The sequence below is a fragment of the Amblyraja radiata genome, unplaced genomic scaffold, assembly GCF_010909765.2.
Source record: "Amblyraja radiata isolate CabotCenter1 unplaced genomic scaffold, sAmbRad1.1.pri scaffold_782_ctg1, whole genome shotgun sequence".
Lineage (NCBI taxonomy): Eukaryota > Metazoa > Chordata > Chondrichthyes > Rajiformes > Rajidae > Amblyraja > Amblyraja radiata.
This window is the reverse complement of record NW_022630791.1, coordinates 1-56342: the sequence shown is the minus strand read 5'-3', so window position 1 is coordinate 56342 and position 56342 is coordinate 1. Positions and strand designations below refer to the sequence as shown.

General features: G+C 46.3%; 3 long non-coding RNA genes across 3 annotated transcripts; all 3 read right to left on the bottom strand.

The window, feature by feature from the left end:
- Nucleotides 1-9252: 9252 nt before the first annotated feature.
- Nucleotides 9253-11052, bottom strand: LOC116970349. The gene is made up of 3 exons (XR_004411111.1): nt 10943-11052; nt 10777-10842; nt 9253-9835 (listed from the first exon to the last, which is right to left on the bottom strand). It is a non-coding gene; the product is annotated as an uncharacterized LOC116970349 (long non-coding RNA).
- Nucleotides 11053-20144: 9092 nt separating this feature from the next.
- Nucleotides 20145-34069, bottom strand: LOC116970350. The gene is made up of 4 exons (XR_004411112.1): nt 34057-34069; nt 29276-29278; nt 26198-26290; nt 20145-20189 (listed from the first exon to the last, which is right to left on the bottom strand). It is a non-coding gene; the product is annotated as an uncharacterized LOC116970350 (long non-coding RNA).
- A 1991-nt stretch (nt 34070-36060) lies between these two features.
- Nucleotides 36061-48626, bottom strand: LOC116970351. Its single transcript, XR_004411113.1, has 3 exons — nt 48598-48626; nt 47159-47164; nt 36061-36086 (listed from the first exon to the last, which is right to left on the bottom strand). It is a non-coding gene; the product is annotated as an uncharacterized LOC116970351 (long non-coding RNA).
- Nucleotides 48627-56342: the final 7716 nt, after the last annotated feature.

Here is a 56342-nt window from a genome sequence, read left to right as displayed (position 1 = left end):
TTTTATAGTCGACTATAAAAACTGGGGGTTTCTGACTATTGCTTTTTGTTTTGAAAACCCTTTTTATTTTTCGATCACATTCATTATTTCGATTTCAAAAAGGTCAATTTTATTTTCCAAATGTGGACGATTTTTTCAATATTTATTTATATTTGAATAATCTTTTATGAAAAGCTGATTGCATAACTGTTTAAAAAAGTCGCGGTGATTTAGAGCGTTAAGAAATTGCTTTTCTTACATTTACATTAATTGTTTCATTTACATTTAGAATTTGCTCCTATATTGACCTTGTGAATTTGGAGCAAACAGCAAAGGCTGAAGCGCGACTTTTAGAAACATAGAAAAATAGGTGCGGGAGGAGCCTATTCAGCCCTTCGAGCCAGCACCATTCGCCATTCAATGTGATCATGGCTGATCATCCCCTATCAATAACCCGTGCCTGCCTTCTCCCCATATCCCTTGACTCCACTCGCCCATAGAGCTCTATCTAACTCTCTCTTAAATCCATCCAGTGACTTGGCCTCCACTGTGGCAGGGAATTCCACAAATTCACAACTCTGGGCGGAAAAGTTTCTCCTCATATCAGTACCAAATGGCCACAGATTCACAACTCTCTGGGTGAAAAGGTTTTCCTCCCCTTGGTCTTAAATGACCTCCCCTTTATTCTAAGACTGTGGCCCCTGGCCCCAACATTGGGAACATTTTTCCTGCATCTAGCTTGACCCAGTCCTTTTATAATTTTATATATTTCTATAAGAGCACCCCCCCATCCTTCTAAACTTCAGCGACTGTCTTCACCCTTCATGCTCGAGGGCACTCGCCTGGAAAACCTCGCCGCCGATCCGGTTACTTGTGACTTTGAGGATAGATCATAGCGGGGATATAAAACGGAAAAGTCAATAACGGCAACGTTTGAAAAAGAAAGGACAGGGCAGTGGGGGTTTTAAAAATCACAAATAAGCAATAAGTAAATACATTTTGTAAAAATTAATTGTTTAATGCAAAAGTGCTCTCCTTACTATTTTCTTTTTCAAACGTGGACATATTTTTCAATATTTATTTATATTTGAATAATCCTTTTTAACAAGATGATTACATAGCTGTTTAAAAACGTCACATCGATTTAGATTGAAATTGCTTTTCTTACATACGTATACGTTAATTGTTTAATGTAACTTACATTTTGAATTTGCTCCTATAGGGAGGTTTCACAGCAGTCGGGTCACGACCCATGACCCGTACTGTTGCTACGCTACTCCAAGTGGAGTACAAGCGATGAACTGCAGGTAGGCACTCACCAGTGTTTCCAGCGTAGCGGGACCGTTAAAACCCGCCAAAATGGTCAATTTTTGCGCTGTAAATAATGATGGAAATCGGGATAAGCTTGAGAGACATTTAGCCTCCTTCAGAATTCCAAATGTGAGGAGAAATGACGGTAGATAGAAGCGAGAGCTGAAGAGACAACAGCCCGAGTGCTTGGCGAACATTGGCCGTTTGCTCACTGCATTTCATCAACAGTAAGGCATTATTTGTGTTTTTTCTTGATTCCTTTGGCATCTAAAAAGTTTCAGAAGTGATAAATCTGGCTGTAAAATATTAAAATCGCCCATGGTTCTCAAGTGGGTTTTTACATACAAAAAGAAAACCCCTCTGAAGCAAAATTTACAGCCAGATTTATCACTTCTGAGACTTTTTAGATACCAAAGGAATCAAGAAAAACCACAAATAATGCCTTACTGTTGATCAAATGCAGTGAGCAAACGCGATAATTCCCAATATTTTCAATTTCTATATCTGCACGGCCAATGTTCGCCAAGCACTTTAGCTGTTGTTGTCCCTTCAGCTCTCACTTCTCTTTACCTTCATTTCGCTTCATGTTTGGAATTCTGAAGTTGGGTCCATGTCTCTGACACTTACCCCGACTTCCACAATTTTTTACAGATGAAAAATTCAACATTTTGGCGTTTTTTAACAGGTAGGATAGTACGCGTTTCTTGCATTAATAACATATACCGGAAGTTACGGATGTCCTCCAGATGGATTGAGCGGCTCTGTGCATCAAACCCTTTGACCCAGTGACCTAACGTGCAACCCCCCTATAGGACCACGTTGCTGTGAATCTTGTGCATTCTTATTATGATGTTATCAGACTACTGAAAGATCCTTCCATTGGCAAGTTGTGGCATGTGTGGGGACACAGTCCTTATTTTTACAAACGTTGGACGTTTTCTCTGAAACTATCAAAAAACGTTTCCACCCAGAGAGTTGTGAATTTGTGGAATTCCCTGCCACAGAGGGCAGTGGAGGCCAAGTCACTGGATGGATTTAAGAGAGAGTTAGATAGAGCTCTAGGGGCTCGGGAAGTCAAGGGATATGGGGAGAAGGCAGGCACGGGTTATTGATAGGGGACGATCAGTCATGATCACAATGAATCGAAGGGCTGAATGGCCTCCTCCTGCACCTGTTATCTACAGTGGCTTGCAAACGTATCCATACCCCTTGAACTTTTCCACATTTTGTCACGTTACAACCACAAACGTAAATGTATTTTATTGGGATTTTATGTGATAGACCAACACAAAGTGGCGCATAATTGTGAAGTGGAAGGAAAATTATACATGGTTTTCAAATTTTTTTACATATAAAACTGAAAAGTGTAGCGTGCAAAAGTATTCAGCCCCCTTTACTCTGATACCCCTAAATAAAATCCAGTGCAACCAATTGCTTTCAGAAATCACCTAATTAGTAAATAGAGTCCACTTGTGTGTAATCTAATCTCAGTATATATACAGCTGTTCTGTGAAGGCCTCAGAGGTATGTTAGAGAACATTAGTGAACAAACAGCATCATGAAGCCCAAGGAACACACAAGACAGGTCATGGATAAAGTTGTGGAGAAGTTTAAAGCAGGGTTAGGTTATAAAAAAATATCCCAAGCTTTGAACATCTCACGGAGCACTGTTCAATCCATCATGCGGAAATGGAAAGAGTATGGCACAACTGCAAACCTACCAAGACATGGCCGTCCACCTAAACTGACAGGCCGGTCAAGGAGAGCATTGATCAGAGAAGCAGCCAAGAGGCCCATGGTAACTCTGGAGGAGCTGCAGAGATCCACAGCACAGGTGGGAGAATCTGTCCACAGGACAACTATTAGTCGTGCACTCCACAAATCGGGCCTTTATGGAAGAGTGGCAAGAAGAAAGCCATTGTTGAAAAAAAGCCATAAGAAGTCCCGTTTGCCACTAGCCATGTGGGGGACACAGCAAACATGTGGAAGAAGGTGCTCTGGTCAGATGAGACCAAAATTGAAGTTTCTGGCCCAAATGCAAAACGCTATGTGTGGCGGAAAACTTACACTGCACATCACCCTGAACACACCATCCCCACTGTGAAACATGGTGGTGGCAGCATCATGCTGTGGGGATGCTTTTCTTCAGCAGGGACAGGGAAGCTGGTCAGAGTTGATGGGAAGATGGATGGAGCCAAATACAGGGCAATCTTGGAAGAAAACTAACAGGTTTTCTATAAAAGACTTGAGACTGGGGCGGAGGTTCACCTTCCAGCAGGGCAACGACCCTAAACATACAGCCAGAGCTACAATGGAATGGTTTAGATCAAAGCATATTCATGTGTTAGAATGGCCCAGTCAAAGTCCAGACCTAAATCCAATTGAGAATCTCTGGCAAGACTTGAAAATTGCTGTTCACAGACGCTCTCCATCCAATCTGATTGAGTTTGAGCTGTTTTGCAAAGAAGAATGGGCAACATTTCAGTCTAGATGTGCAAAGCTGGTAGAGACATACCCCAAAAGACTTGAAGCTGTAATTGCAGCGAAAGGTGGTTCTACAAAGTATTGACTCAGGGGGGCTGAATACTTTTGCACGCCACACTTTCCTGTTTTTTATTTGTAAAACAATTTGAAAACCATGTATCATTTTCCTTCCACTGTATGTCCATGTATCACTACATGCTGAGAAAACGATATTCAGCACTCTTCACTCTACCTGCTGTACTTGCACTTGGCTTGGTTGTATTGATGTATAGCATTACCTGACTAGATTGGATAGCAAGCATGCAAACAGAATATTTTCACTGTTTCTCAGTACATGTGACAATAATAAGTGTTGGCACATTAGTGCAGCTGGTAGAACTGCTACCTCACGGCACCACAGACTCTGGTTCGATTCTAACCACGGCCACTGTTTGTGTGGAGTTTGCATGTTTTTCCTATGACGGCGTGTGTTTCCTCCCATATCCCTAAGGCATGCTGGCATGACCATCAATTGCCCTCTGTAAATTAGTCTCTAATACGCAGAACTGCAACATAACATAAAACTAGTGTGATCAATTGGCGTGGACTCGCAGGGCCGAAGGGCTTGTTTGCATACTGTGCCTCTGAACTCTGAATGCTAAACCTAACGCTAAAGTGTGAGAATAAGTTGCGTTTAATGTCAACAATGGCGTATTCTGTCAAAAGGCGTCGACATTGTGTCCATCCAGAATCAAGAAGAGAATGTACCTGTGGGGTTGAACAGTGGGAGAGGGGCAATTGTTGTGAGTTAGCGCATTGTTTAGATGCCGCAGAGAATAAGTTACAGCAACAGCCTGGGGACTATTGTCTGGGCAAGTCGAGGATGGCAGCCGGGTCTCCCTCCCTCCATGCAGTGTGTGGGTAGATCCGGCACGTGGCCTGACAGCAACAATATTCCGGTCCCCAGGGCAGTGACGTTTACACCCAGAGATGTTCACATGACCACTCTCAGTCCGGGTCTGGGTTCCTGCAGCGACCCCAGTTCCTCCTCCCCGGTCGGACTGAACTCATTCGCCCCCAGCCTGAAACAAGTCGAGGAATAAAGTGGAAATAAACAGGTTAAACAACAGTGTCAATAACAGGGACTGGGGTTAATATTTCAACAACACTTACAGAGCAAAATCACAGGAGAAAGAAGATGGATGGATCCCCTGATATTTGATCACATTAAACATTAACACAAACCCTCACCTGATCCACTCTAGTCTCGGGAGGGTCAGTATGAGGCGGCGGAGAGCGGGGACACATCGGTCTGTGAGGCAGTTGTGTGCCAGGTGCAGCTCCGCCAGTGAGGGCTTTGTACTGAGAGCGGAGACGAGATCCTCGGCTCCAGAATCTGTGAGTCTGACATCGTCCAGCCTGGAGATGAGAGAGAGTGAGGGTGAGGGACACAGAGAGACAGGAGACGGTGCAAATCCCCAGTGTTTATCAGTGACACAATTACTGATCATATTAATGTTCAGTGTCAGACACCCAGTGAGTGTAAACACAATCTCTCACAGTCTGGGACTTACCCCAGTCTATGCATTTTACAGTCCGGGTTCTTCAGAGCCGCTGACACCAATTTCACTCCGGAATCTCCCAGTTTATTCTCACTCAGCCACAGCTCCATCAATGAGTGGTTTGTACTGAGAGCGGAGGCGAGATCCTCGGCTCCAGAATCTGTGAGACCGACATTGTCCAGCCTGAAGATGAGAGAGAGTGAGGGTGAGGGACACAGAGAGTGGCAGGTCTAGCAAGCTGCTTTTAAGCTCAAATACATCTCCTGACTTCATACAGACATGACGGACTGGTTTGTAGGCTTTTTTGGGGCTCTGTGCCAGAGAAAAGGCATTTTCTGCTAGGCTGCAAAATGCATTTTTGGCCTTTTGCAAGGTCTAGCTAGCTCCTTTTAAGCTGAAATACATCTCCTGACTTCATACAGACACGAGGGAATGCTTTCTGCACTTTTACAGGCCCTTGTGGGGCTTAAAATGCATTCTCAGCCAGGCAGCCAGCAAAATCCATTTTATTGCCTTTTCCCTGGCTTGGCAAAGGTGCTTTTGAGCTCAAATGCATCTCCTGGGTTCATACAGGCATGAGGGAATGTGGTTCCTTTATCTTGACAGGATCGGGGTACTGATTGTGGATGATCAGCCATGATCTGATTGAATGGCGGTGCTGGCTCGAAGGGCCGAATGGCCTACTCCTGCACCTATTGTCTATTGTTTATTAACTTTTTGGGAATCCTGCACCAATACTCCCGTCCCACTGTATCTCCAATTTCTGGATTGTCCAGCCCGAAGATGAGAGAGAGTGAGGGTGAGGGACACAGAGAGACAGGAGACGGTGCAAATCCCCAGTGTTTATCAGTGACACAATTACTGATCATATTAATGTTCAGTGTCAGACACCCAGTGAGTGTAAACACAATCTCTCACAGTCTGGGACTTACCGCAGTGTCTGTATTTTACAGTCCGGGTTCCTCAGAGCCGCTGACACCAGTTTCACTCCGGAGTCTTCCAGGTCGTTGTCTCCCAGTCTAAACACAAACACAGAGTAAGAAACAAACCCCGGCCGACGAGGCTGAGATAGATAACTTCTCCCAAACGGATATTTATGGAAAAATCTCAGCACATTATTGAACAAATCTCTGTGAATGTGGTGTTTTGTGACTTTCACCATTTATTCTTATTCCCCGACCGACGACCAGGAAATGTTCCCCGTGCAGAGAACGGCGGCAGGGCAGGCAGGCAACACGCGTGACCTGGGGGAGGGGGGTCGATCACCGGTGACCCGGGGGTAAAATAGAAGGGGTGCCCCCATGCACAGTGACGGCCGCTAGGCCCCATAAAAGGGGTGCTGGACGGAAAACAAAATAGTGCAACAATTTTACAGTTCAGTGTTAGCATCAAACGGACATTTACCTCAATTGCTGACATGTGTGCAGAGCCGGTCCCACTGAATGTGGCAGCTCTCCAGATTGAGGTGTTTGATTGTATCACAGAGTCTGATGACATGAGACAGGACCTCACAGTCAATCGGGGTCAGTCCCAGTCCACTGAATGAAAGTGTTTCCACAGATTCCAGTGTCTGCTGAGCCAGTACACGATTCTGAGTCTCAAACAGGTAGTGCAGCGTGTTCAGAAGCCTCCTTTGACCAAACTCACTCCGTGCATCTCTAATCTGACGTTGAAACTCCTCCTTCACCCAGTCAATCACTCGGCAGATTGTTTGATGAGGGAATGTACCCAGACACTCCTCCAGTATCCAAGCTGCCCGTGGGAAGGAGAGACCAGCGACAAAACGGGGAAATACTTCAAATCGCCCGTCTGTCGTGCTGTGGACTTCAGACAGGAATTTCACGATATTCCCGGGATCTACAGTCATGAATTGTGTGAGTGCGGCTACAAACTCTTGGATGGTGAGGTGCGGGAAGGTGTACATCACGCTCCGGGCTGAATCCTCTCTCTCCAAAAGTTCCATCAGGAACCCGGACAGGAACTGGGAAGGCTGCTGATTGTATTTGATCAAATCTCCATCTGTGAACACAATGTTCTTCTCGGCCACTCCAGTGAAGGCCATCTGACCAACCCTCAGTAACACCTCACGGAGGTTCTCAATCTCACGGCCGTGGTTTTTCATGATGTTGTAAATAAAGTAGCAATATAGTTGTGTGATGATCTTGGGAACTCGCTGCGGGTCCCGGTGTGTTTGTATGAAGAAGGGGCCCAGTGTCAGGACAAGGATCCAGCAGTAGGAGGGGTTGTAGCTCATGGTGTACAGGATCTCGTTCTCCTTCACATGTTTGAAAACAGCTGCTGCCACCGTCTGATCTTCAAAATACCTGGTGAAATATTCGATCCGTTCCTCACCAACAAATCCCAGGATTGCAGCCCAGACACTGATCTCTGCCTTTTCCAGTAAATGTAACGCAGTGGGACGGGTGGTCACTAGCACTGAACACCAGGGGAGCAGCTTGTGCTGGATTAAACTGTACACAATGTCAGACACTTCACACCACCACTCGGGATCTGGGCACTGGTGCTGAGGTTCTGTGTCTCTCCGACTGTCAGCAAAATTTATTCTGCCCTTGAATTCATCCAAACCATCAAATATAAACAGCAATCCCTCTGGGTTCTTCCAGACCCCTCCTAGCATATTCCCAAAGTGTGGATACTGTTCCAGAATCAGTTCCCTCAGGTTTACTGTGCAGTTAATAGTGTTCAAATCCCGGAATTTAAAACTCGCATACAGAGCCAATAGGTCAGTGGAAGACACAGTCAATCTGGCCATTCATCACACTCTGCAACACCTGGAAACCGCCAACACGTACGCCCGCATCCTTTTCATGGACTTCAGTTCGGCATTTAACTCCATCAACCCGGTTAAACTCTTCCATAAATTAACGGACATGAACATCGACCCCTGCATCTGTCACTGGATCTACAGCTTCCTTTGGAACAGACAACAGAGGGTGAAGATACATAACACAATATCTCACCCCCTGCACCTTAGCACAGGAGCCCCTCAGGGCTGCGTCTTGTCCCCCTGGTTATTCTCACTCTACACAAACCAATTCACAACCCAGCATAGTTCAGTTAAAATTTATAAATATGCAGATGACACAACCATCATTGGTCTCATCTCGAACAATAATGAAACAGAATACCGCACTCAAACACACAAAGCAGTCACTTGGTGCACAGACAATAACCTCTCACTTAACACATCAAAAACACACGAACTCATCATTGATTTCAGACGTAAGGCACAACCCAAGACCCCCCTACTCATCTCAGGCGAACCCATATCCACCACTGACTCATACAAATTTCTAGGCACCCACATAAGCAATAACCTCAAATGGAAAATCAATTCAAATCACATCTACAAAAAAGCCAACCAGAGGCTCTTCTTCCTCCGCCAGCTCAAGAAGTTTAGAGTAAGGAAACACCTCCTAATCAAATTCTACACAGCCATCATCCAAAGCATGCTCACTTCATCAATTACAGTCTGGTTCAGCAGTTTAGACACTCACTCCCGTAATAAATTACAACGCATAGTTAACAAAGCATCCAAAATCATCAGCACTCCCCTCCCATCAATAGAATCACTCCATCACAAACGGTCTGTGTCAAGGGTGAAGAAAATCATCTCTGATCCCTCCCACCCAGCACACCACATCTTCCACCTGCTGCCATCAGGAAGGCGCTATAGCTCACTGTCCGCCAAGACATCTCGATTTAAAAACAGTTTTTACCCACACGCAATCCGAATTCTGAACACACTATAACAGCACATATCCTCCCCATGCATGTACTGTATATTGTATGATGTTGTGTTTTATGTTATGTTTGACGGGAATCAGCCTACCTTGTAACATCCTGAACCTGAATTCCACCAATTTGACTGTGTGGTCATTAAATAATCTAAGTTAATCTAATCTAATATGTGTCTCTCCGACTGTCAGCAAAATCGATTCTGCCCTTGAATTCATCCAAACCATCAAATATAAACAGCAATCCCTCTGGGTTCTTCCAGACCCCTCCTAGCATATTCCCAAAGTGTGGATACTGTTCCAGAATCAGTTCCCTCAGGTTTACTGTGCAGTTAATAGTGTTCAAATCCCGGAATTTAAAACTGAAGACAAACTGGAATTGTTGGTATATTTTCCCTGTGGCCCAATCACGAACAATCGTTTGCACCGTTGTTGTTTTTCCGATCTCCGCGACTCCGGCCATTGTTGCTGAAATCCCAGATCGGGATTTCCTCCGGGAAAAGCTGCTGTGGAACAATTGATCAGTCCTGATTTTTTTCCAGTTTTCTCCGGAGACATTCCTCTCTCCACTCTTCACGGTCCCGGCCTCTTGCCAGCAGCTCATGTTCCACCAGTGTCCGATCTCGAACAGTGGAGATGATTGTGAGCTCAGCGTATCGATCAAGCAGCAGGAAATCCTTAACCTTCTCCTTCATCAGGATGGTGTCGACGCTCAGTGTTTCATTCTGTGCTCGCAGGTCTCCTTGTGTTTCTGTTGAACATCTTGCACGGGAAAAGGCAGATAATGGACACAATGTTAGATGACTCAACTCAAAACTCAACATTACACAGTGTGTCAGGACTCTATCAGGAGTGTGTAGGGTTATACAGTGTGTCATGACTCTATCAGGAGTGTGTGGGGTTACACAGTGTGTCAGGGACATCCAGGAGTGTGTGGGTTTACACAGTGTGTCAGGGACATCCAGGAGTGTGTGGGTTTACACAGTGTGTCAGGGACATCCAGGAGTGTGTGGGGTTACACAGTGTGTCAGGGACATCCAGGAGTGTGTAGGGTTACACAGTGTGTCAGGGACATCCAGGAGTGTGTGGGGTTACACAGTGTGTCAGGGACATCCAGGAGTGTGTGGGGTTACACAGTGTGTCAGGGACATCCAGGAGTGTGTGTGAAATCACTACACACACACATTCTCCCCCAGGTGAGCACTGGATTTCACAGATCTCTTCCACAACCTGATACATTGCAAAACCTTGTACAATTAACGCCTGGAGGAGTTGAAATAATGCAGTGTAATAGTTCCAGTGTATGTCAGAGATCGAGTGATCTGGGAACTACTATCTACCTCTTTGGTTACGCTCAGACTATCCTAGATCGGACTTTCCTCGTTTTACCTTGCACTAAACGTTATTCCCTCATAGTTTATCTATACTGTAAATGGCTCGATTATAATCATGTATTGTCTTTCTGCGGACTGGATAACACGCAACAAAAGCTTTTCACCGTACCTCAGTACATGTGACTATACACTAAACTAAGCTAAACCTGAATCTAGACAAAGAAGCAATCCATAGTGAATCCCCGTGTCAGTCTAACAATGGCTTAGCCTTTGATCTTCTGATTTCCAATTTTGCAAAGCTCTGAACAGTTTCAGTATTACATCAATTCTAACAAGTGATTGGTGTGAACTGTACATTTCAACACTCACCTTCCATATGAGAGGGTAATTCAGTTAAACCTCTGAGGATGTTCATGTATTCTTCTGGATCAGGACCTGTTTAAATCAACGAACATTCATTAAACCAGACTTGAATAACATTGTTAACTCCAGTGTTTCAATGTGATATTCAGTTCAGTGTGTTGATTTACCGTACCGAGCTCCTGGATTTCTTTCAGTATTTTGTCCAGCTTCGGTAATTCATTCTGCATTTTCACAAAGGATTCCCACATCACCCGCCGGGCAAGGTTACCCTGAGGAAGAGTATGGAACTGTCTCTGCGGTTTCCCTTTGCCACAAGCTCAGCGACGCTCTGTGAAGAACAACAATGAATATATGGGGAAGTGAATGAGACAATGCTAACGGGGAGGGATTAGCTGTTCAGTGATGGGGTATTCCGTTAGTTTTGAGCACAGTGACAGGCATTGATTTGCCTCTTCATACACCCATGACACTCTGCTGACAAACTGTGTACTCCCAGAGTCCTGACAGTGTGAAACTCACTTCACACCTGGCAGTGTCCGAGAACAGTCAGAAACAGGTGAGTTGATCATGGGGAACAAGGATATGGCGGACCAATTGAATAACTACTTTGGTTCCGTCTTCACTAAGGAAGACATAAACAATCTGCCGGAAATAGCAGGGGACAAAGGAGTTGGAGGAATTGAGTGAAATCCAGGTTAGCCGGGAAGTGGTGTTGGGTAAATTGAATGGATTAAAGGCCGATAAATCCCCAGGGCCAGATAGGCTGCATCCCAGAGTACTTAAGGAAGTAGCTCCAGAAATAGTGGATGCATTAGTAATAATCTTTCAAAACTCTTTAGATTCTGGAGTAGTTCCTGAGGATTGGCGGGTAGCAAACGTAACCCCACTTTTTAAGAAGGGAGGGAGAGAGAAAACGGGGAATTCCAGACCAGTTAGTCTAACATCGATAGTGGGGAAACTGCTAGATTCAGTTATTAAAGATGGGATAGCAGCACATTTGGAAAGTGGTGAAATCATTGGACAAAGTCAGCATGGATTTACAAAAGGTAAATCATGTCTGACGAATCTTATAGAATTTTTCGAGGATGTAACCAGTAGCGTGGATAGGGGAGAACCAGTGGATGTGGTGTATCTGGACTTCCAGAAGGCTTTAGACAAGGTCCCACATAAGAGATTAGTATACAAACTTAAAGCACACGGCATTGGGGGTTCAGTATTGATGTGGATAGAGGACTGGCTGGCAAACAGGAAGCAAAGAGTGGGAGTAAACGGGTCCTTTTCACAATGGCAGGCAGTGACTAGTGGGGTACCACAAGGCTCAGTGCTGGGACCCCAGCTATTTACAATATATATTAATGATCTCGATGAGGGAATTGAAGGCGATATCTCCAAGTTTGCGGATGACACTAAGCTGGGGGGCAGTGTTAGCTGTGAGGAGGATGCTAGGAGACTGCAAGGTGAATTGGATAGGCTGGGTGAGTGGGCAAATGTTTGGCAGATGCAGTATAATGTGGATAAATGTGAGGTTATCCATTTTGGTGGCAAAAACAGGAAAGCAGACTATTATCTAAATGGTGGCCGACTAGGAAAAGGGGAGATGCAGCGAGACCTGGGTGTCATGGTACACCAGTCATTGAAAGTAGGCATGCGGGTGCAGCAGGCAGTGAAGAAAGCGAATGGTATGTTAGCTTTCATAGCAAAAGGATTTGAGTATAGGAGCAGGGAGGTTCTACTGCAGTTGTACAGGGTCTTGGTGAGACCACACCTGGAGTATTGCGTACAGTTTTGGTCTCCAAATCTGAGGAAGGACATTATTGCCATAGAGGGAATGCAGAGAAGGTTCACCAGACTGATTCCTGGGATGTCAGGACTGTCTTATGAAGAAAGACTGGATAGACTTGGTTTATACTCCCTAGAATTTAGGAGAATGAGAGGGGATCTTATAGAAACTTATAAAATTCTTAAGGGGTTGGACAGGCTAGATGCAGGAAAATTGCTCCCGATGTTGGGGAAGTCCAGGACAAGGGGTCACAGCTTAAGGATAAGGGGGAAATCCTTTAAAACCGAGATGAGAAGAACTTTTTCCACACAGAGAGTGGTGAATCTCTGGAACTCTCTGCCACAGAGGGTAGTCGAGGCTAGTTCATTGGCTATATTTAAGAGGGAGTTAGATGTGGCCCTTGTGGCTAAGGGAATCAGAGGGTATGGAGAGAAGGCAGGTACGGGATACTGAGTTGGATGATCAGCCATGATCATATTGAATGGCGATGCAGGCTCGAAGGGCCGAATGGCCTACTCCTGCACCTAATTTCTATGTTTCTATGATTCTAACACAGCAGAGTACAGCACGGGAACAGGCCATTCAGGCCAATGATGGTTGTGTTGAAATTGATGTGAAATTAATCCAATTCCTTTCGGCCTCACATGGACTGTATCCCACTAGGAATGGACGCATCCAGTCCAACCTGCATTTCTTCCTGCTCTGCATTTGGAAGTTATAATGTTCTTTCATCTACATTCTTACCCTCTTAGCCCACATTCACTAATTGAACAGATAACGTTTTTATTTCTATACCTACCCCAGTTTTACCCGATCAAATACATTCCTCTCTTGTACATTTCCTGCAGCTCATCCCACCTTTCACTACACATTATCTCGGCTTTGCTTCCCACAGATGCGTAAATAACTGACATGCTGAATATTTTTTTAATACCGTAGATTTTAGTAAATGTACTTTTGTTTATTTTATTTGTCAATTGAATGATAAGCGAACAATTTAATGTCTTAGCAGGTCAGACAGCATCTCTAAATACTGAGTTATTTTGTGCAGCACATTGTGTGTGTTTTTGTAAACCAGCATCTGCAGTTCCTTGTGCTTGAGCATAATGCCCTTTGTGGTTTAATGAACTGAGCTAAATGTGACCAATGGAACAGATGACACTTGAGAAGTATTATCGTTTCTGATTCAGGTTTACAAGTTTACTGCTCCCTGACAATTGTGCTAAGATGCATGTGTAGGAAGAACAGCTGGATCAGAATGGACCATTCTCAGAAATCCCCAGGTCACAGGTTTTATTCCTGATACCAGATCTACAGGACGCAAACTGATCAGAGATCAGTGCCTCCATTGCACTATTCAGTGTGAGGTGAGCGGACTGTGTCAAAGTTCGTTTCTTCAAAAGCAGATAGCAACAAAAACTGTTAAAGGTAAACCATGGCAATCTTTATTTGATTCGTCAGACGGGAGTGGCAAGATCTACAATGAGCACAAACGTTGCTCAGTGCTTCTCGGGCTCCCACTCACAGAACAAAGGAAAGTTAGCACATTGATACATTTTCCTTATCAGTAAAACACTCCTATCAAGTCTGAATACGGCATGACTGAAACATTCTGCAGCCTTTCAGAATATAGGAAAAGCTGGGTCCAAATCAAGCTCATCCAATAACAAGTTATTACTTATCTATGGAGCGTCAGCTATTTTTTCAATCTTGGCTTCTTTATGGCCTTAAAAGAAGCACATGTTATTACTGCAGGATCCCATCTTAATATCTTTATTGAAAAGTCAACCTGTCCTCCATATTGTGCCCCATATGATTTACAAAGTCATTCAGACTTGGCACCGAGCCCTTCTTTTGTTCTACTAGACCATGCTTTTGTAGAAGAACTACTCCATTTTAGATTTGACTATTAGCTCTTCCCCCTAATGCCGTCAGTTCTGTGACAGGAAACAGAAGTCACCGTGTTCCTTCCACTTACCCAGTGTTCTTGGCCACTGAAACATCCCTGCCATCTCATCATGAAGCCGAGGCTTTCAACCCTTTCTTCAATCGCCTGTTTCAGTCTCTCCCGATAGAATGTTGTCAGCTGGAACAATTGGTACTCGCTCCACTGTGTCAGGAGCTCAGAGAATGTAGGCGTTAGATCTGTGTGTACAAAGAGAGAAACTAAACACCATCTAAATCAGTCCCCTTGGCTCCCGCTACAACAGCAAACCTCATCCTCACTGTTCCTGCCCCCTAATTAGAATGATCATAACTGATAATCGGAATAAGACAATGTGCTGGAGGAACTCAGTGGGTCAACCACCATCTCTGGAGAATATGGATAGGTGACGTTTCAAGTCTGAACCTTTCTTCAGGATGATTGTGGTGGCAGTGAGTGGAGAGAAATGTGGACAAGAGGAGGGACAGTTCAAAGACTGGTAAGTAAGGTGGATACATGTGAAGGGAGTTTTTGATAGGCTGATAATTGGAGAAAGACCAGAGATGAAAAGACAGATGTGAAACAAGCATTGCAAATTGTGAAAGGTGATGAATTAATCTATGTGGAAAGGGAAGGGAGAAGGGAGAAATCTGTGCGAGTAGTAAAAATGGTTAGCAACCGGGAAAAGCGTAAGTGTTCAGCAAAACAGTCGCCGAGTCTGTGCTTTGTCTCGCCAATTCCCGACCATTGTAATTCTCTTCCCATTCCCATAGCAACCCCTCTGTCCTTGGACACATGCTCACTGGAGGAACAGCATCTCAAATTCCGCTTGGCTAGCCTACAATCCAATGGTATGAACAGTGAATTCTCCAATTTTTAGTAACAATACAAACCGCACACCCGCATTATCCCCCCCCCCCCCCCCCCCCCCCCCCCCCCCCCATAGAGTATAGGAGCAGGGAAGTTCTACTGCAGTTGTACAAGGTCTTGGTGAGACTACACCGGGACTATTGCGTACAGTTTTGGTCTCCTAATCTGAGGAAAGACATTCTTGTACAGAGAAGGTTCACCAGACTGATTCCTGGGATGGCAGGACTTTCATATGAAGAAAGGCTGGATAGACTCGGCTTGTACACGCTAGAATTTAAAAGATTGAGGGGGGATCTTATAGAAACCTAGAAAATTCTTAAGGGGTTGGACAGGCTAGATGCAGGAAGATTATTCCCGATGTTGGGGAAGTCCAGAACAAGGGGTCACAGTTTAAGGGTAAGAGGGAAGTCCTTTAGGACCGAGATGAGAAAATCATTTTTTACACAGAGAGTGGTGAATCTGTGGAATTCTCTGCCACAGAAGGTAGTTGAGGCCAGTTCAGTGACTATATTTAAGAGGGAGTTAGATGTGGCCCTTGTGGCTAAAGGGATCAGGGGGTATGGAGAGAAGGCAGGTACAGGATACCGAGTTGGATGATCATATTGAATGGCGGTGCAGGCTCGAAGGGCCGAATGGCCTACTCCTGCACCTATTTTCTATGTTTCTACGTCTATGTTTATTTCGCCAGGCGGGTGTGGTAAAACTCTTTACAGTATGCAGATTACATACTATACAGAGATCTCATCCCCACACAAAGAGGCAGTGATCTAATTACATATATATATACTCCAATAACCAACGATTCAGCAATACCTTATCTACAGATCATAGTACAGCCTCTTGTTTCTTAAGATTGACAGCTTCTGACAGAGGAAGGGTAAGCCATATTTGGTTATATGAGAAGGTTATATTTCTGCAGAACAAGCATTTTGTTTTTTTCTACTTATCAAGTTGGTGGAAGCTGTGATGGTATTTCAGTCACAGTCACAGAGGCCGATGTCAGGAAATCCTTCAGAGGGGTGAACCCTCGGAAAGCGCCTGGACCTGATGGTATACCCGGTCGTGTTCTAAAAACCTGTGCGGACCAACTGGCTGGAGTTTTTATGGACATTTTCAACCTCTCACTTCTGAGGTCTGAGGTTCCCACCTGCTTTAAAAGGGCATCAATTATACCGGTGCCCAAGAAGAGCAAGGTGACGTGCCTCAATGACTATCGACCAGTGGCACTAACGTCGGTGGTGATGAAGTGCTTTGAGAGGTTGATCATGGAGCAAATCAACTCCTACCTCGACAAAAACCTGGACCCACTGCAGTTCGCTTACCGCCACAACAGATCAACGGTGGATGCGATCTCGCTGGCCCTCCACTCCATCCTGGACAATTTGGACAACAAAAACTCATATGTCAGGCTGTTATTCATTGACTACAGCTCGGCATTTAATACCATCATCCCCTCCAAGCTGGTTACCAAACTCGCAGAACTGTGTCTCTGCAGTTGGATCCTCGACCTCCTCATTCAGACCACAGACTGTTCGAATTGGTAGAAAGGTGTCAGCCTCGATAACAATCAGCACTGGAGCACCTCAAGGCTGCGTGCTCAGCCCCCTGCTGTACTCACTCTATACTCATGACTGTGTAGCCAGACACAGTGCGAACACCATCATCAAGTTCGCTGACGACACCACTGTTGTGGGACGTTATCACTGTTGGGGACGAGTCAGAGTATAGAAGAGAGATCGAGCGAGTGACCAAATGGTGCCAGCACAATAACCTGGCCCTCAACACCAGCAAAACCAAGGAACTGATTGTGGACTTTGGAAGGGGTAGGATGGGGACCCACAGTCCCCTTTATATCAACGGGTCGATGGTTGAAAGGGTCAAGAGCTTCAAATTCCTGGGCGTGCACATCTCTGAAGATCTCTCCTGGTCCTGGACTCTCTCGAACGTCTACAGGTGCACAGTAGACAGCATGCTGACCGGTTGCATCGTGGCTTGGTTCGGCAACTTGAGTGCCTTGGAGTGGAAGAGACTACAAAAAGTAGTAAACACTGCCCAGTCCATCATCGGCTCTGACCTCCCGACCATCGAGGGGATCTATCGAAGTCGCTGCCTCAAAAAGGCTGGCAGCATCATCAAAAACCCACACCATCCTGGCCACACACTCATCTCCCCACTACCTTCAGGTAGAAGGTACAGGAGCCTGAAGACGGCAACATCCAGGTTCAGGAATAGCTGCTTCCACACAGCCATCAGGCTATTAAACTCAACTCAAACAAAACTCTTGAGCATTAATAGCCCATTATCTGTTTATTTATTCATATGTATATATATTGATATAATGGTATATGGACACACTGATCTGTTCTGTATTCATGCCGTCTATATTCTGTTGTGCTGAAGCAAAGTAAGAATTTCATTGTCCTATCTGGGACGCATGACAATAAACTCTTGATCTAATCTTGACTTGATCTTGGACTGGATCCCTCTGTTCCATAACTGTGTCAGTCTAAACAGCGTCTCCCCCACCTCCTGTTTAACGAATCTGCTCGAATTCTTTGAGGAAGTAACAACCCGGGTGGATAAAGGGGAACCGGTGGATGTGGTATACTTGGACTTCCAAAAGGCTTTTGACAAGGTGCCACATAAGAGACTATTGCTAAAAATAAAAAATTATGGGATTGGGGGTAATATATTAGCATGGGTAGAGGATTGGCTATCAAATAGGAAGCAGAGAGTGGGGATAAATGGTTCATACTCGGGATGGCAACCGGTAACTAGCGGGGTTCCGCAAGGGTCGGTGCTGGGACCCCAGTTGTTCACAATTTATATAAATGATTTGGAGGAGGGGACCAAGTGTAATATATCAAAATTTGCGGACGATACAAAAATGGGAGGAAAAGTAGGGGATGAGGAGGATAGGAAGAGTCTGCAAAAGGATATAGATAAGCTAGGTGAGTGGGCAACAACTTGGCAGATGAAATTTAATACTAATAAATGTGAAGTCATTCACTTTGGGGAAAAAAATGATAGGGCAAGTTATTTTCTAAATGAGGAGGAGCTGCGTTGTAATGCAACGCAAAGGGATCTAGGGGTATTAGTACATGAATCACTAAAAGTCAGTATGCAGGTGCAGCAAGCAATCAGGAAGGCCAATGGAGTTTTGGCCTTTATTGCTAGGGGGATTGAGTATAAAAACACGGAGGTCTTGCTGCAGCTGTACACAGTATTAGTGAGACCACATTTGGAATACTGTGTACAGTTCTGGGGTCCATACTTAAGAAAGGATGTACTAGCCCTGGAGGCAGTGCAGCGAAGGTTTACAAGATTAATTCCTGCAATGAGGGGATTGACATATGAGGAAAGGTTAAGTAAGCTGGAACTCTACTCTTTGGAGTTTAGAAGAATGAGAGGCGATCTCATTGAAACATATAAGATCGTGAGGGGCCTTGATCGGGTGGATGCACCGAGGATGTTCCCAATGATCGGGGAAACTAGAACTAGGGGACATAGTTGCAGAATAAGGGGGGGCTCTTTTAAAACTGAGATGAGGAAGAACTTCTTCACCCAGAGGGTGGTTAATTTATGGAATTCACTGCCCCAGGGAGCAGTGGAAGCAGAAACGTTAAATGTATTTAAGTCTAAGATAGATGGTTTTTTAGCTGCCAAGGGGACAAGGGGCTACGGGGAGAGGGCAGGGATATGTACCTAGGTATGGTTAGTATAGTAAGACCTGAGTGATCTCCTGGACAAGTGTCGATCGCCTGGATTGGGATCGGAGAGGAATTTCCCGGATTTTTTTCCCGAATTGGACCTGGGTTTTTATCCGTTTTTTTGCCTCCCCCAGGAGATCACGCGGTTCTTGGGGTGGAGAGTGGTGATAGCGGTATAAAGGGGAGGGTAGTGTCTTGTGTTCTGTGTCTTGTGTCTACTGTTTGTGGGTAAGTGTGTCTGTTTAGTGTTCAGCCATGAGCGAATGGCGGTGCAGGCTCGACGGACCTGGTGGTCTACTCTCGCACCTACTTTCTATGTTTCTATGTTTCCTCATGCAGGGCCTTCCAGGAACTGACCAAAGTCTGCGTAAAAACTTGTCCAGACTGTCCCCTTTAAACATTCCTCGCTCCAGTCAGAGACATCCCCACCCTGGGAACAAGACTGACCATATCTATGCCCCTTATATTCTATACTTCTGTTTGGCCTCCACTCAGCCTTCATTACTCATATAAAACAATCCAGTCTTTGTCTGCCTTAACTCAGACCATATTTCTAACTGATGTGTATTCTAGTGGATCTTTTGACAGCTTTCCTCGTGATCCACAATTCTGCAAAGAGTTCTATTATTACTTATTAACTCGACCACCTACGTTTTTGTCCAAATCTTGGACATGTTTAGAAATTGCAGAGGTTCCAGAACTGATCCTTGCAGAATACTACTGGTCACGAACCTCGTCAGAATCACACTCCTCCACCACTATTCCTCTCTCCTGTTTCCCCTCGCTCTAAGCCCTTTGTTTTTTTCTCTTCCCAGCTCCTACAGTCTTCACCATCCACTCCCCTTCCATTTCACTCACCTGCCCCTTGGATGAGACTCAATGATTCCTTGTTTGATGAATCTCGGCCGTGATGGATTTCGCCACTTGGGTCAGTTCCAGGGAGGTGAACCACGTCTCCTATTCCTCTCCAACTGGACTGACCTTGTTCCCTTTCCTCTTCAGCGGGTTCACATCCCATCAAGGGTCCGCTCTCAATCCCACTCTGCTTTTCGGTCATTGTTCTCACCATCGTTCTTTAATGAGGGGTCTGGCCTAAATGCTTTGAAAATCTTGCCCACTCGAGTTAATTTCCTACCTGAAAAAAAAACATTAATTGTAGGTTGTAGAGAAATTTCTAATTGAGAAAATCACAGGTTTGGAATAGCTGGCAGCAATCCGAATTGACATTCTGGGGCAGGGGTGGGGAACCTTTTCATGTTGGAATGCCGCTTTAAGTTAGCTGTAACCTAATAAGGCCGCAAACTTCAATTAGATATACTTCAAAACGCACATAATTTGATAAAAATCTAACTACTATGTACTAACTTCAAGAAAATGAAACATGTTGTTAATTCTAAAGTTAACTAAGCTTTTAATGACACTTGTTACTGCTTTTTTGTGGGAAAGCATTTGAATATTTGGTTGAAACATGGAAGTACGCAGTTTCAGCTGATCTTCTAGATGGGTATCCGTCATTTGTGATCTTAAGGGCATCTTGATTTGAGTTACATGGGAGAATGTAGAATCGCAGCAATAAGTAACCGAAAAGCAAGAAAGCATTTTTCATGCGGGGAGGATTATTCAGTTGAATCTTCTTTTACTCTTTGGTATTTTAAATAACCATATAACAATTACAGCACGGAAACAGGCCCCCGGCCCTTCTAGTCTGTGCCGAACACTTACTCTCACCTAGTCACATCTACCTGCACTCAGACCATAACCCTCCATTCCTTTCCCGTCCATATACCTATCCAACTTATTTTTAAATTATAAAATTGAACCTGCCCCCACCACTTCTACTGGAAGCTCATTCCACACAGCTACCACTCTCGGAGTAAAGAAGTTCCCCCTCATGTTACCCCTAAACTTTTGTCCCTTAATTCTCAAATCCTCTTGTTTGAATCTTCCCTACTCTCAATGGAAAAAGCTTATCCACATCAACGCTGTCTATCCCACTCATCATCTTAAAGACCTCTATCAAGTCCCCCCTTAACCTTCTGCGCTCCAAAGAATAAAGACCTAACTTGTTCAACATACGTTCATTTTAACACAACTAATGTGTTAATTTCATCACAATTAAAACTAATAAAAGACGAACAAAAACATATTAATAAAAATAAAAGGACATGTTCTGCAAAATATGTTATCTCCATTTATCTACATATAATTAAACTTCTGATCTTGACCACTTCCTGTTTGCGCTGCATATTGATTTAATAAAAAACGCTACCACGTACGGCTGTGATTTTTGGCCACCTTACTCAGAATCCCCTTCCGCTGCGCAGGACAAGAGGATTTTTCCCATCGATGAAAAATAAAAGATTTATTAATATTTGTTAAATGTTGAGATTCTCTCTCCTGTCAATCACGCCATGAAGGCCACGGCCCTTTTGGTGGGAGGGGGAGGGACTATAAAACCCGCAAGTGTGGAGGTGCCTCAGTTCTCTGCAAGATGGGGGAGCGACAGGTCACGACTCTCAGTCTGAACTGTGAATAACACGGAACACACATTTACTTACAACTTACAAAATCCTTAAGGGGTTGAACATGCTACATGCAGGAAGATTAATCCCGATGTTGGGGAAGTCCAGAACAAGGGGTCACAGTTTAAGGATAATAGGGAAGTCTTTTAGGACCGAGATGAGAAAATCTTAATTTTGCACAGAGAGTGGTGAATCTGTGGAACTCTCTGCCACAGGAGGTAGTTGAGGCCAGTTAATTGGCTATATTTAAGAGAGAGTTCAATGTGGCCCTTGTGGCTAAAGGGATCAGGGGGTATGGAGTGAAGGCAGGTATGGGATACTGAGTTGGATGATCAGCCATGATCATATTGAATGGCAGTGCAGGCTCGAAGGGCCGAATAGCCTAATCCTGCACCTATTTTCTATGTACTAAACTGTGTGGTTTTACTGACCTGTGGGGGCCCTTAATGTGGTTTGAAAATGCAAAAGTGTGTTTTGGTTTGAAAATGCTAAAGTTGCCTTTGGTTTGAAAATCCAAAAGCTGCGTTGCCTTATTGAAAAGGTCACTTGAGTTTGGTGGCCTTGCACCCTGCCTGGTGGAATTTCAAGGAATAGCTGTGAGTCAACTGCCAGCCCACCAGCTGTGAGTAACCTGCCAGCACACCAGGCTTGAGCCGCCAGCCCAAGAATCCATTCGGCCCACAATGTCCATACTAGCCCTCTAGAAACCAGTCCCTTCAGCCCACAACACTAGTGCTCCAGAAACCACCCCCCCCACTGGCCACCAATATTGGAATTGGTGGAGAGGTGGAATATTGCGTTGGCGGACCAGCCCTCCTGTGTGACGCTGGGACACAACTTAGTCTAGTCAAATATAAAATTTGGATGCTTGTTACTTTGAGATAATCGGATAATTTTGTTCCAAGTATTCCTGATTTTGGCCTTACAGTTATCTGCCAGAATTCTGATCACTTGACAAAGCATTTCTACCACCCCAACTGGATTTGAACCAGTATTTGTGGATGATTAGTCAACATGTTAGATGGTGAAGTGACAATTCAAGTTTAATCCTGATGAGGGCACATTGTCACCTGTTGGAAGGATAAATAAAACCAGCATATTCACCATGAAGGACAAGGGCCTTGAGACCACTGAGAAACACCCGTACAAATCCAAGCACAGGCTTGGCGATCGCTTCGCCGATCACCTCCGCTCGGTTTGCAACTACCAACCTGATCTCCCGGTGGCTCAGCACTTCAACTCCCTCTCCCATTCCCAATCCGACCTTTCTATCCGGGGCCTCCTCCATGGCCAGAATGAGGCCCACGGTAAATTGGAGGAGCAGCACCTCATAATTTGCTTGGGCAGTTTACACCCCAGCGGTATGAACATTGACCTCCAATTTCAGGTAGTCCCTGCTTTCTCCTCCCCTTCCCGGGTCTCCCTCAGCCCACTGTCTCCGCCTCTTCCTTTTTTCTTCCCCCCCACCCTCACATCAGTCTGAAGAGTCTCGACCTGAAACGTCGCCTATTTCCTTTGCTCCATAGATGCTGCCTCACCCGCTGAGTTTCTCCAGCATTTTTATCTACATACAAATGGATAACTCTAAGAGTACTCTAAGAGTAAACCTAGCAATTATATATAAATGTTAGTTTGACTTCAGTGGTGGGCAAATTAATGGAAAAGATACTTAGAGATAATATATATAAGCATCTGGATAAACAGGGTCTGATTAGGAACAGTCAACATGGATTTGTGCCTGGAAGGTCATGTTTGACTAATCTTCTTGAATTTTTTGAAGAGGTTACTAGGCAAATTGACGAGGGTAAAGCAGTGGATGTTGTCTATATGGACTTTAGTAAGGCCTTTGACAAGGTTCCTCATGGAAGGTTGGTTAAGAAGGTTCAACTGTTGGGTATAAATGCAGGAATAGCAAGATGGATTCAACAGTGGCTGAATGGGAGAAGCCAGAGGGTAATGGTGGATGGCTGTTTGTCGGGTTGGAGGCAGGTGACTAGTGGGGTGCCTCAGGGATCTGTGTTGGGTCCTTTGTTGTTTGTCATGTACATCAATGATCTGGATGAAGGAGTGGTAAATTGGATTAGTAAGTATGCAGATGATACCAAGATAGGGGGTGTTGTGGATAATGAAGAGGATTTCCAAAGTCTACAGAGTGATTTAGGCCATTTGGAAAAATGGGCTGAAAGATGGCAGATGGAGTTTAATGCTGATAAATGTGAGGTGCTACACCTTGGCAGGACAAATCAAAATAGGAAGTACATGGTAAATGGTAGGGAATTGAAGAATACAGTTGAACAGAGGGATCTGGGAATAACCGTGCATAGTTCCTTGAAGGTGGAATCTCATATAGATAGGGTGGTAAAGAAAGCTTTTGGTATGCTAGCCTTTATAAATCAGAGCATTGAGTATAGAAGCTGGGATGTAATGTTAAAATTGTACAAGGCATTGGTGAGACCAAATCTGGAGTATGGTGTACAATTTTGGTCGCCCAATTATAGGAAGGATGTCAACAAAATAGAGAGAGTACAGAGGAGATTTACTAGAATGTTGCCTGGGTTTCAACAGCTAAGTTACAGAGATAGGTTGAATAAGTTAGGTCTTTATTCTCTGGAGCGCAGAAGGTTAAGGGGGGACTTGATAGAGGTCTTTAAAATGATGAGAGGGATAGACAGAGTTGATGTGGACAAGCTTTTCCCTTTGAGAATAGGGAAGATTCAAACAAGAGGACATGACTTCAGAATTAAGGGACAGAAGTTTAGGGGTAACATGAGGGGGAACTTCTTTACTCAGAGAGTGGTAACGGTGTGGAATGAGCTTCCAGTGGAAGTGGTGGCGGCAGGTTCGTTGGTATCATTTAAAAATAAATTGGATATGCATATGGATGAGAAGGGAATGGAGGGTTATGGTATGAGTGCAGGCAGGTGGGACTAAGGGAAAAAAAGTTGTTCGGCACGGACTTGTAGGGCCGAGATGGCCTGTTTCCGTGCTGTAATTGTTATGTGGTTATATGGTAATATGGATAGAAACATAGAAAATAGGTGCAGGAGGAGGCCATTCGGCCCTTCGAGCCAGCACCGCCATTCATGGCTGATCGTCCCCTATCAATAACCCGTGCCTGCCTTCTCCTCATATCCCTTGACTCCACTAGCCCCTAGAGCTCTATCTAACTCTCTCTTAAATCCATCCAGCGACTTGGCCTCCACTGCCCCCTGTGGCAGGGAATTCCACAAATTCACAGCTCTCTGGGTGGAAAAGTTTTTTCTCACCTCAATCTTAAATGACCTCCCCTTTATTCTAAGAATCCCTAAAGCCAGCAGCACACACAAAGACAGCATTTAGCATTCTTGTCATTAGCTGCAGCCTAGAACGCAAGTGAAGGGAGGCGATTAAGCCTTGATACAGGGAGTTGCTTAAGCCTTAAGTTGGAGGAGTGTGTGCAATTCTGATCCCCATACTGTGGGAAGGATGCCTTTGCACTGGTGACGTTGCAGAGGAAATTCATCAGGTTATTGCTCGGAAATTAATATTTCAATTACCAGCAGAGACTAGCATGATTTAAGTCATCTTCCTTGAAAAAGAGGGCTGATTTATCACACAATTCCTGCATCCGCCCACCTGCGACTGTGATGTCCTGTAGATGTCAACTCTCTGTGCTCAGCCCCTTCCCTATTCCCACTTCTGTGTGAATCCAGAAGTGGCGGCGCTGTTGAACGGCTGCGGCTCGCCTGCAGTCCGTCTGTTTTTACTTTTTTGTTCTTTTTTTTGTCTCTTAGTTAAATTTTAGTTTATTAGGTTGTGTTATGTGTGTGGGGGGAACATGGTTTTCTGTCTCTTCCTTCGGAGGAATGCGACTCTTTTGTCGTATCCCCCCCCCTTCTCTGCCTCCGTCTGCGCTGAGGCCTAATGGCAGAGCTGGAGGCCTCCAGCTGCGACCGACCTTGTGGCTCCAGAAGCAGAGCCAGCCAGGACTTACCAACGCGAGGCTGGCCAAATTCGGAGCTGTGGCGGCGTTCCGATGGCAGCGGCACGACTCGGCTGAGACGGTGCTCCGGTGAGGGCGGCCCGACTTGGGGCTGAGATGGTGCTCCGGTGGCTGAGGCGGCGACGGCGACCTGAATCCGGGGCTTGACCGCGGGCCAGTGGACGACATCGTCGGGAGCTTGCAGGTCACAGGTTGGTGCCTGTTTTCTGGAGCTCCCGCAGCAACAGCTGCATCTGCTGGACTGGAGGGCGGCAGCTTAGATCCACCCCGAGCCGCGGAGCTGAACCGGCCCGTTTGCGGACTTACCATCGCCCAGCGGGGTAACAACATCGCAGGCCTGGATCGCCTCAGCGCAGAGGGAGAATAAGGAGGGGAAGAGACAGTGACTTTAAGATTTTTGCCTCCATCACAGTGAGGAGGTGCCTGGTGAACTCACTGTGGTGGATGTTAATTTGTGTTTATTGTGTGTTTTTGTTGTTTATTATTATATGTATGGCTGCAGGCAACAACATTTTGTTCAGACCGAAAGGTCTGATTGACAAATAAAGGTTCTAATCTAATCTAAAAACATAATTTCTTGCATCAGCTCTACAACCCATTGACAGGGCATCATATATATGTCACAGAAAGCGCACAAACCTTTGTGTTCCTTTGATGTAGTGGCCACTGAATCACCTCCCTAGTCACCACCTTCAGACATGATGTCGACAGGCGTTCACAAACTCTGTAGCTCTGGAATAAACAATATTAACAGAACCATCAGGTGACAATTGAATGTGAAAGAATACATTGCCTTGTAAACCAACAAACAGCATTACAGTGCAGCGGAGATGTGGAAACCACCCCTTCCAAACAGTTTTGGTCTCCTAATCTGAGGAAAGACATTCTTGCCATAGAGAAGGTGTACAGAGAAGGTTCACCAGACTGATTCCTGGGATGGCAGGACATTCATATGAAGAAAGACTGGATAGACTCGGCTTGTACTCGCTAGATTTTAGAAGATTGAGGAGGGATCTTATAGAAACATACAACATTCTTAAGGGGTTGGACAGGCTAGATGCAGGAACATTGTTCCCGTTGTTGGGGAAGTCCAGAACAAGGGGTCACAGTTTAAGGATAAGAGGGAAGCCTTTTAGGACCGAGATGAGAAAATCATTTTTTACACAGATAGTGGTGAATCTGTGGAATTCTCTGCCACAGAAGGTAGTTGAGGCAAGTTCATTGGTTATATTTAAGAGGGAGTTAGATGTGGCCCTTGTGGATAAAGGGATCGGGGGTATGGAGAGAAGGCAGGTACAGGATACTGAGTTGGATGATCAGCCATGATCATATTGAATGGCGGTGCAGGCTCGAAGGGACGAATGGCCTCTACTCCTGCACCTATTGTCTATGTTTCTCATAGACAATATGTGCAGGAGTAGGACATTCGGCCCTTCGAGCCAGCACCGCTATTCACTGTGATCATGGCTGATCATCCACAATCAGTACCCCGTTCCTGCCTTCTCCCCATATCCAGACTCCGCTGCCCAAATCCGCCCAAAGGTTCATCGGCCGGCGTTACTGAGAGAGAGCTGGAGACGTCAGGCGCGAGGAGTAGCCCAGTAGGAGGATGAGCTGGGTTCATGCCTACAGCCCGTCAAGGTAGATGGAGTCGCCCCACGGGACACAAAGATGGGTGATGAGAGGGAGGTCGGTTCACAAGAACTGCACCAGGACATCGAGAGATTTGGACTTTGAAAATGGCGAAGCCTGCATGTGTAATATGTGCTTTAAGAATTTCATTGTACAGTCACATATTGAACTAGTGAATTGTTGACCAAACATCAGTTCCTCTCAGCACTCAGCTCACCAACTGATTCATCCTCAACAGACAGGGATTATCCTTTGCTATCTTGCAAACATTCTCTATTATCATAGCTGAAAGATACAATTCTACATTAAATGGTACAACTTCTGGTCCTGAACTATCCCAGCTGTGGACAGGTGATCTCTCCCTACCTTTAAGCAACCTCTAGCATGTAAATCAAACATATTTTGTTCATCTTACCGCTGTGTGTGATCTGGCCAAGTACAAATGACTACCATTTGTTACAAGTGTAATAAAAACAATGTGTATTTACTTGTTTAAGAAGGAACTGCAGATGCTGGAAAATCGAAGGTACACAAAAATGTTGGAGAAACTCTTGGGTGCAGCAGCATCTATGGAGCGAAGGAAATAGGCAACGTTATTTGGACACTTAGGCTATTTAAAAAAGTTAATCTATTCTTAAGAATTGGATAAATGTTTAGATCTAGTAATTGAATTTTGTGATTAACTACAATTAGGTAACTAACTAATTATATGCTTTAATTTCAGGTCATCCAAGTAAGATTGTTTCACATGTCTGCAACTCATTCCTCCACTTTTTCGCTGATAAAATCAGCACCATCTATCAATCTTTATCCCCTCTACCCGACTCCCCAGCATCTACTCCACCACCTACCAAGGCCCCTCCTTTCAACATCTCCACTGACCTCCTTACCCCTCCTCCACACTGCTTCCTCTCCCAGTTTGACCTGGTCACCCCTATTGAAATCTCCAAACTCATCAGCTCTTCCAAACCCACTACCTGCTCCCTCGACCCTCTCCCCACTCCCCTGTTGAAGTCCTGCCTCCCCGTTCTCTGCCCCTACCTCACTAATCTCTTCAACTCCTCATTGTCCCAAGGAATTGTCCCCTCCGCTTTCAAAACTGCTGCCGTTACACCAATCTTAAAGAAACCTGGTCTTGATCCCTCCTCTCTCATTAACTACCGCCCAATCTCAAACCTCCCCTTTCTTTCAAAAACCCTGGAGCGTATCGTTGCGTCGCAACTTCATTCCCACCTCCTTGCGTATAACCTACTTGAACCCCTCCAATCTGGCTTTCGCCCCCTCCATAGCACAGAAACTGCTCTCCTCAAAGTCCTCAACGACCTCCTCACCTATGATGACACTGGTTCCCTCAACATCCTCATCCTCCTCGACCTGAGCGCAGCCTTCGATACAGTGAACCATAACATCCTGCTCACCAGACTCAAAGACCTCGGCATTGAAGGCTCTGCACTCAGCTGGCTCCGTTCCTACCTTTCCAACAGATCCCACTTCATCTCTCTCCACAACCACACCTCTGCTACAGCCGCAGTCACTCAAGGCGTTCCCCAAGGCTCCGTACTCGGCCTCCTCCTCTTCATCATCTACATCCTCCCCCTTGGTCAGATACTCCGCCACTTCAATCTGGACTTCCACTGTTACGCTGATGACACCCAGATTTACCTTGGCACCAAATTCCCCCACAACCCCCCCCCCCCTCTCCCATATCAACTCCTGTTTGTCAGCTATAAAAACCTGGATGCAACATAATTTCCTCAAACTCAACAGTGATAAGACAGAATTCCTCCTCATAGGCTCCAAAGCCACACTCAGCAAAATCAATAACCCCACTCTCACCATCGACGGCACCACTGTCTCCCCATCTCCCCAGGCCCGCAACCTTGGCGTGATCTTGATTCCACCCTCTCCCTTGAGCCTCACATCCGCCATGTCATTAAAACCTCCTTCTTTCATCTCCGCAACATCGCCAAACTCAGACCCTCTCTCACACCGCCTGCTGCTGAAAGACTCATCCATGCCTTCATCTCCTCCCGACTGGACTATTGCAACTCACTTCTCCTTGGCATCAGCTCCACCTACATCAACCGACTCCAACTGGTCCAGAACGCAGCCGCCCGACTCATCACCCACACCAAATCCTGGCATCACATCACTCCAGTCCTCAAAAAACTTCACTGGCTTCCCATCTCCCACCGGATCACCTACAAAATCCTGGTCCTCACCTACAAAGCCCTCCACCATCTGGCCCCCCCCATATCTCACTGACCTCCTCTCCCCCTACCAACCCTCACGGTCCCTCAGATCCACATCAGCCGGTCTCCTCTCCATCCACAAGTCCAACCTCCGCAGTTTTGGGGACAGAGCCTTCTCCAGGGCAGCTCCCAGTCTCTGGAACTCCCTCCCCCAACTGATCCGCAATTCCGTGTCCCTCACCATCTTCCAGTCCCGCCTCAAGACCCATCTCTTCACCTCTGCCTATCCTTAGCCCCGCGTCCCCGTCCCTTTTCATCTGTGCATTAATTGCCTCATACTGTGTTTTGTATTGAATTCTGTCTTTACTTTGTGTACTAGTCATGTCTCTACTATTTATTTCATTCCCCTTACATGTTTTTCCTCTACATGCTCAATTTTTGTAAGGTGTCCTTGAGACTCTTGAAAGGCGCCCATAAATAAAATTTATTATTATTATTATTATTATATTTGTTTCAGAATGCTTCAATCTATCTATCTAAGCAGACTATTATCTAAATGGTGGCCGACTAGGAAAAGGGGAGATGCAGCGAGACCTGGGTGTCATGGTACACCAGTCATTGAAAGTGGGCATGCAGGTGCAGCAGGCAGTGAAGAAAGCGAATGGTATGTTAGCTTTCATAGCAAAAGGATTTGAGTATAGGAGCAGGGAGGTTCTACTGCAGTTGTACAGGGTCTTGGTGAGACCACACCTGGAGTATTGCGTACAGTTTTGGTCTCCAAATCTGAGGAAGGACATTATTGCCATAGAGGGAGTGCAGAGAAGGTTCACCAGACTGATTCCTGGGATGTCAGGACTGTCTTATGAAGAAAGACTGGATAGACTTGGTTTATACTCTCTAGAATTTAGGAGATTGAGAGGGGATCTTATAGAAACTTACAAAATTCTTAAGGGGTTGGACAGGCTAGATGCAGGAAGATTGCTCCCGATGTTGGGGAAGTCCAGGACAAGGGGTCACAGCTTAAGGATAAGGGGGAAATCCTTTAAAACCGAGATGAGAAGAACTTTTTTCACACAGAGAGTGGTGAATCTCTGGAACTCTCTGCCACAGAGGGTAGTCGAGGCCAGTTCATTGGCTATATTTAAGAGGGAGTTAGATGTGGCCCTTGTGGCTAAGGGGATCAGAGGGTATGGAGAGAAGGCAGGTACAGGATACTGAGTTGGATGATCAGCCATGATCATATTGAATGGCGGTGCAGGCTCGAAGGGCCGAATGGCCTACTCCTGCACCTAATTTCTATGTTTCTATGTTTCTATATATTACTAAAACTCTGATCTTGACCGCTTTTGGCCCACTGTGCTGCGATTTCCGACAGAACGCTGCCACCTACGGTCGTCATTTTTGGCCACCTCGCTCAGAGCCCCCCTCCGCCTTACGGGTGCGGAGTATTTTTCCCATCGATGACAAATCAGAGAAATATTAACGTTTTAAAAAAAATTCACCATTCTCTCTGCTGCCCATGCTGGAGGGAGGGGGAGGGACTATAAAACCAGGAAGTGGTGTGCCTCACTCAGTCTCTGGAAGATGGATGAGGCCAAGGGTCACATCTCTCTGAGCTCTGAATAACACTGAACAAATGTCAACACAACTGTGAGTCCCCTTAATGTGATTTGAAAATGAAAATATGGTTTGTTTGAAGTAAAAAGGCACTGCCTGCAAATGGTTGTTTGGGTGCTATGGCTTGAAGTTGAAAGGCACTACTTACTGCAAATGGTGGCTTGGGAGCTTTGGCTTGAAGTTGAAAGGCACTACTTACTGCAAATGGTTGCTTGGGTGCTTTGGCTTGAAGTTGAGAGGCACTACTTACTGCAAATGGTGGCTTGGGTGCTTTGGCTTGAAGTTGAAAGGCACTACTTACTGCAAATGGTGGCTTGCATGCTTTGGCTTGAAGTTGAAAGGCACTACTGCAAATGCACTTATTTGCTGTTTGCACTCTATATTGATTTTAGATAAAACGCTAACACTTGCGGCTGTGATTTTTGGCCATCTTACTCAGTCCCCCTCCGCTGAGCAGGTGCAGAGAATTCTTCCCATCAATGAAAATTAAAAGTGTTATTAGTGTTTAAAAAATGTTGAGAACCTCTCTCCTGTCAATCACGCCATGAAAGCCACGCCTTTTCCGGTGGGAGGGGGAGGGGTTATAAAACCCAGAAGTGGCCTTGCACCCTACTGAAAGTGGTATGAAACTGCACTTGAATTTGGTGGCCTTGGATCCAGCTTGAAGTGGTAAGAAACTGCACTTGAATTTGGTGGCCTTGCACCCTGCTTGAAATGGTAGGAACATGGATTTGCATTTGGTGGCCTTGCACCCTGCTTGAAGTGGTAGGAAACTGCACTTGAATTTGGTGGCCTTGCAACCTGCTTGAAAAGGAATTCCAAGGAATAGTCATGTCAACTGCCAGCCCACCAGCCTCGAGTGAGCTGCCAGTAGATCAGGATTGAGGGACTGAGCTGCCACCCCAAGAACCCATACCAGCACTCCAGAGAGCCCCCCCCCCCCACTAACCACCAATATTGGAATTGGTGGAGAGGTGGAATATTGCGTCGGGGGACCAGCCCTCCCGTGTGAACATGGGACCCAACGGGTCCCCCTTAGTCTAGTAATAACTGAAAATTTCATTCAGTTCTCTTAATTTTTAAGAAAGTTATGGGCTTTTGACTGTCCTCGATCACAGCTTTTGAGTTAAATCAATGGTAAAGCAATAGGGAACAAGATGCTAATTTCCCAGTATGAAAATGGCCATAACTTTTTTTAATACTGAAGATATGAAAGTGAATTAGGTGTCAAATTAAACTTATTTTTATGCTTTATCTGATGGGATAAATTGCAAACTTGATACATCTGCACTTTAGTCTGTTTTGACTATTTTGCTGTTGTAATGTACTTTGTACAAACCATGTTCTCGGGGTATCATAGAAACATAGACAATAGGTGCAGGAGTAGAGGCCATTCGGCCCTTCGAGCCTGCACCGCCATTCAATATGATCATGGCTGATCATCCAACTCGGTATCCTGCCTTCTCTCCATATCCCCTGATCCCTTTAGCCACAAGGGCCACATCTAACTCCCTCTTATATATAGCCAATGAACTGGCCTCAACAACCTTCTGTGGCAGAGAATTCCACAGATTCACCACTCTCTGTGTAAAAAATGATTTTCTCATCTCGGTCCTAAAAGACTTCCCTCTTATCCTTAAACTGTGACCTCTAGTTCTGGACTTCCCCAACATCGGGAATAATCTTCCTGCATCTAGCCTGTCCAACCCCTTAAGAATTTTGTAAGTTTCTATAAGATCCCCCCTCAATCTTCTAAATTCTAGCGTGTACAAGCCGAGTCTATCCAGTCTTTCTTCATATGAAAGTCCTGCCATCCCAGGAATTAGTATGGTGAACCTTCTCTGTACTCCCTCTATGGCAAGAATGTCTTTCCTCAGATTAGGAGACCAAAACTGTACGCAATACTCCAGGTGTGATCTCACCAAGACCCTATACAACTGCAGTAGAATCTCCCTGCTGCTATACTCAAATCCTTTTGCTATGAATGGTAATATACCATTTGCTTTCTTCACTCCCTGCTGCACCTGCATTCCTACTTTCAATGACTGGTGTACCATGACACCCAGGTCTCGTTGCATCTCCCCTTTTCCTAATCGGCCACCATTCAGATAATATCTAAGCCTAAATTTTAGTAACTACTTAAGTTATGATGTCGGATGGAAGCTGCATACCCAAATCTCGTTGCACTTATCAGGGCTCTCGCTTAACTTTTTTTCCCTGTTGCCAGCCGGGCAACCTTGACAGCTTTTTAGGTTGCCAATTGACAGTTTAGGTGGTCATTTAAGATGGCTTGCATGACGCGTGCGATAATGTGCTCGGACGAAGTGCGTAGTTACCAGTCGGAATTATACTCAATGAAGCATTCACATATTATTTCTGCTTCAAATAAAGTCACAAACATTCACCAATCACGACATGATATATCCCACAATGACATGCAGCAAAATTATAAGGCAGTATCTCAACTCTTTTTACACAATGCAATTAATGCAATTTCTATTAGTTCTTTCCACTTCCAAACAAAAATGTGGTTGAATTATTCAGCGTATGATCAACCTGTGTCAATAAATCCTGGACCATTAGAAGTTAGAAGGCAGTCGGTGCAGAATGGATGGATTGAGGCAGGTGAATTAGTACGTGTTGGTTGGAGTAGGTAAAATTGTGAGGGGAGAGCACGGGGGATGTCAGTGGTGATGAATGGGGGAGGGGGGTTCAGTACGGGATGGATGGGGTAGAAAAAAGTGCTGGAGAAACTCAGCGGGTGAGGCAGCATCTATGGAATGAAGGAAATAGGCAACGTTTCGGGTCGAGACCCTTCTTCAGACTGTTCCCCCCATTCTTCTTGAATGGAAGGATCAGTACAGGATGGATGGGGGGGGAGATCAGCGCAGGATGAATGGGGGGGGGGGAGGTCAGTACAGTGTGGATCGGAGGGTCTGTGCAGGATGAATGGGAGATCACTACAGGATGAATGAGGGGAAGGTGCAGGGTAAATGGAAGGTGGGTCAGTACGGGATGAATGCGTGGATTAGTACAGGATGGATGGGGAATCAGTACAGGATGGATGGAGGAGGTGCAGGATGGATGGGAAAGGAGTAAGTACAGGGTGAATTTGGGGAACCAGTGTAGGATGGATGGGGGGGGTGGCAGGAGAATTAATGCGAGGTGGATAGGGTGATCAGCGCAGGATGAATAGATTGGGGGGGGGAGATGGGGAGGGGAGCACAGGTGATGTCAGTGAGGACTGAATAGAGGCGGGAATGGGGATCAGTGCGGGATGGAGAGGAGGGGTCCCGGGATAAGTGGGGGGGTGGAGGGGGCGTACAAGAGAGAGAGAGAGAAGGGGGCGAGGTGGGGAGGAAGGAGGGTCAGCGCTCCTCGGACAACATCGCCCCGCTGCCTTGGCCGTTGGGTATTCCTCGCCACCGCCTCCCTCCTCCGCCAGCCAACGGGGCCTAGCGGTGCAGCTCAAAGATCCTATAGCTATAGGGTCTATGGTGCAGCTGCTTCAGAAGTGTCGAAGCGAATGACGGGCCGCTGCTTGCAAACCCGCGCTTTCAATACAAACCCTCCCGCACGCCAAGGCCTCCCCCTCCCTCCCTCCCTCCTCCCGGCCTCGGCGTGCGGGAGGGTTTGTATTGAAAGCGCGGGTTTGCAAGCAGCGGCCCTTATCAGGGCGGGCGGGGGGCGGGAGGAGGAGGAGATGGAGCTGCTGTTCGGGGCCCGTCATTCGCTGTGACCCTTCCTCACCCCGCACCTAGTATCTTTCCCACGCAATACAGCCGTCACCGCCAACACAAAACGTTGCGTTCCTTTTCTCCAGAGATGCTGCATGACCCGCGGAGTTACTCCAGTTTTTTGTGTCTATTTTCGGTGCAAACCAGTATCTGGTTTAGTTGCCCGGCGGCGCTTTGAGTGGTCAATGGCACCCGGGCAACCATTAATTTCGAGCCCTGCCTTGTGTCCGCACAGTATCTCTTTCTTCCTCTCTCTCTCTCTGTCTGGCTATGTGTCCGTCTCTGTCTCTTTCTGTCTGTCCGTCTCTCTCTCTCTCTCTCTCTCCCCACACTGGTCACACCAGCTTCTAATTTTCAGCCGGTTTCCTTTACTGTGTCTCTCTCTCTGTCTCTCTCTCTCTCTCTCTCTCTCTCTCTGTCTCTGTCTCTGTCTATATCTGTCTCTCTCTCCCTCTCTCTCTCTGTATCTCTCATTGTCTCTCTCTCTCTCTGACTCTCCCTCTATCTCTCCCTATATATATATATATATATATATATATATATATCACCCTGTCTGTCTCTCTTTCTCTGTCTTTCTCTCTGTCTGTCTGTTTCTCTCTGTCTGTCTGTTTCTCTCTCTCACTCTCACTCTGTCTCGCTCTCTCTGTGTGGCCCTCTATCTGTCTCTCTCTTTCCCTGTCTCTCTCTCTGTCTCTCTCGCTCTCCCCCTCTCTCTCTCTCTCTCTCTCTCTCTCACTCTCCCTCCCCCCCCCCCTCTCTCTCTCTCTCTCTCTCTTTCTGGCTCTCTCCCTCTCTGGGACAGAGGATTTGGGTGAACATAGACCCATTCCTGCCAACCGTGGGCCTAACTGCAGATAGATACATAACGTACTCAACACATAGGACAGGAAAGAGAAATGATCTGCAAATAGAAACGCCATTGGCCAGGACAGATATTTATAAGGACTCGTTCTTTGTAAGAACCGCAATGGAATGGAATAAACGAGACAACAATGTCGTCTAAATGTTTAAGAAGGAACTGCAGATGCTGGAAAATCGAAGGTAGACACAAAATGCTGGAGTAACTCAGCGGATGAGGCAGCATCTATGGAGCGAAGGAATAGGTGACGATTCGGGTCGAGACCCTTCTTCAGACTCAAGAACCATTTCCTTCACTCCATAGATGCTGCCTCACACGCTGAGTTTCTCCAGCATTTTTGTCTAACAAGTCAAATCACCTTCACTGGACAATAGACAACAGGTGCAGGAGGAGGCCATTCGGCCCTTCGAGCCAGCACCCCCATTCAATGTGATCATGGCTGATCATCCCCAATCAGGACCCCGTTCCTGCCTTCTCCCCATATCCCCTGACTTTGCTATCTTTAAGAGCCATATCTAGCTCTCTCTTGAAAAAAAAACATCCAGAGAACCGGCCTCCTTCTGAGTCAGAAAATCCCACAGACTCACAACACTCTGGGTGGAAAAGTTTCTCCTCATCTCAGTCCTAAATGGCCACAGATTCACAACTCTCTGGATGGAAAGGTTTCTCCTCATCTCAGCCCTAAATGACCACAGATTCACAACTCTCTGGGTGGAAAAGTTTCTCCTCATCTCAGTCCTAAATGGCCACAGATTCACAACTCTTTGGGTGGAAAGGTTTCTCCTCATCTCTGTTCTAAATGGCCGACGCCTTATTCTTAAACTGTGGCCCCTGGTTCTGGAGTCCCCCAACATCGGGAACATGTTTCCTGCCTCTAGCGTGTCCAACCCCTTAACAATCTTATATGTTTCAATAGGGAGGTTTCACGGCAGTCGGATCACGATCCATGACCCGTACTGTTGCTACGCTACTCCAAATGGATTACACGTGATGTACTGCAGGTAGGCACTTACCGTTGTTTCCAGCGTAGCGGGCCCGTTAAAACCTGCTGAAATTGTCCATTTTTGCGCTGTAAATAATTATGGAAATCGGGATAAGCGTGAGAGACATTTAGCATACTTCAGAATTCCAAAAGTGAGGAGAAATTACAGCAGAACAAGAGCTGAAGGGACAACAACAGCCAGAGTGCTTGGCGAACATTGGCCGTTTGCTCACTGCATTTCATCAACAGTAAGGCATTATTTGTGTTTTTTCTTGATTCCTTTGGCATCTAAAAAGTTTTAGAACTCAGGGATCTGTGTTGGGTCCTTTGTTGTTTGTCATGTACATCAATGATCTGGATGAAGGTGTGGTAAATTGGATTAGTAAGTATGCAGATGATACCAAGATAGGGGGTGTTGTGGATAATGAAGAGGATTTCCAAAGTCTACAGAGTGATTTAGGCCATTTGGAAGAATGGGCTGAAAGATGGCAGATGGAGTTTAATGCTGATAAATGTGAGGTGCTACACCTTGGTAGGACAAATCAAAATAGGACGTACATGGTAAATGGTAGGGAATTGAAGAATGCAGTTGAACAGAGGGATCTGGGAATAACCGTGCATAGTTCCTTGAAGGTGGAATCTCATATAGATAGGGTGGTAAAGAAAGCTTTTGGTATGCTAGCCTTTATTAATCAGAGCATTGAGTATAGAAGCTGGGATGTAATGTTAAAATTGTACAAGGAATTGGTGAGACCAAATCTGGAGTATGGTGTACAATTTTGGTCGCCCAATTATAGGAAGGATGTCAACAAAATAGAGAGAGTACAGAGGAGATTTACTAGAATGTTTCCTGGGTTTCAACAATTAAGTTACAGAGAAAGGTTGAATAAGTTAGGTCTTTATTCTCTGGAGCGCAGAAGGTTAAGGGGGGACTTGATAGAGGTCTTTAAAATGATGAGAGGGATAGACAGAGTTGATGTGGACAAGCTTTTCCCTTTGAGAATAGGGAAGATTCAAACAAGAGGACATGACTTCAGAATTAAGGGACAGAAGTTTAGGGGTAACATGAGGGGGAACTTCTTTACTCACAGTGGTAGCGGTGTGGAATGAACTTCCAGTGGAAGTGGTGGAGGCAGGTTCGATGGTATCATTTAAAAATAAATTGGATAGGCATATGGATGAGAAGGGAATGGAGGGTTATGGTATGAGTGCAGGCAGGTGGTACTAAGGGGAAATAATTGTTCGGCACGGACTTGTAGGGCCGAGATGGCCTGTTTCCGTGCTGTAATTGTTATATGGTTATAAGTGATAAATCTGGCTGTAATTTTTTTTAAATCGCCCATGGTTCTCGTGGGTTTTTACATACAAAATGAAAACGCATCTGAAGAAAAATTTACAGCCAGATTTATCACTTCTGAAAAATTTTAGATACCAAAGGAATCAAGAAAACACACAAATAATGCCTTACTTGATGAAATGCAGTGAGCAAACCCGATATTTTCAATGTTTACCAAGCACTTTAGCTGCTGTATTCCCTTCAGTTCTCGCTTCTCTATATCTTAATTTCGCTTGACTTTTGGAATTCTAAAGTTGGGTACGATGTCTCTCACACTTACCCCGACTACCACAATTTTTTTCAGCGCAAAAATTCAACATTTTGGCGGTTTTTAACAGGTAGGAAAGTGCGCGTTTCTAGCATTAATAACATATACCGGAAGTGACGGATGTCTTCCATTTGGATTTAACGGCTCCGTGCGTCGAGCACTATGACCCAGTGACCTTTCGTGCAACCCCCCTATAAGATGCCCTCTCATCCTTCTAAACTCCAGAGTGTACAAGCCCAGCCGCTCCATTCTCTCAGCATATGACAGTCCCGCCATCCCGGGAATTAACCTGGTGAACCAACGCTGGGCTCCCTCAATAGCAAGAATGTCCTTCCTCAAATTAGGGAACCAAAACTGCACACAATACTCCAGGTGTGGTCTCACCAGGGATGGAGGGAGAGAGGGGTGATATAGGGGGAGAGAGAGAGAGAGAGGGGGGGGGGAGAGAGAGAGGGGGGGGGGGGGGGGAGGGGGGGGGGGAAGGGAGAGGAGGGGGAGGGGGGGAGAGAGAGAGAGGGGGGGGGGAGGGGGGGGGGAGAGGGAGACGGAGAGGGAGACGGAGAGGGAGAGGGAGAGAGAGGGAGAGGGAGAGGGAGAGGGGGAGGGGGAGGGGGAGGGGGAGGGGGAGGGGGAGGGGGGTAGAGAGAGAGAACGGCGTGCTAGCGCCTGTGCATGCTCCCCCTGCTGCATTAAAGGGAATGCATGCATCACTGGCTGCATTGCTGCCTCTCCCGCTGATGACGACGCTTTTATCCTCACCTGAGCTTCACAGTTGCATTCCCGCACCGTTGAGTGACGAACCTCTCGTCCACAAAGGCGCTTCCGGCGGGAAGGGGGACGCTTTAGGGCGGCGCACCGGCGCTGGCAAAGCGGGACGGCGGGTCTAATGTGTCCGGGTGGAGGGCGGAGCGCCGGATGTTGGTTCCGGGGTGGTTTTTTGTTGTTGGGTGCATTGACAGTGGGATGGAGAGGAAAAAGGAGGGAGAGAGAGGGCGAGGATGGAATGAGTGTGAGAGACAGTTTAGGAGAGTTTTGAAAAGTTTTCAGAAACGTTTGAGAAGTTTAGGAGAGTTTGAAAAGTTTTCCGAAAATTTTGAGAACGTTTTAAGGAGAAGGACTGCAAAGTTAACAATCTCAGTATTACTGCCTGTTCCACGCGACAGTGAGAGTAGGAATGGAGCGAGGTGGAGGGTAATTGCGTGGATGAGGGACTGATGCAGTGGGTGTGGATTCAAGTTTCTGGATCATTGGGACCTCTTTTGGGGAAGGTGCGACCTGTACAGAAAGGACGGGTTGTACTTGAACTTGAGGGGGACCAATATCCTGGTGGGGAGATTTGCAAAGGCTACTGGGGAGACTCTAAGATCTTTGCTTTAAACTAGAACGGTTGGGGAGAGGGACTCAAATTGGGAAAGCTAGCAGTCAGTGTGTGAGGCAGGAGGCAGAGAATGGTAGCACTCTGACCCAAAATGTAGGGGAGAAAGAAGATAAAGACAATAAACAGAGAATAAGAGAGGGTGGGTTTCTTAAATGTGTATATTTTAATGCTAGGAGCATTGTAAGAAAGGTGGATGAACTTAGAGCCTGGATTGACACCTGGAAATATGATGTTGTGGCGATCAGTGAAACATGGTTGCAGGAGGGCTGTGATTGGAAACTAAATATTCCAGGATTTCGTTGCTTCAGTTGTGATAGAATTGGAGGGGCAAGAGGTGGAGGTGTTGCATTGCTTATCAGGGAAGATATTACAGCAGTGCTTTGGCAGGATAGATTAGAGGGCTCGTCTAGGGAGGCTATTTGGGTGGAACTGAGAAATGGGAAAGGGGTAGCAACACTTCTAGGGGTGTATTATAGACCGCCAAATGGGGAGCGAGAATTGGAAGAGCAAATATGTAACGAGATAGCAGATATTAGTAGTAAGCACAAGGTAGTGATTGTGGGAGATTTCAATTTTCCACACATAGACTGGGAAACACATTCTGGAAATGGGCTGGATGGTTTGGAGTTTGTAAAATGTGTGCAGGATAGTTTTTTGCAGCAATACATAGAGGTACCTATACCTACTAGAGGAGGGGCGGTGCTGTACCTCCTGTTAGGAAATGAGACGGGACAGGTGGCAGAGGTATGCGTTGGGGAACAGTTCGTGTCCAGTGATCACAATACCATTAGAACACACAATACTCCAGGTGTGGCCTCACTAGAGCTCCGTACAACTGCAGAAGGACCTCTTTGCTTCTATATTGCTTCTATATATATAAGACCCATCTCTTCACCTCTGCCTATCCTTAGCCTCACGTCCCCCTCCCTTTTCATCTGTGCTTGAATTACCTCATATTGTGTTTTGAATTGAATTCTGTCTTTAATTTGTGTACTAGTCATGTCTCTACTATTTATTTCATTCCGCTTACATGCTTTTCCTATACTTGCTAAATTTTTGTAAGGTGTCCTTGAGACTCTTGAAAGGCGCCCATAAATAAAATTTATTATTATTATTATTATATTCGATTCCTCTTGTTATAAAGGCCAACATGCCATTCACTTTCTTCACTGCCTGCTGTACCTGCATGCTGACTTTCATAGACTGATGTAGAAACATAAAAACATAGAAAATAGGTGCAGGAGTAGGCCATTCGGTCCTTCGAGCCTGCACCGCCATTCAATATGATCATGGCTGATCATCCAACTCAGTATCATGTACCTGCCTTCTCTCCATACCCCCTGATCCCTTTCTCCACAATGGCCACATCTAACTCCCTCTTAAATATTGCCAATGAACTGGCCTCAACTACCTTCTGTGGCAGAGAGTTCCAGAGATTCACCACTCTCTGTGTGAAAAGTATTTTTCTCATCTCGTTCCTAAAGGATTTCCCCATTATCCTTAAACTGTGACCCCTTGTCCTGGACTTCCCCAACATCGGGAACAATCTTCCTGCATCTAGCCTGTCCAAACCCTTAAGAATGTTGTAAATTTCGATAAGATCCCCCCTCAATCTTTTACATTCTAGCGAGGACAAGCCGAGTCTATCCAGTATTTCTTCATATGAAAGTCCTGACATCCCAGGAATCAGTCTGGTGAACCTTCCTATGGCAAGAATCTTTCCTCAGATTTGGAGACCAACACTGTACGCAATACTCCAGATGTGGTCTCACCAAGACCCTGTACATCTGCAGTTCAACCTCCCTGCTCCTATACTCAAATCATTTTGCTATGAATGTTAACACTCATGTACAAGGACCCCCAGATCCTGTAGTACTTCCCCTTTTCCCAAATTGACGCCATTTAGATAGGAATCTGCCTTCCTGTTTCCGCTACCAAACTGGATAACCTCTCATTTATCTGCATTAAACTGCATCTGCCATGCATCCGCCCACTCACCCAGCCTGTCCAAGTCACCATGCATTCCCATAGCTTCCTCCTCACAGTTCACACTGCCACCTAGCTTTGTGTCATCTGCAAATTTGCTAATGTTATGTTGAATCCCTTCATCCAAATCATTGATATATACTGCAAATAGCTGCGGTCCCAGCACCGAGCCTTGCGGTACCCCACTAGTCACTGCCTGCCATTCTGAAAGGGAACCGTTAATCCCTACTCTTTGTTTCCTGTCTGCCAACCACTTTTCTATCCATGTCAGCACTCTACCCCCAATACCATGTGCCCTAATTTTGCCCACTAATCTCCTATGTGGGACCTCATCAAATGCTTTCAGAAAGTCCAGGTACACTACATGCACTGGCTCTCCCTTGACCATTTTCCTGGTTACATCTTCATAAAATTCAAGAAGATTAGTCAAGCATTATTTCCCATTCGTAAATCCATGCTGACTCGGACCGATCCTGTTACTGCTATCTAAATGTGCGGCTATCTCATCGTTTATAATTGAAGAGACGCTGGTGAGAGCCTCATCTATAGTAGGGGAGGGGAACCCCCGTTCCCTGCAGAATGAGGACATCTCCGATGCCCTGGCGTGGAACACCTCATCCTGGGAGCAGATGCAACGTAGATGGAGGAATTGTGAGTAGGGGATAGAGTCCGTACAGGAAGCAGGGTGGGAACAAGTGTAGTCATGATAGCCATGTAAATGAAAGTAGTCATGTCTAGTATTTTGTTGCATATCCTTTGCATGCAATGACTGCTTGAATCTGTGATTCATGGACATCACCAGTTGCTGGGTGTCTTCTCTGGTGATGCACTGCCAGGCCTGCATTGCTGCCATCTTTAAGCTTATGCTTGTTATGCTAGTCCCCTTCACTTTTCTCTTCAGCATATAAAAGGCGGGTTCACCAGATGGGTGAAACAGCTCAGATGTTGAATGCAACTTATGCATCGCATTGGAATAACTTTGCACGCTCCCGCAAAGTTAAATGCAGCAAATGCGTTGCATTCAAGTGATATTGCAACCCCCCACTTGGAAGTTCAATGCATTAAATTCATTGCACTAATTTTGCAAAACCCCTCAGATGTTAAATACAAGGAATGCATCGAATTGGAATAACTTTGCACCCTCCTGCAAAGTTAAATGCAGCAAATGCGTTGCATTCAAGTGATGTTTCAACCCCCGGGATGTGAAATGCATTAAATTCATTGCAATAATCTTGCAAAACCCACACAGATGTGAAATGCAACGGTGACGTCATAGAGAGACGGCAGGGGCGGGACATCCGGCCCTCTGACTGGTCGGACGTCCCCATTGGCGGAGGGAGACGTCACTCACCCGGGCGGTGAGACGGGACTTGCAGATGGCCGGATGCGGCGGTGATTGGAGGAGAGGGATGTCAGTCAGAGGGAGGGAGAAGGAACCCGCCCCCTTGTCTCTCTCTGGTCCGCGTTGTAGACATGAGTGAGAGAGAGGGAGAAGGAGAGAGGGAGGGATGGAGGAGTGTGGGCTGGCGTAGGGAGGGATGGAAGGAGGGAGAAATGAAGAATTAAGTTAAAAACGAAGAATTGAGTGAAAATTGAGGATTTGAGTGAAAGAGAGGGGGAAGGTGTAAGGGGGGAAGGAGAGATGGAGAGAGGGAGAGGAAAAATAGAGGAGAGAGGGAGAGAGAGAGTGAGGGAGAGAGGAAAGGAGAGAGGGAGAGGGAAAGGTATAGGGGAGAGAGAGAGAGAGGGGGGGTAGATAGTGGGCAGAGAGGAGAGGGGATGCGAGAGAGATGGAGGGGAGGGGAGGAGAGACACCGAGAGAAAGAGGGGAGGGAGATAGAGGGAGTGGGAAAGAGAGAGATGGAGGGAGAGTGATGGAGGGAGAGAGATGGAGGAGTGTGGGCTGCGGGAGGGAGGTGGGGGGAGGGAGGGAAAGAGAGAGAGAGAGAGAGAAATAAATAATTAAGTGAAAATTATGAGTTGAGTGAAGGTGGGCGGGAGGGAAGGAGAGATGGAGGGAGAGAGGGAGAGGGAAAGTTAGAAAAGAGGAGGGTGAGAGAGACAGAGAGAAAGGAGAGGGAGAGCGAAAGATAGAGGAGAGGAGTGGAAGAGAGAGAGGGTGACAGAGAGAGGAGAGGGAGAGAGAGGGTGACAGAGAGAGAGGAGAGGGAGAGGGAAAGATAGCGGAGAGGCGAGGGCAGAGAGAGAGACAGAGAGAGGAGAGGGAGAGGGAAAGATAGAGAGGAGAGGGGAGAGAAGGATGTCTCTCTCTCTCTCTCTCTCTCTCTCTCTCTCTCTCTCTCTCTGTCTCTCTCTCTCTCTCTCTCTGTCTCACTCTCTCTCCCCCTCCCCGGGACAGAGGATTTGGGTGAACATAGATCCATTCTTGCCAACCGTGGGCCTAACTGCAGATAGATACATAACGTACACAACACATAGGACAGGAAAGAGAAATGATCTGCAAATAGAAACGCCATTGTCCAGGACAGATATTTATAAGGACTTGTTCTTTGTAAGAACCGCAATGGAATGGAATAAACGAGACAACAATGTCGTCTAAATGTTTAAGAAGGAACTGCAGATGCTGGAAAATCAAACGTAGACACAAAATGCTGGAGTAATTCAGCGGGTGAGGCAGCATCTATGGAGCGAAGGAATAGGTGACGATTCGGGTCAAGACCCTTCTTCAGACTCAAGAACCATTTCCTTCACTCCATAGATGCTGCCTCACACGCTGAGTTTCTCCAGCATTTTTGTCTAACAAGTCAAATCACCTTCACTGGACAATAGACAACAGGTGCAGGAGGAGGCCATTCTGCCCTTTATAATAATAATAATAATATATCTTTTATTGTCATTGCACGTCAGTGCAACGAGATTTAAACAAGCTGAATTGATTGACGTGACCATCTGAGGGAGACTGTCCAAAGGGGGTGGGTGGGGGGGCACTCATTAGGGCCGATTCAGAGCCGCTATAGCTCTTGGGATGAAACTGTTCCTGATTCTAGAGGTTCGGGCGTAGAAGGCCTTGTAACGTCTGCCGGAGGGAAGTAGTTGAAACAGACCGTGGCAGGGGTGTGATGAGTCCTTATGGATGCTGAGGGCCTTCCTGAGGCACCGCGTGTGGTAGATGCCCTCCAAGGCTGGTAGCTCTGTCCCGATGATCCGCTGCGCTCTGTTGACGACGCGCTGGAGAGCTCTCCTCTCCGCCTCCGTGCAGCTGAGATACCACACAGAGATGCCATACGTTAGTATGCTCTCTGTGGTGCAGCGGTAGAACGTTGTCAGCAGCTGTTGGGGCAGACCAGTCTTTTTTAATGTCCTCAGGAAGAACAGTCGTTGCTGTGCCTTCTTGACCAGCGCGGAGGTGTTTGTGGACCATGTGAGGTCTTCTGAAATGTGAGTGCCCAGAAATTTAAAGCTGGACACTCTCTCCACACTTTCCCCGTAAATGGAGATTGGGGCGTATTCTCCAGAATGGGACCTCCTGAAGTCAATAATCAGCTCCTTGGTCTTGGAGGTGTTTAGTGCCAAGTTGTTATTGGCACACCAGTCCGCCAGGTTCTGCACCTCCGCTCTGCAGTTTGTTTCATCACCGTTGGTGATCAGCCCAATCACTGTTGTGTCGTCTGCAAACTTTTCGATGGTGTTGGTGTCGAATGCAGGGACACAGTCGTGAGTGAAGAGGGAGTAGAGCATGGGGCTTAGTACACAACCCTGTGGTGTGCCGGTGCTCAGGGTGATGGTGGAGGACAGGTGCGGGCCCAGTCTCACTGCCTGCGGTCGCTCCGTGAGAAAGTTCAGGATCCAAGCGCATATCGGTGAGCTGAGGCCTAGCTGGTGGAGTTTGGTGGTGAGCTTGGTGGGGATGACCGTATTGAATGCAGAGCTATAGTCAATGAAGAGCATCCTCACATACGTGCCCTGTCTGTCCAGGTGAGTCAGGACAGTGTGAAGGGCCAGAGAGATGGCATCCTCTGTCGATCTATTTGCCCTGTATGCAAATTGATGGGAGTCCAGTGAGGCAGGGATGCTGGATTTAATATGGGAGAGGACCAGCCTTTCGAAGCACTTCATGGGGATTGGAGTCAGGGCAACCGGCCAGTAGTCGTTGAGGTTGGTGATTTTGGACTTTTTTGGCACCGGCACTATGGTGGCTGTTTTCAGGCACTTGGGGACCGTTGCCGGAGATAGAGATAGATTGAAGATTCTCGTGAATACCTCCGCCAGCTGTCCAGCACAGTCCTTTAATACTCTTCCCTGTACATCATCCGGGCCTGCAGCCTTGCGTGGATTGATCCTACGCAGAGCGCACTGTACCTCCTGAGTGCTCAGTGTTAAGGCCTGTCCCTCCGCCATGGCCGGGGTTATTCCACACCTGGTGGTGTTGCCAGTTTCGAACCGGGCAAAGAAGGTGTTCAGTTCGTTGGCCAGTGTGATATCACTGTGGGGGCAGGCGGGGCTGCTCTTGTAGTCAGTGATGTCCCTGACACCCTGCCACATGCTTCTGGTGTCCGTGGTATTGAAGTGGTCTTCCACCCTTTGCCTGTGGATGTCTTTGGCCTTTTCTATGCCTTTGTTCAGGTTCGACCTGGCCGCACTGTAGGCAGAAGTGTCCCTGGATTTAAAGGCATTGTTGCGTGCCCTTAGCAGATCCTGAACCTCCTTGTTCATCCAGGGTTTCCGGTTTGGGAACATCTTTATTTGCTTGTCCACTGTGACAGTCTCCACACAGCAGTTGATGTAGGAGAGCACAGTGGATGTGTACTCCTCCAAGTCTACCTCTGTACCACTGGTTGCCTGTTGTGCAAACAGGTCCCAGTCGGTGCGATCAAAGCAGTCCTGGAGTTGTAGGGTGGCGTCCTCGGGCCATATTTTGACCGTCCTTATTGCAGGTTTGGTCTTGCGGATGAGGGGTTTGTATGCAGGTAGTAGAAACAGTGAGAGGTGATCGGATTGCCCCAGGGATGGGCAGGGGAGAGCTCTGTAAGCGTCCTTGATGTTGGTGTACACTTTATCCAGCGTGTTTGAGCCCCTGGTAGGGCACTGCACATGCTGGTGGAATTTGCGGAGTGCGGCTCGTAGGTCGACCTGATTAAAGTCCCCTGCAACAATGAAGGCACCGTCGGGGTGAGCATCCTGCTGCTTACTGATGGCCGAGTGCAGCTGTGCTAGTGCTAGGTTAGCATTAGCCTGTGGTGGGATGTATATGGCCATGATGATAACCACAGTAAACTCCCGAGGCAGGTAAAACGGCCAACATTTAAGCAGTAGGTATTCCAGGTCTGGGGAACAGTAGCTCTCTACTGCAGTGTGGTTGGTGCACCAGTCATTGTTGATGTAGATGCAGAGCCCGCCACCCTTGCTCTTACCGGAGTCCTTTGTTCTATCAGCACGATGCAGTGACCGGTTGGTTAGGTCCACAGCCCCATCGGGAACCAGCGCGCTGAGCCAGGTCTCTGTGAAGATCAGCACACAGCAGTCTTTCAGGGATCGCTGGGTGTTGATCCAGAGCCTTACCTCATCCAGCTTGTTGGTGAGTGGCCGGACATTCGCGAGAAAGACACTTGGGAGCGATGGTCTTTGTGGAGCCCTCCGTAGCCTGTCCTGCACCCCCCGCTCGCCTTCCTCGTTACTGCTTTCACTCCCGGCGCTTGCTCCGTCTCCTACCCTCCGGAGTGGTGATCCAGGGGGCTGTTCTGCCCAGCTCCATCGGGATTTTGGTGAGTGTGCTGTAGTACTCACACGCCAGTTTCTCGCAGCCACGTCCGATATTAAGCAGTTCCGCGCGGCTCCATGTGCGACCCGTCGGGATTACGATGTGGGTCCTGGATTTCCTCGTCCTGGAGGTGAGTTTCTTGCTGTGTTTTCTGGGTGTACTGGGGTCTCTAGGGGTTCTAGGGGTTCTCGGGATTCTGAGGTTTTAAAATACCTTATTTCCACAGCCGCGTTCGGTACCGTGCTGCTCCGAATTGACTCGGACTTGGGAGCGTAAAGCCGCTGCGTCTGAACGCGCCGACATCTTCGATGTTTCACTGCACATCTCGTATAATAATAATAATAATACATTTTATTTATGGGCGCCTTTCAAGAGTCTCAAGGACACCTTACAAAAATTGAGCAGGTAGAGGAAAAACATGTAAGGGGAATGAAATAAATAGTAGAGACATGACTAGTACACAAAGTAAAGACAGAATTCAATACAAAACACAGTATGAGGCAATTAATGCACAGATGAAAAGGGAGGGGGACGTGGGGCTAAGGATAGGCAGAGGTGAAGAGATGGGTCTTGAGGCGGGACTGGAAGATGGTGAGGGACACGGAATTGCGGATCAGTTGGGGGAGGGAGTTCCAGAGCCTGGGAGCTGCCCTGGAGAAGGCTCTGTCCCCAAAACTGCGGAGGTTGGACTTGTGGATGGAGAGGAAACCAGCTGATGTGGATCTGAGGGACCGTGAGGGTTGGTAGGGGGAGAGGAGGTCAGTGAGATATGGGGGGGGGGGGGGGGGGCAGATGGTGGAGGGCTTTGTAGGTGAGGATCAGGATTTTGTAGGTGATCCGGTGGGAGGTGGAAGCCAGTGAAGTTGTGTGAGGACTGGAGTGATGTGATGCCAGGATTTGGTGTGGGTGATGAATCGGGCGGCTGCGTTCTGGACCAGTTGGAGTCGGTTGATGTAGGTGGAGCTGATGCCAAGGAGAAGTGAGTTGCAATAGTCCAGTCGGGAGGAGATGAAGGCATGGATGAGTCTTTCAGCAGCGGGCGGTGTGAGAGAGGGTCTGAGTTTGGCGATGTTGCGGAGATGAAAGAAGGAGGTTTTAATGACATGGCGGATGTGAGGCTCAAGGGAGAGGGTGGAATCAAAGATCACGCCAAGATTGCGGGCCTGGGGAGATGGGGAGACAGTGGTGCCGTCGATGGTGAGAGTGGGGTTATTGATTTTGTATGTGTGCGTATGTGACGGATACACTTGACTGGACTTGACATGATCTTAATCTTGCCCCGCTCGAAGATCTTTGGAGAGTAGTGTGTTCTACCCATAACCCCTGACTAAACCCTGCACTAACCAACAATCTATCTGTATCAACACCCACTGACTTGTGGCCTCCACCGCCGTGTGTGGCAACGAATCCCACAGATTCACCGCCCATCATTCTGTAACCAAGTTGCAGTGGAGGATATTTCAACAGAGCATCGAACAGTACAGGCAGCATCTCTGGGGAAAAGGAATAGGTGATGTTTTGGGTCAAAGAGACCCCACTTCACAATGTATTCTTCTTCCATCAGAAGGAGGGTCTCAAACCCAAACTTCACCTTCTCCATTTGGGGTCTCTGGTGGCCCTTTTAAATGCATGTAGGAAGGAACTGCAGATGCTGGTTTACACCAGAGATAGACAGAGTGCTGGAGTAACTCAGCGGGTCTTGCAGCATCTGTGGAGAACATGGATAGGTGGCGTTTCACAGAGTGCTGGAGTAACTCAGCGGGTCAGGCAGAATCTGTGGAGAACATGGATAGGTGACGTTTCACACAGTGCTGGAGTAACTCAGCGGGTCAGGCAGCATCTGGGGAGAACATGGATAGGTGACGTTTCGGATTCTCGACTGTGGACGTCGGCAACTCCTTGACGCGGGGGTGGGGGGAGGAACGAGGGTCAAGAGACCCTTCGGCCCATCACGGCGATACTACTGCCCCCCCCGTCAGTCTGAAGAAGGGCCGCCCATTCCTTCTCTCCAGGGATGCTGCCTGTCCCACTGGAGCCAATCACAGGCTGTTGCCACCTCACCTGTACCTCCCTTAGCAACCAATGGGAAGCCGCTCCCTGGAGGAGGACTCGTCCCGCATTTTAAGGGTCTGAGCCAATCAGCGGCTGATGCCGCCTCGTATTTGCTCACCTGGCAACCAATGAGAAGCCGCTCCCAGTAGGAGGACTCGTCCCCCATTCACCGCCGGAGCCAATCAGCGGCCGTTGCCACCTCGCCCGGCAACCAAATGGGAGTGGCTCCCAGTGGGAGGATTCGTCCCCCATTCAACATCGGAGCCAATCAGCGGCCGTTGCCACCTCGCCTGGCAACCAAAGGGAAGCGACTCCCAGTCAGAGGTATCGCCCCCAATCCTCTCCCCTAGCAACCAATCAGCATCTCCCTCCCCTCCCCCGCTCATGTTTGTCCCTCATTTCCCAATTTCTACAGTCTTAAAATTTCATCATTTTCCTCATTTTCCCCATTAATTTCTCCTAATTCCCCCTTTTTTTATTCTCGCTTCACATTTCTCCTCATCGTTCTCATATTTCCTCATTCGTCCCTCTCTTCCCTCAATTTTATCCACAATATTCCCTCATTTTCCCCAAATTCTCTAAATTTACCTCATTTCTCCCTCATTTGTTCACGATTGTCTTAATTTATCTTCCCCTCATTTTCACTTTCCCCCCCATAATCTCTCCTCAATTCACCAAAGTTCTCTTCATTTTCCTCTCGTTGTCCCATTCCCCCTCATTCCCCACCTCAATTCTCCACAATTCCAGCATTTCCCCCCCATTTCTCATAATATTCCCCTCATTTTTCTCAGTCTCTCTCAACATCTCTCTCCCTCCCTCTCTCCTCTTCTCTCATATACGTAGAGTGAGGGAGAGATTCTTTCAACATATCTCTCTTTCCCTGTCTCTCTCCCTCACTCTCTCTACATCCCCCCCCCCCTTCTCTCTCTCCTCTCCTCCCCTCTCTCTCCCCCCTCTCTCCTTTGCCCGGGCCTTTGAACTGGCCAAGCACGTGCCCGCTAATCCAGGCCCAGGCTCCGGGCCTAACAACTAGGCCAAGAACCAGGCTTCCGAGGCCAGAAACTCAAGACACAGGCTCAAAGCCTACGAACTAGGCCGGGAACGAGGCTTTGAGGCCTACAAATCTAGACAAACTCTCAAAGCCTTACAACTAGGCCAAGAACCAGGCTTCTGGGGCCAGAAACTCAAGACACGAGCTCAAAGCCTAAGAACTAGACCGGGAATGAGACTTTCTCTCCCTCCCCCCTCTCTCTCTCTGAACTAAATTAAAATGAAGTAAAACAAAGTGAACTGAATGTAGTAAACTGGGAAAACTAGGCTAATCAAAACTAAACACAGCTAAAATTAACTCTCCTCTCCTCCCCTCCCCTCTCCTTCCCTCCCACCCACCCCTCTCCTCTCCTCTCCTTCCCTCCCACCCACACCCCCTCTCCTCTCCTTCCCTCCCCCCCTCTCCTCTCCTCTCCTCCCCCCCCCGCCCCACCCGTCCTCTCCTCCCCTCTCCTCTCTTCTCCCCTTTACCCGAGGGACTCTGGTAGATGAGGAACAGAAAGGGTGACAAGACCTGGGTACAAAACATCCCCTCAATAACCCGTGCCTGCCTTCTCCCCACATCATCATCATCATAATCCTTTATTGTCATCATGCAAAGCAACAATTTCTACAGTGCAAAATGAGAAGACGTTTCTCAGGGAATGCCGGAGCATCGCACATAAAAACTTAAACATTTCACACATAAATAAAAACAATCCAGTTCCTGATATAAATAAAAACAATCCAGTTCCTGATAAAAACAGTACGAATAGTTTTTAAAAAAGTGCAGGTAAAAAAGCAACATTAAAATACAACAAAATTAAAAGTAATAAAATGTCCAGGGCAGCTGATTTAAGTGGCCTGAGCCAGTGCCAGAGTTATTACTCAGTGCCTGGTATTAAATTGTCAGTGCAAAAGCAGCAGAATCAGGTGGAGTGACTGTTTAGCAGCCTCACAGCCTGTGGAAGGAAGCTGTTTAACAGTCTGGTTGTCCGGGCTTTGATGCTGCGGTATCTCTTGCCTGATGGCAGGAGATCTAGATGTGTGTGGAGTGGGTGTCCTTTGCTATGCTCAGTGCTTTTTTCAGGCAGCGGCTCTGGAACAGTTCTTGTACCTTGACTCCACTAGCCCCTAGAGCTCTATCTAACTCTCTCTTAAATCCATCCAGTAACTTGGTCTCCACTGCCCTCTGTGGCAGGGAATTCCACAAATTCACAACTCGTGGGTGGAAAAGTTTCTCCTCATCTCAGTCTTAAATGGCCACAGATTCACAACTCTCTGTCTGGAAACGTTTCTTCTCATCTCAGTCTTAAATGGCCAGATTCACAACTGTCTGGGTGGAAACGTTTCTCCTCATCTCAGTCTTAAATGACCTCCCCTTTATTCTAAGGCTGTGGCCCCTGGTCCTGGACTCGCCCAACATTGGGAACATTTTCCCTGCATCCTTTTATTGCATTCCTCAGTCCTTTTCTGGATATCTCCAACTTCAAGTAACCCCCCCCCCCCCCCCTGTACTCCCTCTCTATCCACCCCCCCACCCCAACCCAAGTGGCATCAGCTTCTTGTTCACACCTAGCAATCGCTGGGGTGTAAGCTGCCCAAGCGAAAAATATGACTTGCTGCTCCTCCTATTTGTGTTGGGCCTCACTCTGATAGTGCGCAGTGTCAGGCTCTAACCTCCTCTCCCTCTCATGGATTGTAGGTGCAGGAGGAGGCCATTCGGCCATCCTGCACTTCACCGCCATTCAATGTGATCATGGCTGATCATCCACAATCAGTACCCTGTTCCTGCCTTCTCCCCATATCTCCTGATTCCATTAGCCCTAAGAGCTGTATCTTAGGGCTAAATCTAACTCTCTCTTGAAAGTATCAAGAGAACCGGCCTCCACCGCCCTCTGAGGCAGAGAATTCCACAGGCTCACAACTCTCTGGGTGGAAAAGTATTTCCTCGTCTCCGTTCTAAATGGCCGACCCCTTATTCTTAAACTGTGTGTCCCATTTCCTCCTCTCCAGGGATGCTGCCTGTCCCACTGGAGCCAATCGCAGGCTGTTGCAACCTCCACTCTATCTCTGTCCGTCTCTCTCTCTCCTCCTCTCCCCTTCTCTCTCTCCCCCCCTCTCTGCCCCTCTCTCCCCCTCTCTTCTCCCTTCGCTCTCTCTCTCACCCCACCCCTCTCTCACCCTCCCCTTCCCTCTCTCCTCTCTCTGTCTCCCTCTCTTCTTCTCTCCTGGGAGATAGAGAGTGAGGGAGAGAGTGTGAGAGAGAGAGGGAGAGGGAGAGAGAGAGAGAGACAGATATATATATATATATATATATATATATATATATATATATAGAGAGAGAGATAGAGAGAGAGAGAGAGAGAGAGAGAGAGAGAGAGAGAGAGACAGAGAGATATATATATAGAGAGGGAGACAGGGAGAGAGACAGAGAGATATATATAGAGTGATGACAGGGAGAGAGAGACAGATATATATATATATAGACAGATGGATATATATACAGAGAGATATATAGAGACAGAGAGACAGGGAGAGAGAGACAGAGAGAGAGAGATATAGATATATATATATAGAGATATATATATATATTGAGACAGAGGGATATATATACAGAGAGATATATATAGAGATATATATATATATATTGAGACAGAAGGATATATATCTATATAGAGAGTGACAGAGAGCGAGACAGAGATATATATAGATACTAGACCAAGTGCAGACCCGTTGGGTCTGTTTCCCCAACGGCGTTTTGCAGGGGGGGGGGGGGGTGAGAAACTTCTATAAACATTGTACTACCGTGTACCGATCTGGCTGTATTTTGGCAACTTCCTCTCGTCTCTTGTGCTGTTCTGCTCATTACTGCTTCTCAACGTGCTTGTGTTGTTCCTTGAACATCCAGCAACTCGATTGCTCCCATCTCTTTGCTGATGAAAAAAAAAGAGAAAGATATTCTCACGATGTAGATATTCATAAATTTGGTAAAGGTAATTCATCTATTGTAGACATTTATAAACTTCTTAAGACAATTATGTATATAAATGCATTTACATATAATTAAAAAAAAAACATTACACAATTATGTACCATTTTGTATTTAATTTGGAAGCTTATTGTTGTGTCTCTTGTTCCATGCAAACTTCCAATAATTTTTGAAGCTCCTCAAGAGGTTCAGTCCTTTCTTGTTCTGTCTCTTGTTCACTTCTGCTCCATGCTGCTTCTCAACATCTCTTTACAGTGTCCATTCACCATCATGCAACTTGTTTGCTCCTGCTTCTGGGCATGAATTTAAAAAAAGGAGATATTTATTTCAATGTAGATATTTATAAAATTCTATCTGTCAATCCATCAACATACAAATAAAAAAGAGTTTTGTATCATATACCAATTTCGGTGTTTTCTATCAATTTCTTGTTGTGTTGCTTGTTCCCTACTGTCCTTCATTTATTTCTCGCAGATCCCAAAGACGTTCAGTCTAAATATCTCGGATCCAGAAATGAGGCGACAGTGACAGCTCTAGACAAAAAGGCAGCATTTGAATGGTATTAGGGCATTCTGATAAAACTGAAGTAAATTTGTATCATGGATAAAAAAAAACAATGCACGGGTCTGAAATAATCTCAAATACTGACCTTTCATCCATCTTAAGATCTGAAGTTGATTTTCACTGATGGTTACAGAATTTCAATTCCACTGCAACTCCTGGGAAAATGCAGTCAATCCTTACAAACAAAATAACTCGACAATAGACCAAAGTGGAAAGTAACACTCATGTCAAACAACAGAAAAGGTAACGATAATTTCCTACAAGGCAGAAATTAACCACATAACCTTGATACGCAATGCCATTACCAACACCAAATCCTCAAACATCAATATCTCGTCAATCATCATTTACTCAATAATTGACTCAACAATTGAACTGTACCTGATACATATACCCTAGATGTGCAAGCCTGTAGTTTTATATCCTGCAGCAAATAATCCATCTGCAAGCTTTATCGTGAAGCATGAGAACAGCTCCAGCAACTTTCGATCCAAAAATCAAATACAACTGTTAAGATTTTACATGTCACTTAATGTGTCCTTGAAGCTTTTTCTGAGGCAGCATTTTAAACTTTTGTGTGCAGAAATGCGATTCCTGTGTTAAACATCCCTTGTTGAACTGAGGAGCAATAATCAAAAGTGTCGAAACTCTGGACATTCAGTTCCTTCCTGCATCGCTTTTTGCCTTCAGTTTTGCCTACTTTCATTGACTTTAGGAAAATTTGAGCACTTAATGCAGCAGTCATTTCTCAACAAAGCATTTGTTTAATCACAACATTCCTGGTTGATGTCCCATCTTTCAGGAACACTTTTACTTGTTCCTTCACCTTTCCTCTGCTAAGAGCTACATATAGTTGGCCATGTTGAAATACTGGTTTCTCAAGGTATATCAAGACCTTCTCCATGGTTTGTCCTTGTGCCTTATGAATTGTCATTGCAAACTCGACAGAATAGGGAATTGGCTCCGCCTAATGGGAATGTTTTCATCTTCTGTCAAATTGATCTTCATCCTAGGAATTAGAACAATATCTTCTTTGTAGGCCCCCATGTGATTCTAGCAACTATGAGATTATTGTGTAGCTGTTCTACAATCAACCTCGTTCCATTGCATAGCTTTGGGGGTTGCAAGTTTCTGATTAAAACAATTGGAGATCCTTTCTTCAACTCCAATTTGTGTGGTGGTAAACCACAAATCTCGACTGAATCGAGGAATTCCGTTGGGAAGTGAGTTGAATTTGTTCCGTCAGTGACAGAATTGAAAGAATAGTACTCCCTCATGGTTCCAGGGAAGCGTCTGACACACGCAGAATTGATTCTTCTCATCGTATCATTGTGAGGAACCAAGATACAATTGTTAGAGAATAATGTTGCAGGGTGGTCAAATGCTGGATAGATATAATCAATGCAGTCATCCAGTGTTCTTGCTGAGAGAACCATGTCTTCTGGAATGTTAATTTCATTGTCTTCATTCTTTGCAATCTTGTCCTCTCCTACATCCAACAAAATTTAGAATACTCACCCTTTCCTTCGCTCAATCGCATATTTCTCTTCAATTCAAACTTTGTGAAAGTCCGCCACAAGTACGATGTCTTGATGCAGGCGTTTTGAACATCAATATCACTTCCCATCTTCACTACAGGAAGGAGTTGTCTAAAATCACCACAACAAATGGTAAGAATTCCGCCAAAATGATCCTTTTTGCGGCATACATCTTGAAGAGTTCTGTCCACCGCTTCAAAGCACTCCCTCCTAATCATTGGACACTCATCCCAAACAATGAGCTTCACTCTCCTGAAGAAATCTCCCGTTTTAGAGTTGCTGTTGATGTTGCATGTTGAATCCTCCGTCACATGGATAGGTATCTTGAATCGTGAATGTGCAGTTCTTCCACCAGGCATTAATGTGGCTGCGATACCAGACGATGCTACAGCAATGGCAATTGACCTTGAGCTCTAACCGTGGAGAGGATCAAATTTATGATAAATGTTTTTCCTGTTCCTCCTGGTGAGTCAATGAAAATCATTGAAGATAGATCCCTCTGCAAGTAGTCGCACACATGGTCATAAACTTCTCTCTGCTCAGCATCAGCAGAGGCTCATTCTCATCAACAAATCGCTGTTGTTCTGATCTATTGTAATTCAATTCATTAAGTAAATCAAGATTTTCACCATCAATGTCCATCCTTTCATTTCTGGTCGGGCAAGGTAAATTTTCCAGTGTGGTGTTGCAATTCTCAAGCTTGTCCTGAATATAAAAGAGAGCCTGATCATGATGTCTGTCATCAATTGTGATATTCTGACCACTTTTTTCTTCTTCGCTCGCTTTCAAGGTAATCCTCAGACATGCAATTCTTGAAGCGATCCATAATTGTAGAGGATCATTGATGTCAGTATTTGTCAGCAGAACAACAAACAAATCCCTGATTGCCCTGGGGAGTCTTGT